The 72,089-nt window shown below is 40.9% G+C and overlaps 1 long non-coding RNA gene across 1 annotated transcript; it reads left to right on the top strand.

Moving 5' to 3' along the window:
- Positions 1 to 33,818: 33,818 nt before the first annotated feature.
- LOC141626934 (uncharacterized) lies at positions 33,819 to 34,949 on the top strand. Its single transcript, XR_012536501.1, has 2 exons — positions 33,819 to 33,983; positions 34,370 to 34,949. It is a non-coding gene; the product is annotated as an uncharacterized LOC141626934 (long non-coding RNA).
- The last annotated feature ends 37,140 nt before the right edge of the window (positions 34,950 to 72,089 follow it).

Here is a 72,089-nt window from a genome sequence, read left to right as displayed (position 1 = left end):
CGTTCAACCCCTTCAGGTGTCTTGGGTGACTGAGACTTGCTCAAATGCATCCCAGAAGTCATTGGAAGGTTCTCCTTCATGGAGTTGGTCATTCTGAACCTTTCAAGAATCTTATCTAAATAAGACTCCTGACTCAGTGATAACATCCGTCGTGATCTATCTCGATAGATACGGATTCCCAATATACGTTGTGCCTCAACAAGATCTTTCATCTGGAAATGGTTCTTCAACCATCCTTTTACCGAAGATAAGAGAGGAATGTCATTCCCAATCAACAGTATGTCATCGACATACAATATCAAGAAAACAATCTTGCTCCCACTCGACTTGACATATAAGCATGGTTCCTCGACCGATCGAGTGAAACCATACTCTTTTATCACCTGGTCGAAACGATGATTCCAACTCCGAGAAGCTTGCTTAACTCCATAAATGGAACATTTAAGCTTGCACACTTTCTTAGGATTTTCAGGATCTATGAAACCTTCGGGTTGTACCATGTACAATTCCTCCTCCAAATAACCGTTTAAGAAGGCGGTTTTCACATCCATCTGCCAAATTTCATAGGCATGAAAAGCGGCAATCGCTAAGATTATCCGAATGGAACGTAGTATAACTACGGGTCCAAAGATTTCATCATAATGAAATCCGTGCACTTGAGTGAAACCTTTTGCCACTAGTCGTGCCTTATAGGTATCTAGTTGCCCTTCTACAGAATGCTTTATTTTGTAAAGCCATTTGCACTGAATAGGTCGTACCTTGTTAGGTAAATCAACAAGATCCCATACGTCATTCTCATACATGGAGTCCATCTCGGATCACATGGCTTCAAGCCATAGCTTAAAGTCGGAACAGGTCATGGCACCTTTATAGGCAGCGGGTTCATTACTCTCTAGGAGCAAAACGTCATTTTCCTCGACCATACCAATGTATCTGTCTAGAGCATTAGAGACTCTACCCGACCTCCTAGGTTCCTGAGGAATGTTAACCGTATCATTAGTTAAAGGAACATCTTCCTCCATCTGTTCCTCAGTTGTTGGTTCTTGAATCTCCGACAGCTCGAAGGTTCTATTACTTGACTTGTTCTAGAGAAATTCTTTCTCTAAGAACTTTGCACTAGCCGCAACAAAAACTCGATGTTCGTTTGGCGAATAGAAGTAATGACCAAACATTCCTTTTGGATAACCAATAAAGTATGTCTTGACCGATTGCGGGCCAAGCTTATCCTCGTGTCTCCACTTGACACAAGCCTCGCAGCCCCAAACCCGAATAAAGGATAAGTTAGGGACCGTTCCCTTCCATATCTCATAAGGAGTCTTGTCGACAGCTTTAGACGGACTTCGGTTAAGTATAAGAGCACCTAACAAAAGAGCAAAACCCTATAACGAATCAGGTACTACCGTGCGACTCATCATGGATCGAACCATATCAAGTAGTGTTCGATTTATCCGTTCGGACACACCATTTAATTGAGATGTTCCAGGTGGAGTTAACTGTAAAACTATTCCACAGTTTTTAAGGTGTTGATCAAACTCATTTGAAAGATATTCGCCACCCCGATCTGAATGGAGTGCTTTAACCTTTATTCCCAGTTGGTTCTCACCCTTATTCTGGTATTCCTTGAATTTTTCAAAAGACTCACTTTTATGCTTCATTAAGTAGACATATCCGTATCGACTCAAATCATCCGTGAAAGTGATAAAATATCTATAGTCGTCTCTTGCGATGATTGACATAGGTCCACATACATTAGTATGTATGAGTCCTAATAGGTCATTAGCGCGCATTCCAACACCTTTGAAGGAAATTCGAGTCATTTTGCCGATAAGACGGGATTCACACGTGCCAAATGATGAGAAATCAAATGTGGGGATAGTCCCATTCTCAATGAGTTTCTTTCCATGTTTTTCATTTATGTGTCCCATTCGACAATCCCATAGATAAGTTTGATCTTTGTCACCAACCTTTAATTTCTTATTATTCACATGTAATATATCTATGGTTTGATCTAAGATATAAATTCCATTCATGGAAACTGCTTTGCCATAAACCATTTCATTAAAAGAGAAAATACAGCTATTGTCCTTTATTGAAAATGAAAAACCGTCTTTATCAAGTACGGAAACAGAAATAATATTCTTAGATAAACTGGGTACATAGTAACAGTTATATAAATATAACTCAAAACCACTTGAGAGCTGGATTACGTATGTTCCCATTGAGACTGCACCAACCGACTCGCAGATCCACATAACCCTTTGCGAGGGGTATGATGTTTTTTAGGCCCTGCAAATGATTACACAGATGAGAACCACAACCATTATCAAGTACCCAATTTCCGAAACTTACATGGTTAATCTCAATCATATGAATATAAGATGACATACCAACAGGAGTGACGCGGCCTGCTTTTATGTCCTCACGGTACACGGGACAATTCCTCCTCCAATGCCCAGTCTTGTGACAATGGTGGCACTCAACGTCACCGCCCTTGCTCTTTGCCTTGCCTTGTGAGCCACTAGTCTCACCAGGCCCACTCTTACCGTTTCCTGACTTCTTAAACTTTGGCTTTCCTACAGTTAGGTCGCCGTCAGCTTTGCTCTTACTCTTATTCTTGTTGGAAATCATGAGAACATATTGCTTCATGCTCCCACTCAATTTCATATCCTTCTCGGTCTGTACGATAAGTGAGTCTAGCTCATGAGGACTTTTCTTCATGTCATTCATGTAGTAATTTGCCCTGAAGAGGGCAAAACCATCATGAAGTGAATGAAGCATACGCTTAATGACAATGCTCTCACTGATTTTGCAATCAAGTGCCTCCAGTTTCTCGACATTCTCAATCATGTCAAGAATGAGTGGGCTAACCGGTTGGCCCTTCTGGAGTTTCGCCTCAAAGAAGCGACAGGTATGCTCATAAGTAACGATTCTCGGTGCTTTTGAGAACTCGTTAGTGAGCGTGGTGAAAATCTTGTTTGCACCTTGGGCAATGAAGCGTCTTTGCAAATTGGTCTCCATTGCAAAAATGAGTACGTTCCTTATCGCACCCGCTTCCATGTCGAAGTCACTATAAGCAAGTGACTCGTTAGCTCTTGCATTGGGGCCTGGGTTTGGCGGTATTGGCTCAGTCAAGTACTTGAGTTTACCGTCAGCAATGGCAGCATTCCGTAATGATGCCTCCCAGTCCGCAAAGTTGAACCCGTCATTCTTCAGTCGTGTCGACTAATTCATGTGGTCCCTGAAAGTTTTGAGCCAGGACTCGCGTGCAAGTGTGGCACTTGGCATAGGGATTTCATTATTTCCAGCCATTTGTTGTAAGCAGTATTATCAATATAAAATGAATTCTACACTGCGAAAAGAAGAAGAAAACTATAATAAGCATACTCATCGTTATGATTTAAGTCTAATGCAAAAACTGTTATAATGCGAAGACTCAAGCATTTATACAATTGACCTCCCTCAAGAATTATAAAAATGATCCCAAGACTCAATTATCTGTAAATTGATAAGCCAACCTCTTGGCTAATTCTACTATTAGAATTCTTGGTTGATAAATTTCTGTAAATTCTATCTATAGTCCATCATAATCACGAGAAACTCTTCGAATTATAATGTTGAGGTAAAATAAGTCAACACAAACTACTTACCCAACGTATAAGGGGTCACAAGGAGAGTAAGGTCCTATATGCCTACCGACGAAGAAGGGTCATAGTTGTTTGGCCTATAAAGACTAGTCTCAATTTTAGTTTTAGAGGAAGATCCCATCAACTTTATTTTAATACATTTTAAGTGAACTAATGTCTAGCATGCGAGAATGAATAAACTAAGATGATGGCTTAAAATAGTGTGACATCTTTATGTCCATGATAACTAACATCCAAACTATATGAGTCAATTTTCATGCATATAAGTAGGTGGTTTGGTTTAGGCGGAATATGATGCACTAATTATCATGCGAAGAAAAGCAACAAGAATGGAAAAACGTAAAGCAAAAATAAAGTCCTAGTGTGGCCTATCTACCAAAATGAACATAAATACAACTTTGGATCCTTCCTAGGACCCGAGAAGCTTGTCTTGATGTTCCATCTTGGTCCATGTAGTGGGAGTGAGCTATCCAATCTCCATCTTTAGTCTTCTCAAAATTACAATTAATATAATACAAAATAAACCTATTTACATTCTAATTTCAAAAACATAATACTAAAGAAAACCAAAGGAGATTCGAGATCTCAAAATTACATCAAGATTATGTTTCCATCATTACGAAAACATAATCAACTAAGGCCACACTAGGTAATACAAAATTACAATCGATTACAAAATACGTAAATAAACCATTCAACAATTCATACAACTAAATAAAATGCATCAACAATAAATTAATCATTCAAGACATAATTCCTTAATTATGTAGAGTAATTTATCCAAACCACCTATTTTAAAATGATCAAAATTATGTGACAATTCCTCAATTACTCACAATCATTCCAATCTTAATACACATTAACTTGTAATATGAATTAATCTAACATTATTTTAAACCTCCTTAAAATAATTGGGTATCTAAAATTTTGTGAAATTTTTCACAACTAACAATTATACAATATAGATTTAATGTATAATAATTATTGGCCAAAACACAAACAACAAAAAAAAGACGGAAAACATTTTTTTTTAATTGCTCTCGACATTCTGCCCAAAGTTTCGAAAAACAGTTTTTTTTTTTCCCTCGAAAATAACCCTTTTTAAAAGAACAAATTTGTTTAAAGTTGCTACTATAACAAGATTGGCATAATCATCAACTTTTAATTTAAACTGAGATCCAAACTAGATGATTCAATTTAACCTCTTAAAATGAATATCTAAATTATGATTAAATCGATTATCTGAATATTTGATTCATCACAATTGATTTGAACATTATTAAATTAATGGATCATGATTCTTAAACAACAATTTAACACCATGTATGCCAAAACTATATAGCAAAAACAAATGAATATCATCAATCAAAACAATTTCCATTTCCATTTCCATTTAATTCTTATTAAATCAAAACATCTACAAATTTATCATATTATCATTTTAACATATTAAAACAATAATATCAATAAATCAAAATGGAAACAAGGCATCCAAAAAAAAACAAAAACTCTCGGCAAAAAAAAATAGTGAGGCAGAAATTTTTTTTTCTTTCAAATTTTTTTTTTTGTTTTAATCCACTTATGAAAATCATATAAAATAATTTTGTGGCCTATGCTCTGATACCACTTGTGGGAAATATCGGTATATCTCATCAAGAAAATTCGGATTATAACGAAATTATGAAATATGAAATTACTAGTCATAAACAAAATTGCATAAACAAAAGAATAGAGATTAAAATTAACCTCCGGTCCTAGCAATATGGCCTAAGAACAAATATCGAGATCGATATTCTCCTAATCGTTCCACCCAAAATGCTCCAAGAAATGCCTTTCTTTTTGCTAGAATAAGAACCATAATATTTAATGATTTTAGGGTTTTGTGATGAGAGTTTTTTTAGGTCAAAAATCAAGTGAGAAAAATGATTCCCCTCTATCCCTTTTAACCGTGTAAAAGGAGTAAAAAAAGGGAAAATATTTTTCTTCTTTTTCTCCAAACCGTGTAACCCACCCAAAAATAAGGAGAAAAATCTTCTTATTTTTAGGTTGTTACCTAATTGTATAAATGTGTATTAATTATCAATTGTCATTTATGTCGTCACGTATTAATAAGTCCACACACAACAGTTTGTAGTCGATTTATTAATACCGGTCTGTCAACATTTATTTTGACAATTTCGTATAATATATACATTAACTATAAATATCGCATATTTATAATTTGCTAATTAAATATAACCGTTTATGTTTAATTACGAATTAACATCTTAATTCGTTTAAGCTAAAATTATATACATTAATTAAATATAACAGTTTATATTCAATTTATGAATTAATAATTAATTCGTCTCAGCTGATATTATTTAATTGTATTAAATAATCGACTCATCATCACATTAACTAACCGTTTAGTCAAATTCATGGACTAACCTTTTAGTCATATAAGGCATCAATGTGATTATATTTTCGTATAATCACATCTCTCAAACACATCCTTTAGGTGTGACTTTTAGGGACCAGTTGATCACCGCCATCAGTATGATAATAGCGTCAAACTTCTAGCAAGCCAACCGTTATTAGTAAACGTTAATCAACTGATAAAATACTAAGTATACCCTGTGAACATATAAGAGATTTATACACGTTATCACACTAACTGTGGAGGACACTAGCTCCAACAACGTTAGGTGGTCTTGGTAAGGCACCTTGGTGTATGGGGGTGTTACAAAGTGGTACCAGAGCGACGATTTTGGAACCTGTAAATAATGAACCTAATGAATTTAGGGAGTCAAAATAAAATGAACCCGGGTAGGAGTTGTTAGGAGCTAATCCAAAGACTTGGGAGATGTCCTAAAGTCGCGAACTCGCCCTACAACTTTAAACCGGTCACTATAGGGTGTCATAGGATTGCTATGTGTTTACTAATGTTTTATTGCATATGTTGGATGATGTGTTGTATAGCAATGTTGGAAAATGTTTGTGGAGGAAAGGAGGATGTAGTGGAAAAGGTGAAGTAGTTTATATGAATAAATGTTGTGGATAATGTTATGTTGCATGATGGATGACTTATAATGTGGCATTATAGTAACATGTGAATAAGATGTTTGTGTTTGGTATACGTATATAGGTATATATATGTTTTGTTGCAAACGTTAGTAAGTTAAAGCGTGCGGGTAGTTAGAGAAGTCGGCATGACTCGATCGAGTGGGGGATACACAATCGAGTAGGTAGGACTCAATCGAGTGGGCTGAGCTTGATCGAGTGGGTATATGACAACGTTGGGCAGTAGCTGCTGTTTTGGAGAAGTCATTCGAGTAAGAGGAGTACTGGATCGAGTGGGGGCTACTCGATCGAGTACGTTTGGGGCTCGATCGAGTGCGTTTTGTTGTATGTTCTGGTCAGGTTCTGGAGTTGAGGTACTCGATCGAGTAAGTGGGCAACTCGATTGAGTGACCTCAACTCGATCGAGTGGATGTTGTTACTCGGTCGAGTATGTGCTGTACTGGTCATATATGCTTTGAGCCGTAGGCTATGTGCTTACGTTTCTCTCTCCTCTTATAGCTCAAAGATATGCCACCAAAGAGATCTTCTTTGTATACTAGGGTGCAGGAGATGAGTATAGATGACATAGCCAAGATGCATGAGCATCAAGATGCGCTTACCGAGGCCCTAAAAAGATTTGGGAAATAAAAAGATGTCGGGGTGGACTTTGTCAAGATGAGCACTACGATAGCCCGCTCCAACCCAAAAGAGTATATGGGTACAGGTGCGCCAATTTTGCTCGACAATTGGCATAGGGATATGGAGAACATCTTGAATGTGGTTCATTGTCCCGAGGAATTGAAAGTGGAACAAGTTACATTCTAGTTGAGGGATGCTGCAGGGGAATGGTGGGACAAGGTAAGGGAGAGTACCCTAGATTTGTATCTGAAGCAAGGAAAGCCAGCTATACCGTGGGTTGAGTTTAAGAGAGTTATGTGCCGGGAGTTTGTACCTGAGCACGTTCGTAGTAAGCTGAGGGAGGAGTTCGATGCTTTTAAGATGACTTCGGACATGACAGTGGTTGATTAATATCATAAGTTTAATGAGAAATCGAGGTATGTAGAGGACATGGGGCTGAGTCAGGAGAACTTGGCACTGAGGTTTGAGAAGGGGTTGACCTACTAGATAATGGAGAAGTTACCAGTTAGGGTCCGTACAGATGTTAAGGAAGTTTATGAGAGGGCAGAGAGAGCTGATAGATTGGTCGAGATGGCCAAAGAGAATAAGGAGAGAAGTCCTGAGAAGAGAAAGGCTGAGAGTGAGGGTGGTGGAATGTCCAGTCACAAGAGGGGTAACCATAACCAAGCGAGGGCTTACTCATCGGGATCGGGTTTTAGTAGTGGAGCTTCCTATGGGCGTGGTCATGGTGGTAGTAGTAGCAGCTGTGATATATCTTGCTTCCACTGTGTCGGTATGGGCCACAAGAGGCATGAATGTACTAGTGCAATGGGGAGAGGTTTTTAGAGGCCATCACAAGGGAGATTTTCGCAGGGTCTGTCTCAGAGTTATGCTAATAACCGACCAGCGGGATCATGGAATAACCAAGGAAGTCAGAGTAACAACAACGGTGAATCTAACCACAATGGCGGTAACTCTTATCAGAAACCGGCAGCTAACAACAATCAAGGGTCGGCGGTCAAGCCTTCTACTTCAGCTAGTACCGTCCAGGGAGGTGGACAAAAGACCAGTGGCAAGTTATCCATGATGGACAAGAAAGCTGTTGAGGATGATGCTCACGTGATCACGGGTACCTTTCTTGTTAATGATGTTTATACCTTTGTTTAGTTTGATTCGAAGGCATCACACTCTTTTGTATCGTCGAGTCATGCTAAGCTTTTGGGTTTGAGAGAGTTCGAGTATGTAAAAGATGAGGTTTTTATACCTTCGGGTGAGTCAGTGTCTTGTGGGAGGTTGTATAAGGGTGTATCTATGATAGTTGGCAGGTTGATCTTCCAGTGGGTTTATTAGAATATCCTATGGATGGTTTTGAGATGATAGTTGGTATGGATTGGCTGGGTAAGTACAAGGCTAGAATAGATTGTCACCAAAAGAGAGTTTCTTTGAGAGGTCCTAAGGGAGTTAGTGTGTCTTATCGTGGGTTTGTTGTCAAACCTAAAGTGAAAGTGATTGCAGCGGTGACATTGAAGTCTTATCTGAGGAAGGGGTGTCCTTTGATTCTATGCCATGTGAAAGACCATAGTATGGTGGGTCCAACAGCTAATCAGATACCAGTGGTGGGAGAGATCCCAGATATTTTCCGGAGGGGATACCAGGTTTGCCACCGAAGAGGGATATATATTTCAGTGTGGAGTTAAAACCAGGGCCGGGACCAATCGCTAAGGCCCCGTACCGCATGGATCCTAAAGAGTTAGAAGAGCTGAAGAAGCAGCTGGATGATTTGATAGATAAGGGATACATTAGACCCAGTGTATCGCCGTGGGGAGCACCAGTTCTGTTTGTGAAAAAGAAAGATGGGAGCTTGAGGTTGTGCATCGACTACATAGAGCTGAACAGTGTTACAGTGAAGAACAAGTATCCTTTGCCAAGGATAGATGATCTATTTGACCTGCCGAGTGGGACAGGAGTCTTTTCAAAGACTGATTTGAGATCAGGTTACCATCAAGTGAGGATTCGGGATGAGGACATACCGAAGACAGCTTTTCAAACAAGGTATGGTCACTATGAGTGTGTGGTGATGCCGTTTGGGTTGTCTAATGCACCGACAGTGTTTATGGATTTGATGAACCGGGTCTTCAGTCAGTTTTTTGATCCGTTTGTGGTGGTGTTCATAAATGATATCTTAGTCTATTCCAAGACTAAGGAGGAGCATGAGGAGCACTTGAGGGTGGTGTTACAAACTTTGCACGACAATCAAATGTATGCAAAGTGTGAGTTATGGCTCGAGGAAGTTTCCTTTCTGGGGCATGTTATTTCTAAAGAGGGTGTATCTGTGGATCCTACAAAGAAAGAGGCAGTGTTTAAGTGGGAATCACCAAACAATGTGGCAGAGATCAGGAGTTTCTTGGGTTTAGCAGGGTACTATCGTTGGTTCGTGAAAGACTTTTCAAAGATCGCCAGACCTATGACAGCGTTGATGAGGAAAAAGAACAGGTTTTGATGGGATGAAAGTTGTGAGACGACATTCTGAACATTAAAGGAGTGTTTGACCTTAGCTCCAGTCTTAGAATTACCTGAACGGTGTGAGAACGTTGAGGTATATACAAATGCTTCAAAGAACGGGTTGGGTTGTGTGTTGATGCGGAATGGGAAAGTCATTGCCTATGCTTCTAGGCAATTGAAGCCTTATGAGGAGAACTATCCGACCCATGATGTTGAGTTGGGTGCAGTTGTGTTTGCTCTCACGATTTGGAGGCACTATCTTTATGTGGCGATCTTTAAGTTGTTTTCAGATCACAAGAGTCTCAAGTATATCTTTACTCAAAAAGAGCTGAACATGAGACAAAGGAGGTGGATGGAGCTTATAGGGGACTATAACATGGATATCGTATACCATGAAGGGAAAGTAAACGTTGTGGCTGATTCGTTGAGCAGGAAGAGTGTCCATTCTCTTTGCATAGCTATGTCCTTGATGAGGTTGAGAGATGAGGGGGGAAAGATGGGGATACATGTGATACAGAAAGGGGATTCTAGAGGGGATTTGACAGTGGAGCCGGATCTTTATGATGATATTCGTAGGAAGCAGGCTCTTGATTCTAAGATTCAGGAGTGGAGAGCCAGAGTAGAGAAAGGGACAGTGTCTCGGTTCTCTATTCATTCAGATGGGAGTGTTCGGTTTGATGGGAGATGGTGTGTGCCTCAAGATGAGCATTTGAAAAAGGTGATCATGACAGAGAATCATTGCACACTGTATTCAGTATATCCAGGTGGTGACAAGCTGTAGAGAGATTTGAAGAAGGCTTTCTGGTGGTCTGGGATGACAAGGGACACAACTGAGTTCGTGGCTTGATGTTTGACATGTTAGAGGGTTAAGGGAGAGCAGGGACGACCACAAGGTAAGATTCAGTCTCTTGAGGTACCTGAGTGGAAGTAGGAGTCTATCTCCATGGACTTTATAGTGGATTTACCGAGGAGCCAGTAGGGTAATAACATGATATGGGTGATAGTTGACCATCTGACTAAGTTAGCTCACTTTATTCCAATGAAAGATACATGGAGTAAAGTTCAGTTGGCTAATGGGTACAGAAAGCATGTGGTGAGGTTACACGGTGTCCCAAAGGACATTGTGTCAGGTCGAGATGCGAGGTTCATTTCTCGGTTTTGGGAAGAGTTACAGGAGATGATGGGAACTACCTTAAAGATGAGTACTGCTTTTCATCCTGCAATAGATGGGCAGACAGAGATAACTATCAAGACTTTGGAGGATATGTTACGAGCTTGTGTGATGGAGTTTGGTGGTAGTTGGGAAGATGGGTTTGAGTTGATCGAGTTTTCTTACAACAGCAGCTACCACACGAGTATTGGGATGACTACATTTGAGGCTTTGTATGGGCGGTGGTGTAAGAGTCTGATTTGCTAGGATGATACAGCTGAGGCAGTGGTTTTAGGACCACAGATAGTACAGGATATGATAGACAAAGTGAAAGTGATTAGACAAAAGATAAAGCGGCCCAGGATCGACAAAAGAGCTATGCAGACTTATATCGTCGTGACATAGAGTTTCAGGTTGGGGATAAGTATCTTCTGAAAGTATCTCCTATGCGTGGGGTTATGGGGTTTGGTAAGAAAGGGAAGCTGAGCCAGAAGTTCATTGGACTATATGAGATTTTGGATCGTGTTGGAGAGGTTGCTTACCGGTTAGCTTTACCAACAACTTTGGGTCGTGTGCATAATGTGTTTCATGTGTCTCAGTTACGGAAGTATCTGAGTGATCCTTCCCATGTGTTAGAGGTGGAGAACATCGAGTTGGATGAGTCTGTGTCTTGTCTTGAGATGCCAAAAGAGATTCTTAATCGCAAGGTTCGGAAAACTAGGTCCGGGGAAACGGTGTTGCTCAAGGTCCTATGGTGTAATCATGAGGTTGAGGAAGCTACTTGGGAAGCGGAAGAGGCTATGAGGGAGCGGTATCTGTCTCATTTTGATCAAGATTGTGTGGTTACGGGGACATAACCATGTTTCTTTTAGGGGGGGTAAGAGATGATCGCATAAGGTTTTGGTGTGGTTTTATGTTAGCTTTTGCATAGTTAGTAGTTGTTTGGAGTCGGTTTGGGTTGTAGTTGGGGGTTTTGTTTTGAGCTTTGTCGCGTTGTTGTGTTTTGGTTGAGTTAGTGTGTTTTGTTTTTTTTAGTGTGGGTTTGAACTTCGGGGACGAAGTTCATTTTTAAGGAGGGAAGACTATAATTCTACGGTTATCTCTACTGTTGGGTACTCTATTGAGTAAGGCTTACTCTGTCGAGTAAGTGAGTTTTAGTTACAAACCAGTGTTCTATCTGATGGGTACTCGATCGAGTAGGTGTCACTCAATCGAGTAGGGGGCACTCGATCGAGTAAGTCGGTTTTAGGGGTTGTTTCGTCGGGTTTTGATAGCAACAAGAGAATGTTATATAAAGTTATTTTATCAATTCCTTTTTACTTTTTCACTATTTCTAAACTATTTACACAAAAGAAAAGTTATGTAGCTCCTTCTTCTCTCATTGCTATGAAATCCTAAGGACTAGAGTCGTCAGATCGTTGTGTTTTTTACGCCGTTGAGACCGTCGTATCGTGGGTAAGATTCTAGTATGATTTTTATGTCATTTCATTGATTTTTGTTGAAACCCTAATTATGTATTTTGGGGGTTTTGGGAGTATTGTAATGGTTAGATAATAATTGTATGATTGTTTGATTATAAGAGGTGATTTCGTAGAAAAACGGTTTTGATTAGCTGATTGTGACGATCGTGGTGAATTGCTCTTCCAGGTATGGTTTCCCTACTCAGTTATTGGTTACATTGTATTAGATGTTTATTGATTGTTGATGGTTGTTTAATGTTGTTGATCTATATTGGATTGGTATTGGGACATGAGCCACCGGGCGGCCTGTGGATTTGGGCCATCTACCGATCTGCGTTCACGGGCCACCTGCACGCCAAGCCAATCTGTGGACATGCAGCGGTCTAGAAAGCCACGCTCGGTGGCGTTGAAATGCTTTCAACCGGATCGATTTAGATCGGTCGGTTTCGTCTCGGTAAAGGTCTCGAAACGATTAGAGATGTTCGGAGTCGCCACCAAGCATTTGTGGGATGCATGGAACCCGTTCGAAATCCACTTTATACCTCGGTCAAACGAAGCACAAAGTAGTGCTTCACATAGGTACTAAAGATAAGGACTCGTCCTCCTTTTAGCATTCTATTCCTAAAATGACTCTCGTACGCCCTGGATAAGGCCATCCACTATCCAAATGTTCTGAGTAAGGGGTGAGGGTACGTATTGGAAAGCCCTTTAATCGGACACCCAATCCCGCCCGCGTTAGCGGCCTCTACTGATCGATCTTCAATGTTTAAGTGCAAAAGTTGATAGAACGGTTAAAATGCATGAATGCGCATCCAAAAGTTTAACCTAACATGTGAGAGCTTTCTATGTCGGTTGATTTAATCCAAGTATCAAGTATAAGATGTCAAGTTGGATTTAGATTGATTTTCATGTGAAAACGGAAATTAAACATCCATTTACCAAGTTCGAGTTATGATGCTTAACACGATCCGTTATTTGAAAAAAAATGTGTTTAAAAGACAAAGTATGAAATGCAAACTCGTCAATCTGATCCGTCACGTATGCGGATAAACCGTAATCGGCATCGTCCTAGACAAGTGCTAAAAATGAGGCACAACAGTTCCAGGCAGCTCCATTGGGGCGCGAGCCTATCGGCGAGAGAAGGGGCTCTGCCCAGGTTCTTAAAATATGAAAACAGGAGCTGCCTTGGGGCGCGAGCCATGAGCCGACCTAAGGGGGCGTCTTCTGGTTCTTGAAAAGGTTATTTAAAACCGTATTTATGATGAAAGATTTGCAAATGTTGTTTGCATGACTCGGAATAATTACTATTGTTTTAGTAACATTCGTTGTCGGATTTGCATGTTTGAAAAATACAATTTACAAACAAAAATGTAAAATATTTGATTTGAACTAATCATGTTAAGTTCATTTCTTTTTAATTAGTCAAGATAATCATCGTACTCAGATTAAACCAACATGGTATAAAGAACCAAGGATGATTATGAATTATGACTAATATATTTACAAATGTAAAAAAATGAGAAAAAAGGTAAATAAAATAAAAGGGTGTTAAAATACCCATTAAAATGTATTTAACCATAATATCATCGAGTCACGGAATAAACCGTCATGGTATAAGGAACCAAGGATGATTTTTGTAATGGTTAAAATATGTTCATCATAAAAATGAATTAAAACATTTGAATGGTAAAAACCGATTACAAATAATAAATAAAATAAAGAGGAAAGACGAGAACAAACTCGGATGAGTCTGACCCGAGACCCATAAGAGGCCTGAGCCACTTTGCATAGCAAAGGGCTTCTGTCTCAGGCCAAAACTCGGTTTTGGCTCGTCTACCCTAAATTTGAATCGTGTTATGCATTGTTCATGCTTATAAACTCATCAAAATAGTAAAGACATGAATTAAAGTGAGATATTTACACCCTCAAACTTACGTATTTTGATATTTGCGAAGTAGACGACTTTAGAGACGGTTTTCTCATTGTGACTAATCGCGATCAAAGAAGTTTAAAAAGGTGCCTTAAAAAAGGATTTTGTTTTGAAAATGAGTTGAAAGTATGTTAATTAAAACCTGTTGATTATTGAATTGAGTTGGTCAAATGGGTCGGTCGAATGCACGGCGACGGTACTAAATATTATGTGTGAGGCTTGTGGTTACGATCGGTAGGTCGTAAACACGTGTCGATTTTATGACTTAGGAAGTCGAGTCTAGAAGTTTAAGAGAGAGGTGAGGGGGCGGACACTCGCGTGAAGATTTTGGTGTGTGATGGTGGGTATTAATAGAGAAATGTGGGGTGGTAGGTCGGTTGATTTTCCTTATAGGCTAAGCAGATGGCCTAAAGAGGCGCGAGCCACCTCGTGATGGAATTGGGTGTATTGTCCCTTTCAATTTGGACATGGCCAATTCTCCATCCATTGTTGATATGTGGCATTCATATAAGATGTCGTGTAACAATATGGGCATCTAATAAGATGATATTGGTGTTACTTGAGGTAGGTAATTTGTGTCTTTGACTCGGGTTTGATCCGTGTGAGTCGGGATTTGAATTTCGAGTCGGTTTTTGGCTCGGTGTCGGTTTTGACTCTAATTAGGGTCATTTTAATGGAAATGACATAATAAAGACATTCATGGCATTATCTTTGACATTCGAGATTTGGGTTGACTCAGGTTGACTCGAGTTGCGGGTTTCTGAGTCGGTTTTGAGTCCGAAGACGGTTTTAACTCTAAATAGTGTTATTTTAATGCAAATGAATTTAGAAAACTTTTGAAATCATTTTTGATATCCGAGTAGTGCATTAAACCGTCTCATGTATAGCCAATCCACGCACGCATATCAAAAACACGTTACAGTCCGATCATCATCGGGTGGTTTTTGGAAGGTGCAGATATTGGGTATCTACAGAGCCCCCACTTTGACTGAGGCTTGGACAGGGCGAAAGTCAAAGTATGATCTCGAGGTCAATCGAAGATTACAACCTGAAGACCATTGAGACATCGAGGCGACTCTAAAGGGTTTGAGCCAAGGACCTGCCGTCAGGCAGGGCGACGTCGAGGCGACTCAGGGATTCGAGTCAAGGACCTGCCATCGGGATCTTTTTAGAGTCTGTTGACTTCTGGTTCGGGTCGTTTAAAGTCCATTAGACTACGTATAAAGGCTCGCTAGCCATAAGAAGGAGCCATACCTGAGGCATCTTCGGGATATGTCCTTGAATCTTTTCCGCGCAAAGGCTCGCCAGCCGGTGTTGAAGGTGGTGCGTTTTGAGGCTGGCCAGCCATAGGAAGGAGCCATACCTGAGCCATCTTCAGGATATGTCCTTGGATTACTTCTTATTTACGGACAAAGGCTCGCCAGCTGTGATAAGGAGTCGTACCCGAGGCGTCTTCGGGATATGTCCTTGAGTTGTATCTTGTTTGCGGACAAAGGCTCGCCAACTGTGGGAAGGAGTCGTACCCGAGGCATCTTCGGGATATGTCCTTGAGTTGTATCACTGTTCGCGGACAAATGCTCGCCAGCTACGTTAAAGGTACGTGTTGAGGCTCGACAGCCATAAGAAGGTGCGTTCTGAGGCTCGCCAGCCATGTCGAATGTGATGCATTTTGAAGCCTATGACTTGACGGGTCAGCGTTTGTTGGGAAGAACCCAATACTCAGCTGAAGTGCGCTTTTCTTCTCAAGAATATCTGCATAGTTAGTGACCATACAAATACGCAGTCGCATAGACAAGCATGTAGCACGCAAGCACATAAGCATGTGAGCAGTTAGCATATAAGCAACTAGCATGTAAGCATATAAGCAAGTGAGCACATAAGCATGTGAGCAGTTAGCATATAAGCAACTAGCATGTAATATCTCACGCGAAGGGAGATAGAAGCTTTGAAAAGTTATGAGATTTGATATTGAGTCTTACTGGTGGTAGACCCGAAAATTGATGGATTGAAGACACGTGACGGACGCATACTGACAGACTGACAAACAGACGGTCGTGAACGTGGGGGTGACTCTGACATACTTTGCTTATGCGTGTGCAACTCCTTAGCCAAGAAAGGGTGACAATGCGTACCAAATCCCTGAGGTAGAAGGTCCACTCGGCTGGGGAACACAAATTGATTATCTTCTCCAGACATCTTGCCTCCGTTTGCTTGTTGGATATGCCTTCTCGAGGTATGATGATTCAGAGAGCAGAACCAAGACCTTGTCATCGTCCGAACCGAACGCTAGGCTATGGGTGGTTTTATTTTGGACTGTAGTTGAGACTTAAAAGATTTTTGAGGTTAAAGGATGGGTGGCGTCTTGAAAGAGAAGCCCTCAGAGTGACAAGGTGAGAATATTGACAAAATAAGGAATGGATGGGCGACGTTTTAGGGAAGAAGCCCCTAGTAAAGAGGTATAAGATTAAATTTTGCAGCTGGGTGGGCTGCTTTTGAGGATTGATGTTGATAGTTGAGATTGAAACGGGTGTGCGGTTGTGTCCTTGTTAGGGGACTGCCTACGTATTTGCGTGTTTGCGAAATCAAACCAGATCGTAGTTCTGAGCTGTTTTTTCGAGGGTTGAAAATTGGAATTGTTTTGAAAGGGATGTGCGGTTGTGCCCTTGTAATAAGACTGCTACGTATTCGCGTGTGTGCGAAATCAAACCAGATCGTAGTTCTGAGTGTGTGTGCAATGGGTTGCAAATTGAAGGTTTGAAAATTGAATGTGTGTGGGGGTGTGGTTGCGTCCTTGTAATAGGACTGCCTACGTATTCGCGTGTTTGCGAAATCAGACCAGATCATAATTCAGCATGTGTGTGCCTAAGCGAGATGTTAGGACCTTGAAGTGATTTTGAGGTGTATGGTTGTGTCCTTGAGGGATTGCCTACACGTGATGTGAAATCAAACCATATCGTAGTTCTGAACGTGTGCCTAAGCGAGTTCTTAGGACCTTAAAGTGTAAGGGTCATGACGGTAAATTCTGTTTGGTGACTCGTTTGAATATGTGCCTAAGCGATTTGTTAGGACATTAAAGTGTGAGGGTCACGACGGCAAACTCCGTTTGGTGACTCGAGAAATTGATTTGAGATAATTCCTCCTTGATCATGACTCAAAGAGGTGCAATTTGTGAAAATGTTCCTTATCATGTGAGCACACTAAAAAGTGGACCCTAAGGGTAGATTGGGTATGTCCCATTCTCGGTAGCAAAGCATTCGAGGATTTCGTATCTGGGTCAGGGTGAAAAAGGCTTCGACATTATGGAATGTGGAGTCTGGTAATAATAGGTTTGTTTGACAGATAAAAATCTGGAGTTGAGGGTCATGACGGTGAATTCCGTTTGGTGACTCGAAAGTTGATTGGGGAGAAATACCTCTTGGATCATGAATCGAAGAGGCATAGTTTGTGAAAATGTTTCTTGTTGCGTGAGCACACTAAAAAGTGGACCCTTAGAAAGAAATGGTTTTTTTTTTTTTTTGAAGACTCTAAATCTGAGTCAAGGTGAAAATGGCTTCGGCATTTTTGAATGTGAAGCTTGGTGATAAAAGGTTTGCTTGACAGATAAAAATATGGAATTTGTATTTTGTGGTGTTTAGGCCGGTGGGTTATGGCTTGCAATGTGGTGCGGAATGGGGTCTCAGGCTTGATGTGGCCTGAGCACGAAATGGTTGGTAAATAATTTAGAATAAGAATCCCATGTCTGGACCTTAACGGTTAAGGTGTGATATTACGAGCTTGAGGGGAATCCTCAGAATCCTTGATAGGTCTCCCTGTAACAGTCTGTTAAAGGACTTAGGGGCGAAGCAGTTTTTGTTGAGGTTTTAGTGTTTGGTGTTTTGGACGTGTCGCTCCGGGATTTGGTGTGTTGGACTTGTTGGTCCTGGGCTTTGGACTTGTTGGTCCTGGACTTGGTATTTTGGACTCATGGGTCCTGGGCTTTGGACTTGTTGGTCCTGGCACTCATGGGTCCTGGGCTTTGGACTTGTTGGTCATGGACTTTGGATGTTGGTGTTGGACTTGTTGGTCCGAAGTTTGAAAAGTGACGGTTTAATTCCGTTATTTGAAATTGTGGGAAAATAACGAATTTGAATTTCGCTATTTTATTTTTTTTGAAAAGTGACGGTATTGAATTTCGTCAGTTGAAATTTGTGAAAATAATGAAATTGAATTTCACTATCTTGTTTTTGATTTGAGAATGACGGTTTTAATTTCCGTCGTTTGTAATTTGTGAAAATAGTGAACTTGAATTTCACTATCTTGTTTTTGATTTGAAAATGACGGTTTTAATTTCCGTCGTTTGAATTTTGTGAAAATAGTGAACTTGAATTTTACTATCCTATTTTTGTTTTGGCTTTAGCCTTGGCTTTAGCCTTGAGTGAATTTCTTTTGGCCTTGGTTTTTACTTTGGCCTTGAACTTTGGCTTTTGACTGAATGGTTATTGGCTTAGGCCTTTGATTTTGGCCTTTTGCTTTGGCTTTTAATTGAATGGCTATCGGCTTGGGCCTTTGATTTTGGCCTTTAGCTTTTGCTCTGCTTTAGATATATTGGTTTTTTTGCCGTCCTTCGTTCGAGGATGCAGAAGGTGCAGCGGGGATGTACCCGTTTGTGAGAGGTTGATACTTGGTGATGGGATGTTTTTGTGGGGAATGGGCTTGCCTTCCGTCCATGATCAACAGGGAGATGTTCTGGTTTTTTATCTAGGTTCGTCGTAGGATCCCTTTGATAGAAGCTCGTTCTAAATTAGGTGCTATTGAAAGGTTTCTATTGCCAGACATCGAATAAGCAAAGAGAATGGACACGGAGTTTCGAGTCCTCCGCTTACTCGGTACGGAACGTCACTCGAGTGTACTCACATTGAATTGGAACATATTGTTTATTTTAAATCAATTCTCAAATCAACTCTCGTTGTCAACGAGAAATGGTAAAGAGGAGAATATATGATAGTTGGAAATCGTGCTTTTATTTAGATAAATAAGAGGTTAGCACAGACTCGATGAATACATGTGATTCATGGGGACAGCCCCCAGTAAGGAATAAAAGGACAGACGCTAGGATAAATATGAGAAATCCTAAGACTCGGACTCAGAATCAGGTTAGAAATCTATATCTCATTACTTAACATATGCATATATGTGATGATTTAATTTAGTCATAAAATTAAACATTGATCTTATGCATGCAAACAATAATAAAAATAAGGAAGAAATCATCAACCCTTACATTGATATTTCGGATATTTGGGCACAAGTGAGTTCTCCTACTCACTTGTTCTTGAGCTCTCCAAATGTTGAATGAACAAGGACTCAAGTGTAGAATCCCTCCCAAGAATTAATATCCAAGGTACTATCTTAATAAAATTAATATTATTATTACTAGAACAATATTAATTTAAATAAAAATGACCCAAAAATATTTATTTGGTTCTCTTAATTTCGGCTAAGAGAAGGAGAAGGAAGAATTTTCTTTATCTCTCTAAAACTCTTATTTTAGATGGTTGTATGAATGAATAATGCACTCACTCTTCATGTAGTATATTAGGTTTAATTATAGGGAAAACCCCTTTAGTCTTTTCTGTAAGGAAACCGGGTAAGGGGAGGGTAAAGGGGCCAATGCATGAGCAAGGTTGTCTTCACAAGAGCAAGTAGGTTTGCATGGCTAGGTTTAGGTAAAATAATTGTGTTTTCCACTTAATAAATCAAAACAATATTTATCCTAAATCACCCCACTATTTCGGTCCAAATAAGATAAAATGGACTCCATTTTATCTTTGTCAATTTGTCAATTTGTCACATGTCACATGTCATGTAAAATTGTCATGCATTTTTAACATATTAAAAATCAACGCATTAATAAAAACACGTCATATACAAAATTGACTTAGTAATTCATAATTACTTGAACCAAAATAATTTACCAATTATAAATCACAACATCTTGTATTTATAATAAATTATTCATTCAAATGCAATTGTTTCCGTAAACAATAATTTCATCTAAGCAATAAAACATTTCGATTACTTAGACTGTACCTTATTTAATCAAATTATAATGAGATACGTAAATATTACTTCCAAAATCGTCCGTCAATTTTAAGTAATTTAATTAACCCGTATCGTCATACGATCAATTAAATAATCAATTAAGAGTGTTACCCTTTTAGTATGACCTAAGGGGATCAACTGGTCACCACCGTCGCACGACAGTAATGTCAAACTCTAGTCAGCCAATCATTACCGATATGTGTGGACCAGTTGACAGTAAAATATAACTTCCCAATTGTATTCTTTAAAATGAGACTTAAACATGTGATCATCATGATCGACAGTTGTGATCGCATTATTGTCGGAGGACACATATTCCAACAATCTCCCACTTGTCCTCGACAAGTGTGCGTCACCAATTCTCTTGTCCTATTACTATCTCCCACTCAATGCAAGGTGTCTTTCAGGTCGTACTTGCAAGTGATCATATCGAGAGTGGTTTCCTCGATCTGGACAATAACTGATTCACCAGATTTATCTACCATAGATATCTTCCGAGCGTGGCCACGCATTTCCAGTTCATTACTCTTCGAGTGGCCCTGAGATATTGTTATAACCCTGACTAGGGGTGGACAATTCCTATCGCACTCATTCCCTTCGACTAGCCACAAACATCATAACCCAAAATATGCCCACTTGACCCCATTTACGAAGGTTGTAGTAACACAAATAAAAGTTAATCTGAAACTGTGCCATCTTAGGCGAACAGTCTTTAGTCAAAAGAATCGACTCATTAGAATACTATAGTAGCTCTCGCCACGACCAGGCTAAATAAATTTTCCAGAACTCTATAAGCGGTCATAAGCCCAGACAAGGTGTTCCTAACAGTCTGCCTATGTGATCGACTAGTCATTCTCATATGACTCCATGGCACTTGAACTTGCCATCAATCGCATCACACTCTAGTCACTTCGAGACGTCACCTCATACAAGTGACTATAGGCGTATACTATGTTAATCCGTGTTCACTTTAACGGGGTTCAACTTGTCACTACAACCCGTTTGGATATAACAATATATAAAGAAAAGATAAAAGACAAATTCGATTATGAACATGAACAAAAAAACACTTTTATTTCATTTCAAAATCTAACATAAACTTGGTCACACGTTTAAGTCCCATGGACGCAACATGTCCATCATGCTTGGCCTGCGATAAAGGCTTGGTGAGCGGATCGGCTATGTTGTCATCTGTCCCAACCTTACAAATCGCAATTTCCTTTCTTTCAATGAAATCTCTTATTACATGATATTTTCTAAGTACATGTCTAGATCTATTACTAGACTTTGGCTCTTTAGCTTGGAAGATCGTCCCACTATTATCACAATAGAGAGTGATGGGATCATTGGCGGTAGGTACTACTCTTAGACCTTCCGTGAATTGCCTGATCCACACACTTCCTTGGCGCCTTCGATCGCAATGTACTCAGCCTCCGTTGTTGAATCCGCAGTCATAGTTTCCTTGAAGCTTCTCAAGCTAACGGCACCACCATTGAGCATGAAAACGAAACCAGCTTGTGATTTCATGTCATCTCTATCCGTTTGGAAACTTGAGTCCGTGTAACCATTAACACGGACCTTGGTGTCTCCTCCAAACACTAAGATAGAATCCTTAGTCCTTCTCAAGTACTTAAGGATGTTCTTTACGGCTATCCAGTGACTCTCACCTGGATTTCCTTGATATCTACTCGTCATGCTCAAGGCATACGAGACAACAGGACGTGTGCATATCATGGCGTACATGATTGATCCAATAACGGAAGCATAAGGGATCATCTTCATGCGTTCAATATCTTGAGGTTCAGAGGGAGATTGAGACTTGCTCAATATTGTCCCAGTTACCATAGGTACCAATCCCCTTTTTGATTTGTCCATGCTGAACCGTCGAAGAATCTTATCAACATAAGACTCTTGACTTAGTGCCAATATCCTCTTGGATCTATCTCTATGTATCCGGATACCTAATATGCGTTGTGCTTCTCCTAAATCCTTCACTTGGAAGTGGTTACCTAACCACTTCTTAACAGAAGACAACATTGGAATATCATTTCCAATTAGTAGTATGTCATCGACATACAAGATTAGGAAGACAACATTTCTCCCACAGAATTTCATGTATAAACATGGTTCCTCAACACTTCGAGTGAAACCATTCTCTTTTATCACATGATCAAATCGATGATTCCAACTTCTAGATGCTTGCTTAAGACCATAAATGGATCTCTTAAGCTTGCACACTTTGTTAGGATTTTTAGAATCAACAAAACCTTCAAATTGTATCATGTACACTTCCTCTTCTAAATGCCCATTTAGAAAAGCGGTTTTGACATCCATTTGCCATATTTCATAATTATGAAATGCGGAAATTGCTAAAAAAATCCGTATGGATCTTAGCATGGCTACGGGGGAGAAGGTTTAATCATAAAGGAGACCTTGGACTTGGGTAAATCCTTTTGCCACTAGCCTAGCTTTGTAGACATCATCATGTCCCTCTATGCCATTCTTGAATTTGAAAATCCATTTGCATTGAAGAGGTCTTGCCCCTTTAGGCAAATCTACCAAGTTCCAAACTTGGTTTTCATGCATAGAATCCATTTCGGACTTCATGGCTTCAAGCCATAAGGAAGAATTTGGACTAGAGATTGCGGCCTTGTAGGTGGCGGGCTCGTCACTTTCTAAAAGCAACACATCGAGTGTTCCATCTTCATCAATAAGTCCCACATATCGATCGGGATAGCGAATAACTCGGCCCGTTCTTCTAGGAGGAGGAGGGACAACCGCGCTAGATGACGAAGGAACATCTTCTTGCGTCTCTATCTCGGTTTATGGCTCTTGAACTTCAGCAAGTTCAAAATTTCTCCCACTCTGTCTCTTAGATATAAATTGACTTTCTAAGAAGACAGCCTCGCAAGACACAAACACTTTGTTCTCTTGAGGTTTGTAGAAGTACTATCCTCGAGAGGTCAAGGGGTAACCTACAAAGATGCATTTTTCGGATTTTGGGGCAGGCTTGTTGTCGGTCTTTGCCTTGACGTAAGCATCACATCCCCAAATTTTCATGTAGGATAGATTAGGAACTCTCCCTTTCCACATCTCGAATGGAGTCTTTTCGGTTGCCTTTGTGGGACTATTATTCAAAGATATAATTGCCGTTTGGATTGTAAATCCCCAAAACGAGTTTGGTAACTCGGTTTGACACATCATGGATCGAACCATATCAAGTAAGGTTCGATTTCTCCTTTCGGCAACACCATTAAGTTGTGGTGTTTCGGGTGGAGAAAGTTTTGATATAATACCACAACCTTTCAAGTGTGAATCGAATTCAAGGCTAAGATATTCTCCACCACGATCGGATCGTAGTGCCTTAATCCTTTTGTTCAATTGGTTCTCTACTTCATTTTGAAACTCCTTGAATTTCTCAAAAGCTTCACTTTTATGCTTCATTAAATAGATATACCCATATCTACTCAAGTCATCGGTGAAGGTTATAAAGTAGTCATAATTTCCACGAGCGGAGATACTCATTAGTCCACACACATTGGTGTTTATGAGTCCCAATAGTTCACTAGCTCGTGTCCCTTTACCACTAAAAGGATTACGAGTCATTTTGCCAAGAAGGCAATATTCGCATGTAATATATGATTAATAATCAAATGGTGTAATAACATTACTTGAAATTAATCTTTTGATGCGATTCTCGTTTATGTGACCTAATCGACAATGCCAAATGAACGATTCATTTGGGTCACTTGATTTGAGTTTCTTTGATTGAATGTTATAGATATCATTCGTCGGATTCGAGGTTTCTAAAATGTAAATGCCATTAATGGAAGAAGCTTGGCCTATAACCAAATCATTCCTCGGAATAGTACAATGATTGTTCTTAATGACAAAACAAAATCCGTCCATGTCTAACATAGCGATAGAAATAATGTTTTTAGAGAGTGTAGGCACATAAAAACAATTATGTAAATACAACTCAAATCCATTAGGCAAAGCTAATACATAAGTTCCTTTGGATTCGGCCGCTACTCGAGCTCCATTTCCAAGGCGTAGATCCACATCTCCTTTGCTAAGCCTTTTCACGTCTCTTAAACCCTGTAAATGATTACAAAGGTGAGAACCACAACCGGTATCCAGTACCCATGTCGTGGTGGAAGTATAATTTATATCAATAACATAAATTTCCTTAGGAATTTTACCTTTTCGAACGATGATTCCTTCCTTTATATTCTCTAGTAGTGTCGAAATCATTGTTGGAGCAAACGTCGTCAAAAACATTGTGGCAAGACTCAATAGTTATCGGTGCGGTAGCGTTTGATGGATTCATTGTAATGAACTACAAGTATGGAGGAAAAGGAAATATTAACATTTGTCTTTTTAATATCATACTTGTAAATAAATTAACAAGATATGAGCATTTATATAGTGACCTCTACCCAACTATTATAAATTATTCCGAGATCCAAATTCATATTAACTTGGGCACGGGGTAGCCGATGAAACCCTTATCAATATAACTTGGTGGATTAACTTTTTAATCGATTCTAATTTTAGAACTCTCGGTCGATAAAATTACATTAATATTTATCTTTAGCCCAAAACACATCCGACAAGGGCATGGGGTGGCCGATGAAACCCTTATTAATACTTTTGTTGAGTTCAACCCAAATTTTGAATAAAAGTGTCCATGATCCAAATTCACATTAACTTGGGCACGGGGTAGCCCATGAAACCCTCATCAACATGAATTCGGTGGATAGACATTTATCACCCACGTCCCCTACGTAACAAGGTTTGTACCCCGGGGTGGCCGAGTGCACTCCCTCGCGAAATAGGTTTTCATGGTTTCTACTTTTTGGTAAGGCTAAGTCTCAATTGATTATTTTAGCGAGAGGTCATGTCAATTTATTATCTATCACGTTTTAAGTGAACTAAAGCGGTGAACTACGATAATTCTAATTGACACGGTCGATAAATTCGATTAAAAGAATGATGCATGTTTTAGTTATGGCGATTTAGCGATGCATGCAACATATAAATAAAATGCAAAACATAAATTAAATCCTAGTATGGCCTTCCTAAAATAGAAAATCTAATTAACTATTACATATTCGGAAACCAATTTCATTGGTCCCTTGAACTTCGGGTTTTGGCACACATCTCGAGGTAACACCGTCTTTATGTATCGTCTTCCTTGAGTGACACCGTCTTCAAGGAACTCCGAAATAAATAAATTACATAACAATTACATAATTTTCTATTATACATTTGTAATTAAAATAAAATAAATCTATTAAATTACAAAACGGTGATGCGAGATCACAATAAATTACAACCGAATCGATATTCCCATACATTTCGGGTAATACCAATTAAAAACTAAGGCCATACTAAGTAAAAATTACATAAAATAAAATTACATAAAATAAAATTATGACAATCATAAATAAAATGCAGCATTATAATATGTATAAACATGCCCAATTTTATGCTAAATCGCCTTTAAGGAGCCAATATCGTATATTAAACGGTTTTTACGGATTTGCGTGATTCAACCTTTTAAAATCACAATAAATTACATAAAATCATATTTATGCACAAGTTAATTACCCTAACCAACTTAGGACACAAAATTAGTCTCCACTAACTATTTGACTATAAGTAACTTATATTTCATAAAATTGTTCATTAATAGACCCAAAATTACAATAAAATGCTATAAACTCCAAATAAATCATAAAAATTTCAAATAAATTTGAAATTTGAAATTTAAACTCATGAACATTCTTGAAAAATACTATGACACTCATAATGTTCAAAAACTTAGGTTAAAAATTTCGAAATTTATTGGGAAAAACAATGTTGCGGTTTATCGGATTTATCAAATATAATCATAAAAACATGAGAAAAAATTATATTTATCAACTTTTTCAATTTTAGATCTGAAATAGGTAATAAAATGCAACATGTGACATCTTTCCTTAGTCATGAAGTATGTTTTAGCAATTATTCACTAATTAAAGTCACTATTTATGCTATTTTTCATCAAAAATTCATAAATCATGCATAAAGACTTCATTATAGCCTATTATTTTACACACATCTTGTAAAATTACATGTGACAACATACTAAATTTATATGACCAGATTCGAAATTTATCTCATATTAACCTATTCTTCATTTAAATTCGATTTTTATCATGAAAAATCCATATTTCGAGCATAAAAACTCCAAAAATTCTGAACAATTATAGGTCATCTAAAAATAATATATGTGAAAACATATCCAAAAACCACTGGAAAATTCGAAGTTTAGCTAATTTTAGTCCGAAAATGACATTTTTATCCTAAAATCACATTTTTAATGCCATTATATTATTAGATGAACAATAAAAATCCATAAATTAACCAAAATATCCTAAATACATTTTAGGAACAGAAACTTTAACATGCATAAATTATTTCGTGATATATCATAATAACACAAATTTATAAGTTTTATATGTTAATCGTATAACTCGGAAAAACTATAATCGATTTGCATGCAAACAACCTAAGGCTCTTGATACCGCTTGTTAGAAATCTATATCTCATTACTTAATATATGCATATATGTGATGATTTAATTTAGTCATAAAATTAAACATTGATCTTATGCATGCAAACAATAATAAAAATAAGGAAGAAATCATCAACCCTTACATTGATATTTCGGATATTTGGGCACAAGTGAGTTCTCTTACTCACTTGTTCTTGAGCTCTCCAAATGTTGGATGAACAAGGACTCAAGTGTAGAATCCCTCCCAAGGTACTCTCTTAATAAAATTAATATTATTATTACTAGAACAATATTAATTTAAATAAAAATGACCCAAAAATATTTATTTCGTTCTCTTAATTTCGGCTAAGAGAAGGAGAAGGAAGAATTTTCTTTATCTCTCTAAAACTCTTATTTTAGATGGTTGTATGAATGAATAATGCACTCACTCTTCATGTAGTATATTAGGTTTAATTACAGAGAAAACCCCTTTGGTCTTTTCTATAAGGAAACCGGGTAGGGGGAGGGTAAAGGGGCCAATGCATGAGCAAGGTTGTCTTCACAAGAGCAAGTAGGTTTGCATGGCTAGGTTTAGGTAAAATAATTGTGTTTTCCACTTAATAAATCAACACAATATTTATCCTAAATCACCCCATTATTTCGGTCCAAATAAGATAAAATGGACTCCATTTTATCTTTGTCAATTTGTCACATGTCACATGTCATGTAAAATTGTCATGCATTTTTAACATATTAAAAATCAACGCATTAATAAAAACACGTCATATACAAAATTGACTTAATAATTCATAATTACTTGAACCAAAATAATTTACCAATTATAAATCACAACATCTTGTATTTATAATAAATTATTCATTCAAATGCAATTGTTTCCGTAAACAATAATTTCATCTAAGCAATAAAACAATTCGATTACTTAGACCGTACCTTATTTAATGAAATTATAACGAGATACGTAAATATTACTTCCAAAGTCGTCCGTCAATTTTAAGTAATTTAATTAACCCGTATCGTCATACGATCAATTAAATAATCAATTAAGAGTGTTACCCTTTAGGTATGACCTAAGGGGATCAACTGGTCACCACCGTCGCACGACAGTAATGTCAAACTCTAGTCAGCCAATCATTACCGATATGTGTGGACCAGTTAACAGTAAAATAATACTTCCCAATTGTATTCTTTAAAATGAGGCTTAAACATGTGATCATCATGATCGACAGTTGTGATCGCATTATTGTCGGAGGACACATATTCCAACAAATCAGACTCAATCGTAGATACGAATTCCTAATCATAATTTTTCTACTCGAAGGTCTCCTTTGCAGCATCCAGTGGCTTGAATGTCTGGTCTTGAGCATTGACCCACTTGAGCACTTCACTCTCGTTGTTGGTGATGATATAAGGATAAAAGTCCATGAGGCTTTCATCACCTTGCAAAAAGAGATGTTCATTAGGGTTGTCTTCATCACTTGGTTGGCGTAGGGATGAAGCCATCAGTTCATGGTTGTCGATCATATCTTCAATAACATGTTTCATTTTGAAGCATATTTCAGTGTCATGACCTTTTCCTTGATGATATTGGCAATAGGCACTGCTGTCCCAGAAACGGGTTTTCCTGCATTCAAACGGGTCCGGAGTGGACCCGATTGGTTGTAGCTTCCTTTCAGTCATGAGCATTTGAAGAGTTGCGGCATAGGTTGTGTTGAGTTTAGTGAATGTCCTTTGAGAACGCTCAACCTTGCTGTTTGATTTGAGACATTCAGGAGGATTGTCTTGACTGAGAGGTGCAGTTATGATTTTGCCAGCTTCAATCATATCTTGAATGGCATGCTTGAGTTTGGAACAGGCTTAGGTGTCAAGGCCCTTGCATTGATGGTATTGGCAATAGGCATTACCATCCCAGGACAGGGCTCTTTTGTGTTCGGGTTTGTCCGGAGTCGGACAAATGGGTTGCAGCATTCCTTCTGAAGCAAGTATCTCCAGAGCGGTGCCATATGTTATTCCCTGATCTGTGAATACCCTTTGATGTTTTCCAACGGTTCTCACATTTGTGTTTTTGGGGATGTTTTTGTGAGTTTTGTTTTTGTTTTTGATTTTGTCAATCCTGGGTGGAAACAGGATTTGCTCATTGCCAATGGACAGTTTTTGGGATGTTGATTGATATTTTGAAAGGGATTTTGGTGAGGCAATTTCATGTTCTTTGTTGGTAGGTTCGTGGATGTGGGAACCATCGGATGACTCCTCATTTTCAACAGCTGTTGGTTGGTGAATGGAGGGTTGGTTTTCTCCTTGATGGTGAGGTTAATTTTCGGTACTACCAAACCTCTTCTCCAAATTAGCTACCCGAGTGTTCAAATCATCAATAGCAACTTGCAGCTTTGAGAATATGTTGTTGATGGAGACGGAGAGCATCATTATAGCGCTTTGTAGGCCATCTTTGTCAATTGCATGAATTTTCTCATCGTCAGGAGAGACGAGATGAGAGCAGTCTAGGGAGGATTCCTGACTGTGTCCAATAGGTTTTTTTGGAGGGTTTTTCTTGTCATTTTCTAAGAGAGGTAATGGTAAATCGCCCTTTTCGATCATATCAAGGATGGTGCCTTTTAGAGGAAGACACATTTCAGTGTCATGTCCGCGACCTTGGTGATATCGACAAAACAGTTTTCCGTCCCATCTATGTCTTCGCTTGTGTGGTGAAGGGTCTGGAGTTGGACCAATCGGATTGAGCTTTCCTTGGGAGATTAGCTTCTCCAAGGCTGTGGCATAAGGCATACCCAAATCAGGGAAGGGCCTATGAGGTCGTCTGGTTTTGTTTGCTTGAGTTCCCAGGGGATTTGCTTCAGTGGTTTTGGTAGCCCCCCAACTAGGGTTTGTTTTGTCGTTGGCAAGCAGTCGGCTTTCAAGGAGCTTAACCCTTTGCTCAATATCAGAAGAGGGAAAATTCCCGGTTATCATTTTGTCCTCAACTTGGGAGAGATGAGTGCTCAAGTTTTCCACGGTAGCTAGGAGTCTTAGGACCATGTTGTTGGTTTCGGCAGAAGTCATGGCAGATGAAGGTTGATCAGCTTCTTGACTTTCTTGTTGACGATCGATGGCACCCAAGGGTTTCCTATTAGACATAACGATGGGCGTTATAACTTGTTTTGACAAGGTATTTCACAAACAAAGGCAAGTACGACACATATGTACAAAAGGCAGTTTTATCGTGAACACGCAACGGTGTGACAAGGTTATGAGTTCGTTAAAGATCGTGAATGACTTCTTGGGTATGAACTCAGAGTGCAAGACGTTGAACTTGACTCGAGTGTCGACTTTGGCATAGTGATGCCAAGACAAACGACTTCTGACTCAGTTTGGATGTGCGTTGGCGTGATGCCGTTGGACGATACATGCACACAAACTTGACCTTTGAGCCGTAATGTAGGGGAAAGACGGGTCTAATACCCGACAGGTTTTGACTCTTCTAACGCTATTGAATATGTCTCGACAATTAGGCGACACGGCCTAGACCAGAAGGTAGGTACTAACTTCGGTGGAGACTCGACGCTATCTAGACGACTTGACTTGAAATCGACTGGACTCTAATCGACTCGAGGCTAAATGAGAAAGGTGGACTGAAATTTTCAAAAGGGTTAGTTTGTCGTTTTATGGACGGCTCCCGAAGAATAAGGATCTTCAGAAGTCGGTTAGTTGAAATGGTTGTCTTAAGTTTGTTTTCAAAAGATGGTTTTAGTTGAAATTGCAGCGGCTCTAAAAACAATGTGTTGTTCCCAAAGACAGTCTTTGAAATTCCAAATCACGGATTAGAAAATCGAAAATTGAAGAATTTGGAATCGTCATCACAATGGCCACGAAAACGGTTAAATTTGTTTCTAAAGGATTTAAAATTGGGTTGAAAATTTGAAAACGGTTAAATTTATTTTCAAAGATTTTAATTTTGAGTTTAAAATTTGAAAACGGTTAAATTTGTTTTCAAATGATTTGAAATTGGATCTGAAATTTGAAAACGGTTAAATTTGCCTTCAAATGATTTGATTTTTGATTGAAATTTGAAAACGGTTAAATTTGTTTTCAAATGATTTGATTTTTGATTTGAAATTTGAAAACAGTTAGATTTGTTTTCAAATGACTTAATTTTGGATTTGAAATTTGAAAGCGGTTAAATTTGTTTCCAAATGGTTTGAAGTTGGATTTGAAATTTGAAAACGGTTAGATTTTTTTTCAAAGATTTGATTTTGAATTTGAAATTCGAAAACGGTTAAATACGTTTTCAAAGATTTGATTTTGAATTGAAATTTAAAAACGGTTAAATTTTTTTTCAAAGGTTTGATTTGAAATTTGAAAACGATTAAATTTGTTTTCAAAGGCTTGATTTGAAATTTGAAAACGATTAAATTTGATTTCAAATGATTTAATTTTTGATTTGAATTTGAAAAAGGTGAAATTGGCCTTCAAATGATTTGATTTGAATTGGAATTTGAAAATAGTTAAATTCGTTTTCAAATGATTTGATTTTGAATTGGAATTTGAAAACGGTTAAATTTGTTTTCAAATGATTTGATTTTTGATTTGAAATTTGAAAACAGTTAGATTTGTTTTCAAATGACTTAATTTTTGATTTGAAATTTGAAAGCGGTTAAATTTGTTTCCAAATGGTTTGAAGTTGGATTTGAAATTTGAAAACGGTTAGATTTTTTTTCAAAGATTTGATTTTGAATTTGAAATTTGAAAACGGTTAAATGCGTTTTCAAAGATTTGATTTTGAATTGAAATTTAAAAACGGTTAAATTTGTTTTCAAAGGTTTGATTTGAAATTTGAAAACGATTAAATTTGTTTTCAAAGGTTTGATTTGAAATTTGAATACGATTAAATTTGATTTCAAATGATTTGATTTTTGATTTGAATTTGAAAAAGGTGAAATTGGCCTTCAAATGATTTGATTTAAATTGGAATTTGAAAATGGTTAAATTCATTTTCAAATGATTTGATTTTGAATTGGAATTTGAAAACGGTTAAATTCGTTTTCAAATGATTTGATTTTTTATTTGTGATTTGAAAACAGTTAAAATAATTTCAAGACTTGAAATTGGAAATTGTGAGGATTGAATTCGTCATTACAACGAGTTAGAATACCGTTTTAACCTTTGAAAGATGGTATGCAAATCGAAAAGTGTGAGAATTGAAAACGTCATTACGACGGCTTAGAAAAGCCAAATTTGACTTCGAAAACGAGATTTTGAAATTCGGAAAGTTGCACGTGTTGAAATCGTCATTACGACGGTTTGAAAAACATTCTTGATTGAAAATTGATTTCGAATTTTGAAAATTCGAGGGTAGAATTCATCATTACGTCGGCGTAAAAGGGCGCCTTGAGAATGCAAAGGTCGGCGAAAGACCGAGGTTTAAAACGGCCATTATGACGACGTAAAAGGGTATTTTGAAATGGTTTATGAAAACCGAGTTTAAAATTATCATTAGAACGACATGAAAAGGTAAATTTGACATGGTTATTAAAAACGGGTTTTGAAATGGCCATTATAACGACATAAAGAGTTGTGCAACGGTCGGCAAAAGACCGAGGTTTGAAACGGTTATGAGAACCGGGTTTCAAAATCGTCTGTAACAGCAAATTTTGTATCGCAAAATAAATGTAATACAAAATAGGAAACAAATGAATTTTTGTTAATATCAGAAAGTTTATGTGTACAATCTCTAATGTATCCTCTGATTCTAAATGCCGTAGTAGATCACGTAAACGCTGTCTGTAGTAGAGGCGCGAACGTTGTATTTGAATGACACCTGTAGAGGTTGTATGCACTCTGTAGGAGGTGTCGATTTGTATTCTTGAGAGGGTCACTGCGACTTGTTCTCTCTTGAATGTTGTAGCTTGAACTTAAATTTCTTGGGCAGGCGGCACAGTTTTGATGTGCTTGTTAACTGCTTGCAGAGGTGTCTTACAGAGGGAATTTATAGAGCTTTTGTGTCTTCTTCTCTCTGAATTTTATGATTATGATTTTTCTCTAGCTTTGAAATGAATGGGAATAGCTCTATTTATAGAGTTTTAATTCCCCTTGGTGGACTTTGGCATTCACAAGCCCATTTATGGGTTTATTAGTGAATTTGGCCCAAATTTGATCTTTTTCGGGTCTAATGATCCGGATAACCCATTTTGTAATCCGAGTTGATCCGTATTTCATTTAATCGGCGCAAATTAATTAAATTGAGCTAAAATTTAGTATTAACTCAGATTTATTAATTTATTTTATTTATTCGGCATATTAATAAATTTTCTGTGCCTACAAATTGCTCCCTCGGGACCTTGTCACGTGCACTTTTGGTGTCTTGATGTGGCGAGGTCTCGATTCATTTTGGCTTTGACTTGGAAGTCGATGATGATCACCCTAACTTGTCGTAATGGTAGCTTTTTTTTTGACGTCACCCTGTCATTTTTAGACTTGGCGGATGATACAATTTTTTTTTGCTCGACTTAAATCATCAGGTACTCGAACTCATTGTTAGAGTAACCTTTCATTTTTTTATGTCACCCTATCATTATCTGATTTGGCGGATAACCATCGCTTAAAATAATTGGGGCGGATGTCATTCTGTCATTTTATGACTTTTCGAATGACTTTTGTCCTTGTCCATTTGACGATAACGTAACCTTGGTAATTTTATACCCTAGGTTCACGTGATGCGAATTGCTAATTGCATGTGAACCTCGTGCCGTAGCAACTCCACATATCAAACTTTAGGCCCAAATTCATAGTTGAGCTACTCAGGAAAGCGTAAACATTCAAATTATATCAATAAGAAGTTTCCTTAATTTTGTCGTTTCTTTTCCTTCGTCCACAAGCCTTTGAAAATAGGGTTTAGAGACCACCTCATGCCTATCTATACCTAACCGACTTGGATCTCATGCTCATTGATAACTCATCTCCAACGCTGATAACATTCGGCCGCCGTCGAAGATTTTGAATGACACCGGTATGTGCGTAGTTTCTATACTGAAGCGCTGCTTTCTTCTTATAAGTTTTAATTTCTAGCCATGATTATTATTTCATGATCATCTTTCACTTTTGTTTGACTATCCGTGAGCCGTAAGTCTGTCCCGAAACTTACCATAATAATCTCAGACCAGTTTCAATCTTATATTCATGGAGATGCCTTTCCAAGGCGATGAACTGGTCGCGTAATTTGGTCATCGAATACGGTAGCTTCGTCCTTATCCCTTTTCTTTAGACTCAATTCACGTACTACCTTGTGAATGGTCGAACTAACCCAGTTTTCTTTAAAAAAAATTTGATTGATCAATATCCAATCATGTTCTTCAGCCAATTAAAAAGCAGAATTTTACACTTTCTTAATTTCAGCATTATTTCATCATTGCACTACCGTAAATAATCATCGGCGTGCTGTTCGACGAAGTTTGCCACTTTTTTATGGGGCTGTCGGAATCTTTTATTTGGTCTCATATACAGCGGAATAACCATGACACCGCTTGATAAGGAGGCAAGGGGACTGGCACCAAGCTACGCTGCCCAGCCGCTTGCACTACTACGAGGTTGGTGCTGATGACTTGTGTAATCCTTGAGGTTGTGAGATGGTGAGGATGAAAAATTAGTACCGGGTTCAGTGGTTCACTGGAGCATGCCTCTGCGTACGCAAATTGAGCATTGTTTGAGGACAATAAAGAGAACGCTAGTCTGAGTGTTGATGAATGAAAATGTTCAATTCCATGCACCAGCTTCTATTGTGAGAGATTTGGTTGCTTTTTTTTATTTTGTCTTTGTTTGGTGAATTTCAACCATTTTTTTTTGTTTTATAAAATTCCTCGTGATGTTACCATTGTTACGTACCAAGTAAAGATATGCGTTATTAACTATGTATTTTCACACGCATTAATTGTACGTAATGGATTGGCTCTTAATTAGGAGTCTATCTATTATCGTCTTTTCGAGGTGAGATGATACATATCCTTTATTCCCCTTTTATTTGAGCTTTATATACACAACATTATAACATAATGTACATATTCATTGCGCAGATTGTTGCTTGTATTCTTGTTTGTTGGCCAAATTTTTTGCAGGCTGGCAGTTCTTCAAATCAGGCTTTATAAACCTATGTGGATTCACTCCGGTCAGATCATTTCGACTCTCTTCGGAATTGTCATGCAATGTACCCGATCCGTCGACCGCATGATGATTTAGAGTTATTCCGGTTGGATAATTTCAACTCTCCTTGGATTTGTCACGCAACGTACCTAATCCGTCAACCGCATGAAGAGATGGAGGTTACTCCGGTCGGATCATTTCGATTCTCCTTCGGAGTTATCATGCAATGTACCCGATTCGTCGACCGTATGAAGATTTGAGAGTTACTCCGGTCGGATCATTTCGATTCTCCTAAGGAGTTATCATGCAATATACCCGATTCGTCGACTGCGATAGCAAGAGACTGCAAGCTACTCCGAGTCAGATCATTTCGACTCTCTTAGGAGATGTCATGCATTGTACCTGACTCGTCGACTGCAAAGGCTACGTAATGCATCAGGTTAATACATCAATCTATTTGTCAACGACATGAGGAAGAAGACATATATCCCAGATTCTTGCAACACATTCTAGAGAAGTCTTTATTAGCAAAGACTTACATTTCTCTAAACCACAGAATTGCTCTTCACAAGATCAAGACAACATAGTTTAAAGAGACATGATTTTTATTTGGAGGTGTGGCTGCGCTCGAGCTACATGTTCACTCAAGCTGCCTACGTACCTGCAAAGCACAAAGTACTTCACAGGATCAAGCCAACGTAGTTCAAAGAAGAATGATGTTTGTTCGGAAGTGTGACTGCACTTGAGCTACATGTTCACCCAAGCTGTCTACGTACCTGTAAAGCACGAAGCAGTTTACAAGATCAAGCCGACGTAGTTCATAAAAGGGAAGGACATTTTTTTGTTTTTTTGTGAGTTTTTTTTTTGTTTTTTTTTTGTTTTTTTTGTGGGTATGCAGTTTAACCTCTTACTTAGGAGCTTTGGTGTGCAGTTTAAGCTCTTGCTTAGGAGCCTTGGTGTGCAGTTTAAGCTCTTGCTTAGGAGCCTTCATTGTTGAGCCTTAAGAATAGTAGCGCTTTAAAAATTTTCCGGTGATTGGACCGACCCGCACACCGTCTTCATCAACAATCTTATAAGAACCATTTGTGTAGACCTCCTGTACCACGTATGGACCATCCCACTTAGAGGTGAATTTACCAACTGGCTTCTGAGAGGTGATGATTGGCCTTCGTACTGCAAGGACGAGGTCTTCTACTTGGAAAGAACGAGGGCGCACCTTTTTGTTGAATGCGCGTGACAACCTCGCTTGATAGCATTGGAGCTTTTGTTGGGCCTCTAATCTTTTTTCGTCGAGAGACTCTTGTTTAGGTCTTTTTTACCTAAGTCGATTTAGGGTCAATGTATTCTATATTCGTTGGTCGATTGTATGATGATTTGTATGTCAATAAGTAAACGGAAAATAGAGTACGTAATGTAAATTGACACGTAAGATTTTGGTGACGCGGAAAACCCAATGTGGGAACAACCGCGGGAGGGACGGTACCCTGCCAAGTATTGCACTATATGAATAGGAGGATGATTACAATGATAACGTTTTATGCTAATCTTGCTGGCATTAGGAGTCAGGCCTGCAAGATCTCGGACGGTGTATATTTGTGAGTGATATGCCGTGATGTAGTTGTCTTGAATATAATCTTGAATGAATGTATGGATGAGTGAATCCCTTTCTTGATTTCCTTCCTTGGCTATTTATAGGGTAAGAACCCTAGATATGTCCTACCTCGAATATGGAAAGGGAATATTATTTCCATAAGGACTTCTTTCCAAATCCGAATTCCCTTACCAATTCTCCCCGATCTCCCTAACTTCTCCCTAACTTCTCCCTGACACTCTTTTCCTTAACGCGGGCACCTTTCATGACGGGCTCTTGATCCTTCTCAAGCCCGTTCCCCGTTCTCCTGACCGCGGGCTCCCTTCCTCCTCACCTCTTCTTTATAATCTTTATTTTACCAAGTGGGCTTCCTTTATTGTGCTATTTTTAGCCCAAACAGTTTGCCCCAAATTTCTTGTGATGTACGCTTTCAAGTATCGAACAAAGAATTTACGTAACCAAATGTTAAAATCCCTACGCCGTCTTTTACTTCTTCCCATGCAACCCATCAATTCCAGCCGCCCTATTCCTCTTTCTCCGCACCCAACTCCCTCTCGCCTCTTTATAACCCCAACGTCTCTCTTCCATTTTCATTTAATCACTTTAAATCATTTCAAAAGCTCTCCTCTCTTAAACCCTCAATCTTCCTTCTTTTTCACTCCTCGCCGGCTTCCCTGTTCCCTTTCTCCATCTTCATCATTAGGTAATCCATCTTCCCTTCCCTTTTTAATCTTCATTTTCTCTTCCACCATGGGCAAAACTCGGCAGTCTTCGTCAACCTCAACACCCTCCGACCGTAATCTCGACCCCACTTTCCCTTCTCGGGGACATTTTAGACATCCACATGATTGCGATTCCGCCCTTACTCCGGCCGACATTCCTAGGATCAAGAGTTTGCTTGGTCTTGGTGACGGGGTAAATATCGCCATCCCTGAACCGGGACAGAAAAATGACGCCCTCCGTCCGGGGTGGGTTTGTTTCTATCTGTACCCATTTAAATATGGCCTTCGCTTTCCTTTCCCTAAACTCGTCCAAGATTTCATTTTTACCAACAATTTCGCCATGGCACAAATTTTTGCTGCCATATGGAGAGTTCTTCTCTATTCTCTGGCCGCTGGTCAGAGTACTGGCAAATCTGTCACTCTGGGCGATCTAGCACACATGTACAGCATCAGATCCCTAGGCAGGGGTCAGTTCTCATTCCGGGGCCATGGAGAGGCTCCCTTCAAACATGTGTCAAAATCTCGCGATGAGAAATGGTTCGAGGACTTCTTCTATGTGAGGAAGGACTCCATCCAACCTCCTGCCGATTATATTTTCGATAAATGGGTTTTGACTTCGAGTAAGTAGCTTTCTTGTTACCTGATTTGTTTTATCTCGCTGCTTACTAGCTTACTTCATCGTCTTCGTGCAGGCCCCTGCGACCTTACCCGTATCAGCGCCAAGATCCTCGCCCGCAAGTCGTTCAAGATTTCTGAGTCTGAGAGAAAGTTCCCAGACCTGCTTCCTGGTTTTTCACCCGCTTCTTCCTCCAATCCTCCTCAATCAGCCCACAGTATGTCTTCTGGTAAGGTTTCTGTAACCACTTCTGTTTGCATGCTGTTGCTACTGATGTTTTATGCATTTTGCCGTCTGAGACTGTATATGCTTGCCGGTTCAAAAGTTGATCAACTGGAACTCATCCTCCAAAGTGCTAAAAGAAAGAGACCGTCGCGCCACCGATGTGGCCTCGCCTCCAAGAGGAGTGCTCTGCCGCCTCTTTTCAGACTCCTCCTGCAGTTTCTAGTTCTGCTGCTCGTGTGCCCCTGGAGGTTAATCCGTTATCTCGCCATCCGCCTACTCCTCCTGCCAGTCCTCGTGCTTCTACTAGTGGGGGCATCATTGCTCATTTCCCAGAAGGCTTTGGGAATGTGGACAAGGTGCCGTACTGGCCGGAGATTGATCAGCTGCTCTTTCCTCCTGTTGAGGAAACGTTTTCGGAGTTCACTCCAGAGGAGATGGCTGAGAACGATGTGCATAATGCCTTCATGGTAAATATTCTTCGTCTTCTACCTGTCTGTCCATCTGCTTCTTGCTTAAATTCTGCCTCCCAACTCTTTTCGACTTCGATTATTTATGCCCGAGACTCTTGATCGCACTCTACAACAGAAGATGATCAACATAGTGCGAGACCACCGGCCGTGCTACCGGCGCCAAGAACCAGGAGTCGAAGGAGACCGCTGCGAGATCTGGCACATCAGCGGGTTGATCTGAAGGAGCGTGTGGTGGAGCTGAAGACTGAGCTCGCTGTCACCAAAAAGAAGTTGAAGGAGGGGGCTGATCAGCTGGCTCGAACCCAGGTGGTGTGCAACATCTTTTCTGACTCTCTGAAGCAGTCTGAAGAGAAGATCAGTGAGCTGATCTCCCTGGCCACCAATGTCGTTGTATATGCCACCTGGCGGGGAAAGATCAGTGGGATGCGTGTTGCACTCGAGGAGGCTCCCACCCAGCAGGCCATAGAGGAAGAGGAAAAGCAGCTGGAGATGCTCTACCCCGCTCAACCTGATCTGAGTATGCTGATGCCTGAGGTTGGTGAGGTGAATTCTCTGCGTTGGCCGAGCAGCAGTCTGGGGGTGAGGCCGGAATGTCCCGGTGATCTCGCGACGGAGCTCAGTGAGCTATGGCGGCTGAGGATGCTCAGACTGATGCGGTACCTGAAACGAGAGGTCAGCAGGCAGAGGAGATGCCAGAGGTGGAGGTCATTAATGTGACCGATAATTAAGTATTTATATTTTGATGAATTTTTGCGATCCGGCCCGGAGAGGTGGCGAGACTTTGTAAGTTTTTTAAACTTGTTCTTGTGTTTGCTCCGCCAGGGTGGCGGTTAAACTTGGGGCCGTATTTTGGCCATATTTTGAAATGCCCCTTGTCATAGTTTGGCAAGGTTTTAGCTTATATGTCATGTGTTTGTTTATTCTCCCTGTTTTTAGGAAGTTTATGCCGTGTCAGTCTGTTTGACTGATTTAGGCGAGTCCTGTCACCCTGAAAAGGATAACGTTATGACTCAGCTAACTGCCGTGTCAGCCCGATGGCTGATTTAGGCGTATGCAAAGAATGTAAGGAGGAGTGGCGTGTCAACCTGGGGTGATTTAGACCGGCTGGTCACTGAAAAACCGATCCGACAAAGCTATTCTTTGTGTCGGATCATTTGGCTGATTTAGGCGTATGCCGCAGTTTGTGGACTACTTAACCTTGTTCATGACGCAAGGTGTGTTCGTCTCGTTTTATGCAAGCAGAGGCGTCATTGAGGCAAGTTTATCATCATTCTAGGACCAGATGGAGACACTGCAGGATTCTGGTAGCGCAGATATCCCTACATTCCATGTTCGTTTTTGCATGCATGCTGGGGCCCTGATTAAGTGCGATTAGTGCGAGCTACGTCCAGGGGGTGGTATCAGGGGTAGCTGGATAAGCGTATTCAGCTGTCAGCCAGGCTCCCTTTCGTATGTTCCACAGTTCGCCTAGTGAGGTTGCTCCTTGTGGAGAAAATCGGTTAGGCATGTTGGAGTGCCATGTGCCTTGTCACCCCGCGTTGGCAGTTGACAGTCCTGCTAGACATCCTTTCAAAGTACCATAGATACCAGCATTCAAAGTGATGTACTTAGAGAAGCCTGAAAATAGGAAAATCTATCAGAATGGTGTGAAGTACTGTCGCCATCTCATGGGGTACAGAGCAATTGTGGTCCCAGGACGCTGCCAGACCACACCATCCAATAGTAGTTTAAAGTTTAAAAACAACTAAAGACACTAGAAATAAGAGTGGCGCAAAGAAGCCTACTACTACCGAATTTTTTATTTTATCTTTAAAAATGATTTGGCTTCTCATAGTACATTATTCTGAAAACTAGAGTCTACTTATTATTAAAAGTAATATCTCTTCAGGTGAAGTATGTTCCATGGGCGTTGAATGATTTGACAGTCCATAGTCATCAGTCTGTATGCACCATGGCCAACAACCCCTTCTACCTGGTATGGTCCTTCCCATTTGTAGGCGAATTTGCCTGCTTTTGGATTCTTGGGTGTTCTGGAACACCTCTCGGAGAACCAGGTCTCCTACCTCCAGGAGCCTGATTTTTACGTTCTTGTTATAACTCCTGGCCACTGACTGTTTGTAGGCAGCCAGACGGATTTTTGCGCTTGCTCGCAGCACGTCAATTATGTCCAGGCTTCTGGTCATCTCTGCACTGTTCAGTTCCCTCGTCATATTTTCATACCTGTGGGTGGGAACTAGAACTTCTGGTGGAATGGCTGCTTCCGCGCCAAACACCAGGCTGAAGGGTGTTTGACCTGTTGCTATCTTTGGCGTCGTTCTGTCTGACCACAACACTAGTGGCAATTCATCTGCCCACTTTCCTCCTAACTCCTGTAACCTCTTTCTCAGATTGTCCATAATGATTTTATTCCGGATTCGACTTGTCCATTGGACTTTGGAGTCCTGGTCCGACTTTTTAAGGTGATGTTCCACCCGGCACAAGATCCTTCAAAGATCGTTTGAGATAAATTGTGAGCCATTGTCACATATAATTTATTATGGGATACCAAATCTGCAGATGTTGTTTCGTTTTATGAATGAGATGAACTGTTTGTCCTTTACTTTCGTGAATGCTTCTGCCTCTATCCACTTGGAGAAGTAATCTGTCATTGCTAGCATCCGTGTTTACATTTCTCGTGGCCCGTGGTAGAGGGCCTACTATGTCCATGCCCCATGCCATGAATGGCCAGGGAGAAATAATAGGGTGCGGGGGCTCACTGGGCCTGGTGAATCATTGGTCTTTGAGCGTTGGCGGGCATCACATTTTCGTGCATACTGGCCGCATCGCCTTCATTGTAGGCCAATAGTATCCTTGTCTGAGGGCTTTATTTGCCAGACTTCTGCCCCCTGCATGGTTTCCACATTCGCCACTTTGGAGAGCATGTAACACAGTCTGTGCTTCTTCCTTGTCCAGACACCGTAGGTAGGGGCCTGCTAGCGACTTTTTGAATAATATATCATCAATAAGTATGAATCTGGAGGCCTTTATTCTAAAAGCTCTTACTTCCTTCTTATCATCTGGTAGCTTGTTATGGCGCAGCCAGTCTAGGTAAGGTGTGTGCCAGTCGTCTGCTGGATCGGCTGCCTGGTCAGGCGTCTGCCCTCTTAACCGAGAGCTCTCACCTTCCTCTATAACCGCTTGGACTTCCTTTTCGCTTTGCGGATCCTCCAGTTCACCCCTATCTATTTCGTGTACCTTCGGATAGAAGGTTCCAAAGATATGTGCTATTGGAATGCTAGACTGACTCTGTTGGCTTGAATGTTGCCCCGGGGTTGCTAGGGCGTCCGGTTCCACGTTCGATCTCACGGGGACTGTTTAAGCTTGCAAGTTTCGAATTTTTGTTTTAATTCCTTTGCTACTTTTAGGTATGCTATCATCTTGAATCTCGGCTATAAACTCATCATTCATGTGGTTGACTATTAACAAAGAGTCACTGGATATAAGCAGTTGTCTGACCCCTAACTCCAGAGATAGCTTCATTCCCAATATCAAGGCTTCGTATTCCGTTTCATTGTTGGTTGCCTTGAATTCACATCTTACAGCTTGTGCTATCAGATCTCCCTGTGGTGATCGCAGAATTAATCCTACACCCGCCCCTTTGGTTGGAGGCTCCGTCGATATGCATCCGCGGACTTTCCGCTTGCTTCCTTCTAAAGTGAGGATCTCGATATCTGCGCGATTCTCGGATGGTTTGGATCAAGTCGACACGAAGTCGGCCAATGCCCGTGATTTGATTCTTTGTTCTAGGGTCGTATTGGATGTCGTATCCCCGAGGTGTACTGAGACCATTTAGACATTCTTCCCGATTCGGGCTTCCTCATGATAGCTTTTAGTGGGTAGTTTGTCACAACATGTATGATGTGTGACTCAAAATAGGGACGCGGTTTGCGAGATGCTACTACCAATGCTAGTACTAACTTTTCAAGGGATGTGTACTGGTCTCTGCCGTGCAGCAGAGACTTGCTTACGTAGTATGCGGCTTCTCGCTTCTTTTCTTGCTCTCGACCAAAACAAAGACTCATCTTGCTATTTGTGATGACCATGTATAGGAATAATGGTTCACCTGGCTTTGGTTTTTGACGGCAATGGCGGGCTTTCTTGAGATAGTGCTTCGAGATCTCGAAGGCTTGCTCGTGTTCGGCGGTCCACTCAAACTTACGGCTTTTCCTTAGCACGTCGTAAAATAGTCTCCATTTGTCTGAAGATCTTGAAATGAACTTTGTTCAGGGCTGCTACCTTTCGGCTAATCTCTCGAACATCTTTAGGCTTCTCGGGTGATTCAGTTTGTAAGATGACTTTGATCTGCTCGATGTTGGCTTCTATTCCTCTTTGAGTCACAATATAGCCCAAGGACTTGCCAGAAGATACCCCGAAGGTGCATTTAGATGGGTTTAGTTTCATCTTGTATTCCCCGAGGGTCTTTGAATGTTTCGCTAGATGCCGCATATGATCTTTGGCTTTTTTCGACTTCACCACCATGTCATCAATGTACACCTCCATGGTTCTTCCTATTTGCTCTTTGAACATGCGGTTAACTTGACCTTTGATATGTGGAGCTGCGTTCTTTAGCCGAATGGCATGACGTTGTAGCAATATATTCCTCTCTCGGACATAAATGCTGTCTTCTCTTGATCTGCAGGATCCATCTTGATCTGATTGTATCCACTCCATGCGTCCAAAAATGTTAGCATCTCGTGTCCAGCTGTTGCATCTACCATTGCATCAATATGAGGCAGCGGGGATGGATCTTTAGGACATGCTTTATTGAGATCGGTGAAGTCCACACATACTCTCCACTTCCCATTCTTTTTAGGCACCACCACTACATTAGACAACCATTCTGGGTATTTCACTTCTCTTATCTTCTTTCTTTGCCGACAAAAAGTTGTCTACTTCCTGGTTGATTACCTTATTTCTCTCTGCTGCAAACTTTCTCCTTCTCTGCTGGATGGGTTTACACTTTGGGTCCACGCTAAGCTTGTGTGTTATGATGGATGGATCTATGCCTATCATATCATCGTGTGACCATGCAAAGCAATCCATGTTATCTTGTAAGAACTTGACTATTTCTTGTCGTAAGCTTCTGTACATCCTGCTCCAATGAGCACGATTCTCTCTGGGTGCAGCTTGTCCAGGTTAATCTGATCCAGCTCTTCTGCTGGGGGCTCGATGTATTCGTCCTGGATAGGCTGCTTCTGTAATTGCTATGCGGGAGGGCTGGCAGTGCACTTGAGTGCCTTCTTGTAGCAGCCTCTAGCTTCCTCCTGATCTCCTCTTATCGTTTCTACTCCCCATGGGGTGGGGAACTTTATGCACTGGTGATATGTTGAAGGACCGCTTTCATTCTGGTGCAGCCATGGTCTTCCTAGGATGACGTTGTAAGTAGAGGGGCCATCTATAACAAGGTACCTGACTTGCTTGTTGACTCCTCCCACATAGGTAGGGATGATTATCTCACCTAGCGAGTTGGTTGTTTCTCCGCTGAAGCCTACTAGCGGAATAGTCTTCTTCAGTAAATCCTTCCTTTGAATCCCATGTTCTCTATGGTTTTCAGCATGATTAAGTTGACCGAGCTTCCTGTATCTACCAAGACCTTTCTTACTGTGCAATTGGCCATTGACAAGGTGATAATAAGTGCATCATGGTGCTCTCATTCATCGTATGTATCTCCTTCATCAAAGCCGATCTTGTGCGATCACTTGTGAGATATTCGCAAGAATTGGCTGGTCTGTCTCCTTTGGTCTCGGTGGCATGCCTCTTAGCTGCTGAGTATGTCAGGCCGCTTAAGTCTGAGCCGCCTGTTATCACGTTTATAATTTTAGTGCATGTGGGTGCATCTGCCGGCTAAGCGGAACCTACCTTATCCTGCTGCTTGCCCCCACGTGGTAACAGGTGGCTCATCTTTCCTTATTCGTACAAGCGCTTGATCTCTCTTCTCAATGTATAGCAGTCCTCAGTATTGTGCCCAATATCACGGTGAAATTCGCACTTCTTCTTGCTATCCTTTCTCCAAGCTTGCTCTCCTACTGGTGGGTTAGGCCACCTGACTCCATCTCCCATCTCTCTAAGTGCCTTCAAGATTCCTCCGATACCTGTAGTGAATCCATATTCTGCCAGGGTGGGGAGTAGCTGGTTTTCCTCGATTCTGTTGACTCCCCTCCCATATGGCATGTATCTCTCGTCCTTCTTGTTGGTGGTTTGCTTTCTTCCTGATTTCTCCATGGCTGAAGTACTAGAAATACTTGGCGTGCTCTGTAAGATGGCTCTGGCTAGGATATCCTCTTCCAACCTGATTGCGGCAAATGCCTTTCTCTCGTCTTCGCTTCGAAACTATGGCATGGATGCATGGTTAACTGCTTGTATAGGTCAGAGTCGTGGTGGAGGCCTCTTCTGAAGGCTTCTACTGCTGTTGAGATATCACATTCTCGTACTACTACCTTCTCATTGTTAAATCTGGTATTGTATTCTCCAATGCTCTCTCCTGCCCCTTGGACGATTCTGTACAGGTCCCCTGCGTGCTTCGTGGCTTTTTCACTTTTTGCGAACTGTTGAGTAAATGCATTTACCAATTCAACAAATGTAGATATCGACCTGTTTGGCAGGCTTACGAACCATCGAAGTGCGGTCTGTTAGGGTGGACCGAATCCTTTGCACATGCAGCTTCCTTAACTTGTCCTATGGTCATTACCGTCATCATTTTTGTTTATCTTGGCTGATATGATCAAAGGGTCATTTGTGCCGTCGAAGAGAGGCATATTTGGGTTTGTGAACCCCTTTGGCATGGTTGTGATGGATATGGTGTCCACGAATGGCGAGTCGGCATAACTGTCTCTGAGCCGCTTTCTCGAGTGGGGGTGGTAGCTCTGGAACCCTGCTCAGCATCTCCTTTAGTTCTAAGTACTGCTGATTAGTTATATTGGCTGAATCTGGGGTCCGCCTGTCAGCTGTCTGCATAGTTCCTCCTGATCCGGGTTCTTGAAGTCTCGATAAGTTAAATTTTGCGCTGGGGTTGTGGCAATGATTGTCCCCTGCCGCGTTCATTTCTTTGGTTTGACTCGGATCCGCTACGGGTGTCGATCGATTGTTTGGGGGCTGACGGGGAGGCCACTGTTTGTATTCACGTGGTGTTGCCAACTATCTGGTGTGAGGTATCCTAACCCTTGTGGAGTTATCCTTCCATCTGACGGTGTCGTAGCCAAATCCAATCTTGTAATTATTTATTTGGTATGCCTCTCGCTTTTCTTGCTCCTTGTGTCGATCTACCAAGGGAAATCTTCCTTCACCTGTCATGTTCGCCGGAGTCTTTGGATTCGCTTTAGGAGATCAATTTGTGCCCGAGCTCTATGTCTCTCCTTCTTACCTCGGCATCTGCTCTCCTTTGGTCTTCTCTCATGTTTTCCATAGCTTTATGAAGATTTTCCACGCGGCGAGCGAGAATCTGCGTGGGGGGGGCGGCGGAGTGACGCCCGAGCTTGATGTTCCTTTGTCTGATCTGGTCTGGGCTGAGACAACAGGGGTCCTGGGAGGTAGAGAGGCTTTTGTTGTCGGTATGATTCTTGGGGTATGTCCGGGAGCCTACGTGGCCACTGTCGATGTTGGACTTTGGGTAGACGATGTGGTGGCGATGGCTGCCTGCTCCCTGACATGGCTTCAGATACTTGCTTTTCCATTGTATATTCAGAATATAAACGATTGACGACCACAATGCCCCACGGTGGGCGCCAAACTGTTTAGGTCTTTTTTACCTAAGTCGATTTAGGGTCAATGTAGTCTATATTCGTTGGTCGATTGTATGATGATTTGTATGTCAATAAGTAAACGGAAAATAGAGTACGTAATGTAAATTGACACGTAAGATTTTGGTGACGCGGAAAACCCAATGTGGGAACAACCGCGGGAGGGACGGTACCCTGCCAAGTATGCACTATATGAATAGGAGGATGATTACAATGATAACATTTTATGCTAATCTTGCTGGCGTTGGTAGTCAGGCCTGCAAGATCTCGGACGGTGTATATTTGTGAGTGATATGCCGTGATGTGGTTGTCTTGAATATAATCTTGAATGAATGTATGGATGAGTGAATCCCTTTCTTGATTTCCTTCCTTGGCTATTTATAGGGTAAGAACCCTAGATATGTCCTACCTCGAATATGGAAAGGGAATATTATTTCCATAAGGACTTCTTTCCAAATCCGAATTCCCTTACCAATTCTCCCCGATCTCCCTAACTTCTCCCTAACTTCTCCCTGACACTCTTTTCCTTAACGCGGGCACCTTTCATGACGGGCTCTTGATCCTTCTCAAGCCCGTTCCCTCTTCTCCTGACCGTGGGCTCCCTTCCTCCTTACCTCTTCTTTATAATCTTTATTTTACCAAGTGGGCTTCCTTTATTGTGCTATTTTTAGCCCAAACAACTCTAACTCTGCTAATCGCAACTTGTCATTCTCATCATCTGTGAGTCCCTCCTGAATAGCAATGCGTAAGGAAGGGATCTGCAACTTCAAAGGCAACACGGCCTCCACTCCATACACCAACGCGTACGGGGTTGCCTGAGTAGGTGTTTTGTATGTGGTACGGTATGCCCATAACGCCTCACCAATTCTTTCATGCCAATATCGCTTTGACTTTGCTACTACTTTTCTCAACAAGTTACAAAGAGTTTTATTGAAGGCTTCAGCCAAACCATTTACAGAGGCATTGTACATGGATGACTTGTATTGTTTGAACTTGAATTTTTCTCCCAGACTTGTCATCAGATGGTTGAAAAATTATTTCCTATTGTCAGTTGTGATACGTTGAGGTACACCGTATCTGTAGATTATTTGGGTTCTAATGAAGTCCACAACATTTTCTTTCTTCACTTCCCGTAGTCTGATGGCTTCTGCCCATTTTGAGAAGTAGTCAGTGGCAGCGAGGATATACTCGTGTCCATTTGAGGTCTTTGGAGTAAGAGGTCCCACAACATCAAGTCCCCAAGCTTCAAAGGGCCATGAAGAAACAGTAGGATGCAACGGCTCCGGCGGTTGGTGTATGAAGTTTTGAATCGACAGGGGTTCACATTTTTTCGCAAAGTCCATACAATCTTGTACCATGGTTGGCCAGTAATACCCCATTCTCTTTACGTGATCATGAAGTTTAGGCCCAGATTGATGAGCGCCACAAATTCCAGAGTGAGCTTCATGCATTTCTTCAACAGCTTCATCCTTGCTTAGACACCTCAACCATTGGCCTGAGAATGAACGTTTGTAGAGCGTCCCTTTATAGTGAATAAACTTTGGAGCACGTCGATGTATCTCAACCTTGTGTCTGGGATTATCAGGTAATTTTTGGTGGTCCAAGAAATCAATGAGAGGTTGACGCCAATCATCTTCATCAGCTGTGTAGACACATATCATGTTCGTTGTGTCTACATTTTATTCTCCTTCAAGCAAAGATACTGCCCAGCGGTTGCAGACTGGGACTTGCATAGACTCTTCTGCCCCTAGTGCCAATGTGGCTGCTAGATTAGCAACCGCGTCAGCCAACTTATTGGCACTCCTTGGTACATGACCAACATAGATGTCGTCAAGCTGATTCAGCAGTTGTAATGCCCGTTGATGGTAGGGAATCAAGTCTTCCTTTTTCACTTCATATTCACCAAGGACTTGGTTGATCACTAACTCTGAGTCTCCGCAGATGTCCATATCCCTGACGCCTATTTCAATCGCCATTTGAAGGCCGAGTATAAGAGCTTGGTATTCTGCTATATTATTCGTGCACAACTGAGTAAGTGTAAAGGCATATGGCATGAGATGATTTTGTGGAGTTACAAACATAACTCCAGCTCCAGCTCCATCTTGCCTTGCAGCACCATCAAAGTATATCTGCCATGGAGGTAAAACGTCCACGTAGAAAATTTATTCCCCTCAGAGGTCATCTGAAATATCCCACTCTGCTGGCACTGGATGATCAGCAAAGAAGTCGGCGATAGCTTGACCTTTCACAGCCTTTTGAGGCACGAACACCAAGTCATACTGCTTAAGCAACATTGCCCATTTCGCAAGTCTTCCAGACAAGACTAGTCTTGAGAGTATGTACTTGATTGGATCAGCTTTTCAGACCACATGTATGGTATGCGCCTGCATGTAGTGCCTCAACTTCTGGATGGCAAACACCAAAGCAAGACATATCTTCTCTATAGGCGCGTAATTCAACTCAGCTCCAACCAGGGTACGACTCAGGTAGTAGAGTGCTCTCTCCTTATGGTCTTCAATTTCTTGAGCACACATTGCCCCCAGTGAGCGTTCTTGTGCTACAATATAGAGAACAAGTGGCCTTCCTGGAATTGGTGCCCCCAGCACTGGCGCGCTGGCCAAGTACTTCTTGATGCTATCAAAAGAATTTTTGCATTTTTCATCCCATTGAAATGGAGCATCCTTTTTCATGAGATGGCTAAACGGCTGGCAACGCCCGGGTAAGTTAGAGGTGAACCTTCGGATGTATGCCAAATGTCCTTGCAATCCGCGCAACTCTTTCAATGTCTTTGGTTCCGGCATTTCGTTGATAGCTTTGATTTTTGTTTGGTCAATTTCAATGCCTCTATGCCTGACCACAAAACCTAAGAACTTCCCAGATGTGACTCCAAATGCGCACTTGAGTGGGTTCATCTTGAGTTGACATTTTCTAAGTCTTTCAAAGACGGTTCGAAGGTCTTTGATATGGTCTTCTCTTTTCCTTAATTTGACAACCACGTCATCAACATAACACTCTATTGTTTTATGCAGCATGTCATCAAAGATCTTTTGCATTGCGCGTTGGTACGTAGTGCCAGCATTCTTCAATCTAAACGGCATGACTGTGTAGCAGAAGATCCCTTTTGGGGTTCGAAAACCTGTTGCTTCTTGATCTTCAGGTGCCATATGTATTTGATTGTAACCAGCAGTACAATCCATGAATGAGAGGGCTTCATGACCAGTGGTTGCGTCAATCATCAACTCTGTAACTGGCAAAGGGAAGTCATCCTTCGGGCATGCATCATTAAGGTCTCTGAAGTCGACACATATGCGCAGTTGTCAATTCTTCTTTCTGACTGGGACAATGTTTGCTATCGAGGTAGAATATTCGACTTCTCGAATGAAACCTGCTTCAATGAGTTTATTGACTTCCTTTTCAATTTCAGGTACAAGCTCCGGCCTGAAACGACGTTGAGGTTGCGTTTTTGGATTGGTGCCTTTCTTGATTGCTAGACGATGAACTGCAATTTTTGGGCTGAGTCCAGGCATCTCCTTATAGCTCCAAGCGAAGACATCCTTGTACTCAACCAACAACTTGTAGTACTCCTCTTCTTCTTCCTTAGTCAGGAGAGCACTGACATAAATGGGGCGAGGATCTTCAGTAGTTCCCAAATTGAGTTCCTTGAGTTCATCCACAGTCGATTGCCCCCCGTCTTCAAGTGTTTCAGGGGCCTCATCAGCCTCAACTTCTTCATTCTCGTCAGGTATCTCTTCTACTATGATGTGATATGACGACATTGTAACTTGTAAATCTCTTGGCTTCTTTACACCAGAAGGACGTGAAGATGAAGGAATAGGCTCAACATTTTTTGACTGGCCTGTGAGAACTAGTACGCGCCTCCTTGCTTTGAGTGGCTCATGCTGGATTATATCCACTACTTGCATACGCTTCATGCGACATGGTATTGCGCTTCTCAAGTCATCGCTTACTCTTACTTCTTCTTCATTTTGTGTTGTAGAAGTTGAGAGAGGACGACCCTCACCGCTATTCCTCTTGGGAGCCCCTAGTCATCTGAAAACTGTCTTTGATGGACCGCCCAAGCGTTCATGTATTGCACCCTTCTTGTTTGTGTGCAACGAAAGTGTTGATACTTTGACTTTACTTTCTCCTTGATTGCCAAGTCTGGTAAAGACAGAAATGTGTTTGGTTGAAGCACTTGGGCTCCCTAGCCTTGTAAATATAGAAGGACGACACTTCTCTGCAGGTGGACTTATTCGATCGAAGACTGAAGATGGATGCATCTTTTCCTCTCCTTCATTTTCTTCGACCTCTTCTCGTGATGTCCGAGAAGACGTAAAGTTAGCCCCTTTTCTACGAGCACCAATCTTCACAGGCGCAGGAGACTCATATCCGAGCCCGACCCTGGTCACCATGAAGCTCCCATCTTGCTTGAACACTTCATGTTGCGCTTTGTTAAGACCGTACGACTCAACTTCTATAACTTTGCCGAGAGGAGTCAGATTTGTAAAGTCATATCCAGCCTTCGCAAGTAGCTTGTAAGCATTGGAATCAAATATCCTCTTGTTTTCCTCACTTGATGATTGACTGGATGAATAGACGAAACCATTCGGAGGAGGTCAAACAATCTTCGTTTGAGATGAACTTGGTAGAGGTGTAACGACTTTGGCCACCCATTCCTGCTTGAACACCAGACTTGACTTTTTATCCTTAGGCTCTATCTTTGGTGTTAGACACTCTGCAAAAGGACTCTCCCCATCTTTGCGGCGAGACTTTGGGACGTAGAGTAGTACTGGTGGTGTAGTTTTCTGCGGTGTCTCTTGCTTCTTGGGTGACGCAACAGGAGTAGCTGTTTTGCTGGCCTTGTCTACATCTTTCTTAACATCATTTTCTTTAGCAAGACTTGCAGCACTATATTCTTTGATGATGTTCTTTTCCCGCTTTCTCCCTTTTCCTGTTGAAGAGATGGTGGTTGGCATGAACTCACTGGAAGTATCATTCTCTTCAAAGAATATTGCATCAGCGAAGAAAGAGTCGACCTTAGAGAAGGGTTTGGCGTCTCCGTCTATCTTTCTTTCACCAACACGATAATATTTCAAGCATTGATGGAGGGTTGAGGCGACAACTCCGTTTTCGTGCTTCCAAGGTCATCCCAGCAATAGTTTGAACGATGTCTTGCCATCTATGACATGGAACAATATGTCGGAAGAAAGATCACCCATGGTAAGGTTCACGCGGATCATGCCAACTGCGCGCTCCCTATTCAAGTTGAAACCATGAATCATTGTTCGACTACTGGAGAGTTCGTCCATCGTGATCCCTAATTCGTTCATGGTTGCTTTTGGCATGATATTGACTCCTGATCCTCCATCTATTAAGATGCGCTTGACCTTTTGCCCTCGGATGTACCCGGACACATAAAGTGTCTTGTTGTGAGGTTTGGATCCAAGAAGTAAATCCTCATCTGAAAAACTCAAGGCTGCGTTGCAGGAGCCACATCCAGTTGATTGCTCAAGAGGCTCAATTTTGTCTTTCATCTTGCCCGCATACAACTCGGGCGTCTCAAGTCCTTGAATTATCAGCTGACGCTTCTCTTTAGGTATATGAAAGATTTGCTTCCATCCCATGTTTGTAGGAAGGGCGTCAAGAGCAGCCACTATTTCGTTCTCCTTTTCAGAACGCAATTGTTGTGGCAATACCGCATCATCCGGGCCTCCTTCCTCTATCTTCTTTTTATCATCACCACCTTCCGTAGCTGAGACGGTGCACACGGTAACCTTGTTTAAGAAGTCTTTTGGAAAAAATTCTTTTAAGGTGACGGGACTCGGTGGTTCTTGCTCAAGTATATCGATAGGCAAGACATGTGGTTTGACCACTGTTTTGGACTTTCTCTTTCCCTTCGTCTTGTGAGATTTCGTCCTTTTTTTATTGTTTTCTTCGACGATGAACAGGTTGCGCTGTCTGTCTTGTTAGTTTCTTTGACTTCTTGTGCGTAACCAAAGTCCAACCTTCATCGTCATCTTCATGCTTCTTTTCCTCATTCTTATCCTGAGGAGGTAGTCTTTCTTCCAATGACGTTGGAGGTAGTGACGACAATGACCCTTGGATCCGTAATGCCACAGGCCCAAACTCCCGAACTGCAACATATACACGCACTGTCCTTGTCGTATAATTGGCTCGTCAGGTTGCTCCAAGACTACAGTAGTTTGATTTGTGGTTACTGTGTCATCCAAGTCAAGAATGATCTTCCCTTCCTTGGAGAGCTGCATGATCTTCCCCTTGAGTGTTATACACTTTTCAATAGGGTGACTCACCAGCCTGTGATAACGACAGTAGTTGGGATCGTTTGTCTTGTTTGCTTGCTCAGGGCGCTTGGACTTTAGCAATTGTATAATCTTTTTTTCTAAGAGGTCATCGAGCATTCCAGACAAGTCAGAATCTGGGAATGGATATTTCTTAGCCTGCAACTCTTTCAATGTAGGCTTGTCTCGTTGGTAGTTGTAAGAGAATGACTCTTTCTTCTTTTCATACTTAGGCTTTGACGATATTTTCACAGGTGCATTGCTGGTTTCGACGACCATTGTTTCCTTTGTCGACGATTTGGAGTTCTTATCCGTTTTCTTGAACTCCTTCTTTTCACTTGGCACCTTAGAAGAACTTGGTCGAGCACTACCATGTTCTTTGATTGTGATCTCCATGTCATGGGCGCGGGTAGCCAGGTCTTGGAAGCTCTTTGGTATTATCCCTTTCAGGATGTAAAGAATGTCCCATTTCATCCCGTTGACGCACATTTCAACTGCTGATGCTTCACTTAAGCGATCCTTGCATTCCAGACTCAGCGCATGCCACCTGTTGATGTAATCGACGACAGGCTCATCTTGCCATTGAGTTGTCTTTGTCAATTCGCTCATACTGACGACACGTCTGGTGCTGTAGAATCTGTTGAGGAATTCATCTTCCATGTGACCCCAGTTGTCAATTGACTCAGAGTCCAGATCTGTGTACCAGTCGAACGTGATCCCTTTGAGCGAACGAACGAACTGCTTCACAAAACGATCACCTTCTGTTCCAGCATTGTTGCATGTCTCGACAAAGTGGGCGATGTGTTGCTTTGGGTTCCTCTTCCCGTCGAACTGTTGAAATTTTGGAGGCTGATAGCCAGATGGCATGCGCAGACTGTCAATCCTCTTAGTGTAAGGCTTGATGTAGCGTCCACTACTTGTCGAGATATCATCCAACTGACACTTGATCGTCTTGGCTATTAACTCCTGCAGCTTCTCTTCAGTGAAGTTGCTGATCTCATTCTTTGGCTTTTCCCTGTCCCCGCCAACTTCTCTATCGCTATCAACATCCCTATTGGTGTCACCATCCTCGCTCTCGGCCTTCCTGTCACGGAGTGCCACCACCTCTTTTTGGAGCTCATCAATTTTCTTGTTCTTTTCTTCATTCTCCTTCATCATCTTTTCAAGGAGATCATTCATTTTCTGCATTCGATCCTCAAGAGTATCGCCACTTATCACCATGACTGAAGCAACGTTAGGAGTTGAGGTTTCTTTCTTCTTTGGCGATGCTTTGGGTTTGCAAGGAGAAGCCTTCTTGTCAACCTTAACACTTCTAGTCTCCTCGCGTGAAGGAGAAGAGGCGGCCAGGAGCGCTGTAGCAGCAGCATCTTTGGAGGCGACAAAGAACTTACGCGGCCTAGTTGGGACGTGTGCAGAGCGTAGACTGGCAGCAGCAGCATTGACAGCAGCCTTCTTCGCCATTCCTCTTGTGGAGATGCCAACTGACTGTGTACCAGGGGAGGTAGCAGCAATGGGGGTACCCTGCAGGATATCTTCGTAGGTCTTCTTGGATGGACTGGAGGAGGTTCTTTGCTTGGTAGACATCATCTTGTTTTGGTAGACTTGAATAAAACAGCAGTAGAGATGAGAGGTAGAAATTTTCACGTCGGTTTCACCAAAATTTGTAACAGCAAATTTTGTATCGCAAAATAAATGTAATACAAAATAGGAAACAAATGAATTTTTATTAATATCAGAAAGTTTATGTGTACAATCTCTAATGTATCCTCTGATTCTAAATGCCGTAGTAGATCACGTAAACGCTGTCTGTAGTAGAGGCGCGAACGATGTATTTGAATGACACCTGTAGAGGTTGTATGCACTCTGTAGGAGGTGTCGATTTGTATTCTTGAGAGGGTCACTGCGACTTGTTCTCTCTTGAATGTTGTAGCTTGAACTTAAATTTCTTGGGCAGGCGGCACAGTTTTGATGTGCTTGTTAACTGCTTGCAGAGGTGTCTTGCAAAGGGAATTTATAGAGCTTTTGTGTCTTCTTCTCTCTTAATTTTATGATTATGATTTTCCTCTAGCTTTGAAATGAATGGGAATAGCTCTATTTATAGACTTTTAATTCCCCTTGGTGGACTTTGGCATTCACAGGCCCATTTATGGGTTTATTAGTGAATTTGGCCCAAATTTGATCTTTTTCGGGTCTAATGATCCGGATAACCCATTTTGTAATCCGAGTCGATCCGTATTTCATTTAATCGGGGCAAATTAATTAAATTGAGCTAAAATTTAGTATTAACTCAGATTTATTAATTTATTTTATTTATTCGGCACATTAATAAATTTTCTGTGCCTACATCGTCATTACGATGGCCTAGAAAGGCGTGTTGAAATGGTTATTGAAAATCGGGTTTGAAAATCGTCATTACGACGACATAAAAAAGGGTTTGCAACGGTCGGGAAAGACCGAGTTTTAAAACGGTTGTGAACAACCAGGTTTGAAAATCGTCATTATAACGAAGCAAAAAGGTCTTTTTGAAAATTTGCAATGACACGGAAGGACTTATTATCACATAACACATAACACTCACAATTCATTATATTATGCATAATGCTGACACGGGTTTTGGCTTAAAAGGGTGGTTTACACACCAAGTAATCAAACCCCAATTTGCGAGAGAGATACCAGTCCAAACAGAATGTGTAAGGAGGGTGCCCTAGCCTCATGCTCGAAAGTGATGAAAGCTCTTTGACGAAACATAAATGTGTAAGGTCAACGGTATGCTTGACTCAATCGAGATTTGAAACGCGGGGATGATAAAACTCACGCCGACGAGACGAGCCAATTGGTCGCCAAAATGTGGAGTCGTAATATCAATTAATGCTCTTTAACCAATTAATGCACAAGGAACCCGACTAATGACCGTAATATCAATTAATGCACTTTAACCATGACCTCATTCGAGTTTCACCTCTAAGGATCACAAAGACGTAAGTGTCCTAGTTCTCCCCAGTGGAGTCGCCAAAATGTGGACATGGGCCACAGGCCGGTATGTGGATTTGGGCCACCTACCGATCTGCGGTCACGGGCCACCTACACACCAAGCCAATCTGTGGACATGCAGCGGTCTAGAAAGCCACGCTCGGTGGCGTGGAAATGCTTTCGACCGGATCGCTTTAGATCGGTCGGTTTCGTCTCGGTAAAGGTCTCGAAACGATTAGAGATGTTCGGAGTCACCACCAAGCATTTGTGGGATGCTTGGAACCCGTTCGAAATCCACTTTATACCTCGGTCAAACGAAGCACAAAGCACTGCTTGACATAGGTACTAAAGATAAGGACTCGTCCCCCTTTTAGCATTCTATGCCTAAAATGACTCTCGTACGCCCTGGATAAGGCCATCCACTATCCAAAGGTTCTGAGTAAGGGTACGTATTGGAAGCCCTTTAATCGGACACCCAATCCCGCCCGCGTTAGCGGCCTCTATTGATCGATCGTGGTTGTTTAAGTGCAAAAGTTGATAAACGGTTAAAATGCATGAATGCACATCCAAAAGTTTAACCTAACACGTGAGAGCTTTCTATGTCGGTTGATTTAATCCAAGTATCAAGTATAAGTTGTCAAGTTGGATTTAGATTGATTTGCATGTGAAAACGGAAATTAAATATCCATTTACCAACTTCGAGTTATAATGCTTAACACCATCCGTTATTTGAAAAAATAATGTGTTTAAAAGACAAAGTATAAAATACAAACTCGTCAATCTGATCCGTAACGTATGCAGATAAACCGTAATCGGGATCGTCCTAGACAAGTGCTAAAAACGAGGCAGAATCGTGCCAGGCAGCCCCATTTGGGTGCGAGCCTATTGGCGAGAGAAGGGGCTCTGCCCTGGTTCTTAGAATATGAAAACAGGAGCTGCCTTGGGGCGCGAGCCATGAGCTGACCTAAGGGGGCGTCTCCTGGTTCTTGAAAAGGTTATTTAAAATCGTATTTATGATGAAAGATTTGCAAATGTTGTTTGCATGACTCGGAATAATTACTATTGTGTTAGTAACATTCGTTGTCGGATTTGCATGTTTGAAAAATATAGTATACAAACAAAAATGTAAAATATTTGATTTGAACTAATCATGTTAAGTTCATTTCTTTGTAATTAGTCAAGTTAATCATCGTACTCGGATTAAACAGACATGGTATAAAGAACCAAGGATGATTATGAAATATAACTAATATATTTACAAATGTAAACAAATGAGTAAAAAGGTAAATAAAGTAAAAGGGTGTTAAAATACCCATTAAAATGTAATTAACCATAATATCATCGAGTCACGGAATAAACCGTCATGGTATAAGGAACCAAGGATGATTTTTGTAATTGTCAAAATATGTTTATCATAAAAATGAATTAAAATATTTGAAATGGTAAAAACCGATTACAAATAAGAAATAAAATAAAGAGGAAAGATGAGAACAAACACGGATGAGTCTTACCCGAGACCCACAAGAGGCCCGAGCCACTTTGCATAGCAAAGGGCTTCTATCTCAGGCCAAAACTCAGTTTTGGCTCGTCTAACCTAAATTTGAATCGTGTTATGCATTGTTCATGCTTATAAAATGATCAAAACAATAAAGACATGAATTAAAGTGAGATATTTACATCCTCAAACTTACGTATTTTGATGTTTGCGAAGTAGACGACTTTAGAGACGGTTTTCTCGTTGTGACTAATCGCGATCAAAGAAGTTTAAAAAGGTGCCTTAAAAAAGGATTTTGTTTTGAAAATGAGTTGAAAGTATGTTAATTAAAACATGTTGATTAATGAATTGAGTTGGTCAAATGGGTCGGTTGAATGCACGGCGACGGTTCCAAACAATATGTGTAAGACTTGTGTTTACGATCGGTAGGTCGTAAACACGTGTCGATTGTATGACTTAGGAAGTCGAGTCTAGAAGTTTAAGAGAGAGGTGAGGGGGCGGACACACGCGTGAATATTATAGTGTGTGATGGTGGTTATTTATAGAGAAATGTGGGGTGGTAAGTCGGTTGATTTTGCTTAGAGGCTAAGCAGATGGCCAAAAGAGGCGCGAGCCACCTCGTGATGGAAAGGGGTGTATTGTCCCTTTGAATGTGGACGTGGCCAATTCTCCATCCATTGTTGATATGTGGCATTCATATAAGATGTCGTGTAACAATATGGGCATCTAATAAGATGATTTTGGTGTTACTTGAGGTAGGTAATTTGTGTCTTTGACTCGGGTTTGACCCATGTGAGTCGGGATTTCAATTTCGAGTCGGTTTTTGGCTCGGTGTCGGTTTTGACTCTAATTAGGGTCATTTTAATGGAATTGACATGATAAATACATTCATGGAATTATTTTTGACATTCGAGATTTGGGTTGACTCGAGTTAACTCAGGTTGACTCGAGTTGCGGGTTTATGAGTCGATTTTGGGTCCGAAGACGGTTTTAACTCTAAATAGTGTTATTTTAATGCAAATGAAGTTAGAAAACTTTTGAAATTATTTTTCATATCCGAGTAGTGCATTAAAATGTCTCATGTATAGCCAATCCACGAACACATATCAGAAACACGTTACAGTCCGATCATCATCGGGTGGTTTTTGGAAGGTGCAGATATTGGGTAAATACAGAGCCCCCACTTTGACTGAGGCTTGGACAGGGCGAAAGTCAAAGTATGATCTCCAGGTCAATTGAAGATTAAAACCTGAAGACCATTGCGACGTCGAGGCGACTTTAAAGGGTTTGAGCCAAGGACCTGCCGTCGGGAAGAGCGACGTCGAGGCGACTCGGGGATTCGAGTCAATGACCTGCCATCGGGAACATTTTAGAATCTGTCGACTTCCGGTTCAGGTTGTTTAAAGTCCATTAGACTACGTATAAAGGCACACCAGCCATAAGAAGGAGCCATACCTGAGGCATCTTCGGGATATGTCCTTGAATCTTTTCCGCGCAAAGGCTCGCCAGCCGGTGTTGAAGGTGGTGCGTTTTGAGGCTCGCCAGCCATAGGAAGGAGCCATACCTGAGGCATCTTCAGGATATGTTCTTGGATTACTTCTTATTTGCGGACAAAGGCTCGCAAACTGTGATAAAAAGTCATACCCGAGGCGTCTTCGGGATATGTCCTTGAGTTGTATCTTGTTTGCGGACAAAGGCTCGCCAGCTGTGGGAAGGAGACGTCGGAAAACATAAAACGATTTCGAAAATAGAACATTTCAAAACTTTTCAAAAGTACCTGTAGTGTTTAATGCATGACGATGGGGTCTCAATGACACTAACTAAAGTCAAAATAGACAGCGGACCAAAAACCGACTCAAAATTCAAATCCCAACTCCAACAACGAGTCAAACACAAAAAACAAACCATTCAAATGCTTCCATGTTAAGATTTTCCGGGATCATGAATGGTCAAGTACCAAACATGTGCATACAAATCCTAGGATAGAACAAATCATGATTGTGTAGATACCCGTATCCGTCGATATTGGAATTTATAGAGAACCCGACAAACACCCGATGATGATAGGACACATGTATTCTTTAGTTGTCATTGTCATTATTTGGAGCTCGTTTTACGAGGTAGAATGGGCGTCGTCGATAAAGTATTTTATTAATTTAAATGATATTTAAATTAATGTTTTTTAAGTGAATTCATTCTGTTAATTTAAATGATATTTATTTTAATGTTTTTGGTGAGTTCATTTTGTTATTTTAAATGATATTTAAAATTAATGTGTTTTTTAAGTGGATTCATTGTTCATTTAATTTAAATGATATTTAAATTAAAGCTTTATTTTGAATTTATTTTCTTAAGCTTATTTTATTGAAAATAAAATAAATATTTGCTTTGAAAAATCATTTTATGAGAATACTTGATTTGAAAAGTCATTTGTTTTAATTTATTAATTGATTTGAAAAATCGATTTGAAAAGCGAAGAAAACTCGTTTTGAACACTTGTTTTTGAGCTCGATTTTAGCTCGGTTTTTGAGCCCGTTTCCTTTACGAATTGGTACGAATCTCGAGTACATTAACACTACCAAGACCCATACCCATTAACCCTAACCCATACCCTAGTATCCTACCCATATTATCCTAGCTTAATCACCAAGAAAACCCCAAAAACGAACCCTAGAAACCCCCCCAAAAGCTGCTGGACAGCAGCTATGTTCAGCTAGCCCGAGTTGCCTCCCCTCTCTTTTAACCTATTTTAACTCCCTATAAATACGACCCCTTCACCATAAATTCATTCCTCTAAGTTCTCCATACATCCCACCATCACCCATAAGCTTTAAACCTCAGAAACAAACCCTAAACATCCTCCAAAAACCCTAAACAAAACCGACACACAAACTGAAACTGTTTGTGTGTCCTCTTCGAAAACCCTTTCGTTCCTCCATCAAACCTCCATAAAAACTCGAGTTTCTTGTTCCTAATTAACCACATAACATCCATCTACACATTAGACAAAGATTTACGAGCCAAATTGCCCTTGAGAGTACACGAGATCCCTCGAAAAACAGAGTGAAATAACACTCTGTTTTCGCGGTTTACTCTTGTCTGTCCAGTTCTGTTTGTGCTCGTTTTTCGTGCCCAATAACCCAAAACGAGCTGGGGTTGCTTTAAGATCCTTGTTCTCCTCTCTTTCTAGTTTCCAAAACATCTTTCGAATCGAATTTTCGTCGTGAAACGAGGGAGATATCACTGTTTTAAAATCGCTGTCCAGAAACTTTCCAAAACGCGTGTTTGCTTTATTCTTCGTCGACGACGGCCTCTCGAGATAAAATCTACCATCGATTACGACCCAAGACGGTGTCAACGATACATGTAGGTTGAGGGTGCATCAAATCCCCTTTTCTCTCCTTTTTTTATTTCGTTTTTTTTTATGCTTTTTTATAGTTTGTTTTTTGTTTGTTTTCGTTTTGTTTATCGCTTGTTTTAATTAACTACGAAACTAGTTAGTCCGAGTATGAGTTAAAGTACCACTATGAACACCCGCGTTGACTTGAGATGGGAAAAGAAACCGCTACATCTGTCGGTCGTACACCCCCGTCTCATTTACATATCCTCGTGTTCAAAGTAGGGCATAAATAAAACAATTATCTAACTTTGTTCTTCGTTTTCGATCCCCTTTTGTTTCGGCCAAATCGACAGACCCTAGGACCCGTTGTATGTTAGTTTAACCTCTGATTGTTAACCTATGACGTATTTAGATGACCTTAATTTAATTTAATAACCTAATTAGACACGATAGGTGGCTTCGACGTAAGTTATAAAATCAATCGACGATTCTGTAAATAATTGAATGCATCTCTCTCTTTCACCTAATTTCTCGCTAGTATAAGAGTGCGTGATTAGCACCTTCTTATTGACACTCGATGAGTTAAATTAATTAGCGAATTTGACCTAATTAGACCCTTTAGGCCGTGTAGAATGCACCCTTGCGCGACAATCAATCGACGTCGTTTTTAACTCGTTTTCTAACTTGTTTCCTATCCCTTTTCGCAATCATTCGATCTAACCAATGAATCTAACTTAGGAACTAGGTTGGCTTTATCTTGGCCGTTGGTTTGGGCCGTGGGGTGGCCGTTTTATTTACCTTTCTCGTTTTGTTTTTATACCGTTTGTTTCCTCGTTGTTTCATTGTTTGTAATTTATCGTTTGTTATCGAGTTGTATTTTTTTCAAGTTAGCTTTCTTTTATTGAGTCAAAACCTTTTCAAAAACCTTGGTCTTGTTTGGTTAGACGGTTGTTCCCCAATGCTTGTAGGAGCGTAGTAAACCGCATGTTGTCTAAAGCAACATGGCCCGGTTTATGCTAATGCATGCTTTGGTGCGTAGCCCTATGTCTAATTCGATGAGATTAAGTGAGAGCGCGCAACACGAGGAGTGACCCAAGGCCGTGTGTCCTGTAGGCCGTGAGTCACCTCCCCCTTGTGCACGGTTTTCAAGGCCCAATGGCCGTGTGTTTTGTGTCGTGTATTGCGTCGTGTGTATAGCGTTGTATTTAGATCGAGTTGTATATTTAATTTATCGTTGCGTCGGCATGAAATGCCTGGTTTGTAATAGGTAGATCCCAACGGCTCCCCCATTCCCCCCTTAAGCCTTGCTTGATTTGCTTTACATGTTGTTAGATCAATCAACCCACATGCTAAATTACAACTTTGACAAAGTTAGTTTAGTTGCATCTAAAACGACATAGAAATTGTTGTCACATGATAGGGTTAAAACAACGTTTGCATTTCATACATCGTAGTAGCTATGACCTTGTTTGAACTCCGACACTTGACTTAGTAGAGGCCGTTATCGACGGGCGGGGTTGGGTGTCCTTATGGGCTTCCCAACACGTACCCTCACCCCTTACTCAAGATCTATGGTTTGTGGATCCGTCTAAATACCATTGGATTACGAGAGTCATTCAAATCGAGTGATATAGGGTACAAGTCTTTATCTTTAATCACTCGTAGTCGATGGGCTTTATGCTTTTCGATGAAAGGTGTAAAGTTGACTTGAACGGTTCCAAGTTCCCAAAAAACTTGGTGGCGACTCTAATTGGTCTTAATTCGATTCGAAAGAACCTCGAGTCGATTATGCCTAGTGTGGATCCCGCGGACGCAGATTCCCGAAGGCCTTGTCCATTTGGCGACTCATTTGGGGAAAAGAGGACTAGTTACACTGTGTTTCTAGGGTCTTTTCCTCCGAGGTGAAACTTGAAAAGAAAGTGTTGGAAAGTAAAACATTACTCATAGTGCTACGATTCGTGCATAAACCCTTAAGGACTTGCCCGGGCCGTCCCAGCGTTTCTTCGTGATGCGTGGGGGCGACGTCCCACTATGCCGGAAGCGCACATTGCTCGCTTCCACTTCGCCTCGCGTGGTTCTTGAGGGTGGGGACGATCTTCTAGGTACTTTACCTTAAGACACCTCGCTCTATTAGACCGCAAAAGGATGGAGGGCATAGACCTTCTTATAGGAGACTTGCCGAGACTTAGAGATGTCTAGGAGCATACATCCTTATAACATGAGAATGACAATGTGCAATGTGTTTTCCCGAGTCCTTTTTTCGAAAATTCCAAGTCCTTTTCAAAACCGAACTTTTGAACAACTTACTTTCAAACCTAGCATGATTTTCAAAACGCGGAATGCTGCCCAAATAGGACTAGATTTTCGGCCCAAAACAAGCTTTTATAGCCGGCATGCTGCCCATTTCAAATCTCATTTTTCAAATCGATCATTCGTTTTTCAAAATCAATCCAAAATGTTTCTCGAACCTCAACCAAGCATGAAATGCGTCGAGTCGTGTCCGGGTCATGGCCGTGTTAGGCCAGGTTTGTTTCAAGAGTCTAGAACACGACCTTGTTGGGTCACCCAAACTCACCTCTTGGGCTTTGAGTCATGTTGGTCAACCTTTTGGTCTAGAATAGTCCACAAAAACGTCCAAGCTAGGCCTTATGGACGTTTCACTCGAACCCATGGGCTATGTTAGCCCAATCACGGGTTTAGTCACACCAAGTCCAGTTTAGAATCGAGTTATGACAGTTTGAGTCATGTCGTTTTGTCGAGTCTAAAATGAACCAATGTCTAAATCAAACCGTGAGTCGAACCTTTGGTTAATCAATCTCAAGTCGAGTCTTTGTTTGAGTCAAGTTGGGGTCGTGTCCTTAAGTGTGCAGGGGCTCTTACTTTAAATATTGACTCAGTACGGGGTTTTCTTGTAGAAAGGCCGCCAAAAACCCGACGTCGAGCAATGGAAGATCTTTGTTAACAAGCTTATCGAGGCCGTGAACCTCATGATGACCCGAATGGATGCAATCGAATCTAAGCTGGGTGAAGATTCCCCTCCACCACCGATCGATCGGAAAACGGTTCAAGTTCATCGAAGACCGTTTGAAACTCTCCAAGGGGAAGAACATTCACTATGAGAATGCTAGGGCCTATGCCCCGATTCGGGATAAGTTGCCCACGAACATGGTACTCTTGACATCCCAAAGTTCAAGGGCACCGAAGATCCATCCACCATGTTAAGGCCTATAAAGGGTACTTAGCTTTGAAGGGAGTACCGCTGATATGCTCTCCGAAATTTTCGCCCAATCTCTCGGGTGAACACCCAAAGGCGTGGTTCTATAACCTTGACCTCAAGAACTTCCCCACTTTCGAAGATATTACGGTGGAGTTCTGTAAGCACTATGCTGACAATGTTGAGATTCAAACCAACATAAGAACATTGGAGGTGATGACACAGAAAGAAAAAGAAGGTTTTACTGAATTCCTTGCAAGATGGCGCGCTGAAAGCGTGAAATTAGCCAAGAAGCCTGACGAAGTTGAAATGGTAGATAAGTTCGTAAAGAATCTACGACCTATTTACCGCAATGCTCTGAAATACCAGAATTTTGGCTCTTTCAAAGAATTGATAAGAATCGGGATAAAGGTAGAAGATGATGTCATAAGGGCAGAGGTTGAAAAGCCGAAAGGGTACCAAGGGGCCTCATCGTCTAAGGCCAAGGCCCCAACAACGACCCATTTGGATGAAGCCATCAATCTCTTAGAAGGACAATCGAAGAAGCCGCAACGCCAAGCTCCTAGGGCATTCACCGATATTGGATGCACTTATACATACGCTCTCCAAAGGCTCATAGCCCAAGGAAAGCTGAAGCCTATTGGTCCGACTCCGGACCCTCCCGCTGATCAACAAGGTAAATGGTATAAACCAAATGCCTACTGTGCCTTTCATCAAGGGAAAGGCCATGATACTGAAAGGTGCTATCGACTGAAGCACGAAATTCAAGACATGATTGAGAATGGAACGCTCCCGATCCCAGCTGTTAAACCCAATAACATCACCAATCCATTTGGCGATCACTCCAACTTTGTTTCTGTCGAAGACAATGTCGATTATTCCCATCTTATCCGCCCATGTCACTTGAAAGGGGTGTTCATCGGGAAGATATTTGTGGATTGCTTTGAATTCTTGCCAAACCCGAAGAATGAAATTCAAGTCGGGAGTCTTGCTCCAGAATGTACCCCTCTCGTTAACGAAGTTAATAAAGGACAATTCGATTCACCAACCTTCATCACTGGCGTAGATCCTCAGAGGACTACCTCGGGATGGAGGCAGACCATCAAAGGGATCAAGGACCAGAGCCGAGCATCTAAGCTGACAGCTGAACAAGGGAAAGCTCATGACCAGATTTGAAATTATGAGTCGGGATCTGTTTTCTTATCTTAGTCGAGTCGAGTCTAGGACTTTCTTTTCCTGAAGTTGAGTCGTTTGTTCCGCGATGACCTAGGGTGTGTCCTAGGAATCGTTCCTTCGAGTCTGTTAAGCATTTGTCTTTCCAATAAAAAGTTGCAGTTTCGTTTCCAAATATGTCTTGTTTTCAATCCTCAATCATTCCGAAACATAATAAAATGCACAACACACTCAAAGGCATCCCTGGGGTCGAAATATGTCCCGTTTCAAAATGTAAGGTACACTAGGATCCCGTGTTTGATTCCTTTACCTATTCCATGTCTCGCGGTAGAAAACCTCCATCTGAACCAATGTTTGTGACAAGCTTTTAGATGATTCTATGACAAACCCGGACTAGCTCCTTGTTTCCCCTATCGATGATGGAAGGCAAGCCTTTTCCCCAACAAAATCATCCCATCTCGAAGAGAGAAGATATCAACCCGTTCTAACAAGGAATTGTTAGTTCCTACCCAAATTAGTTGGCAAAGCCCAGTTTTTAAGGTGTATCAATTTATGACTAAGAGAATGAATAGAAGATCATTTTCAAAGAGAGAAAAAGATGAAAAAGAGTGAAAAAATGAAAAAAAAAAGAAAAATGGAAAAAGATGAAAGAAAAAGAAAAAAGAAAAAAGATGTTGAAGTTATTGCAGAACGCTTTTGGTTGAATGTCGAAGTTACGGAAGCCAGAAGTCAAGTCAAGTACCCATAGTTGAGGTTCAATGGGCGAAGCCCAAAAGCTTAAGTAGTAACCTCTTTACCCCTAAGTCCTTCCTGAGACAGTTACAAGGGGATAGTCGGGAATTTTGAGAATCATTCCGCTTGTGTTGTTACACCCAACCTTTAGGGTCCAGACATGGAAATTTGAACCCACATCATTTTTCAACCCATTTTGTACTCGGGTTTCATCAAACCTGAGACACCATTTCCAACCACGTTATAAGCCATAGCCCTTGGCCTTAACACCACAAAACGAACCTTTAGAATGATGGTTTACCTTACGAACCTATTTTTACCAAGCTCCACATCCCAAAGAATCAAAACCTTTTGTACCAACCCTAGACACGGGATTTAACGGTACCTTACAGGCTAGAATGGGATACGACATGATACCTTAGGTGAAACCTTCGAGTGTGTACACACAATCAAATGCCATGTTTATGCACCATGATCGAACTACGTCGGATTTGATTTCGCTCCACGCGAATACGTAGGCAGTCCTTCAGAATAAGGGATTCAATCCACTCATCAACCAAGTTGTCACCTTGTCGGTTTCTTACGGGTCCTAACCAAGTCCAAATGAAGCCACCTTTGTTTGAGTCGATCTTAGCACTCGATGTAGGCTAGGATAAGGATATAGGTTCGGATGAATAATATCAAGTCCTAGAATGAGCTTTATCTAACGGTTTAGGCAAAGATGCCGAGTCACATGGATGTGGGTTTGTGTTGGGAACGGAAAATATGAAAAACCCGCTGAAAAGAAAGAAGGCGTGGAAGAAAAAAATAGTAAAAGCCCGCTGAAAAGAAAGAAGGCGGTGGCAAGAAATGATGAAACTCGCTGAAAAGAAAGGAGGCGAGGAGAAGAGTGACAGAATGTTCCCAACAAGAGTGATGTGTGATGTCTAACTGTTCTCATAAAATCAGTCTGTGTTTAGTGTCTGGGCGAAGCCAACGTTGTTGCTCCGCGAGTTTAATCCACCCTGTCAATGCCAAGTGATCTTGATTCCCATGTGCCCTCGGGAGCACGACCATGCCATACGATATCTTCGTCCCAAGTTCGACGACCTTGTGATTCCCATTTGCCATCTTTTGGTGCGCCGGATTGGCCAATTTACCTTTCTACCCCCAACAAGTCAATAATTGAATTAAAACCCGTGCACACTTGCGGTTTTATTTTCCTTTTTTGTTTTACGGTAGCGGGCTACGCCCACGTGCTCACGTTGTTTACGAGTCATACAGAGTGTCTGAGTCGTATTTCCTGCTCACCCGTCAAGGTTCGATTTCAAAATGCCAAAGATTTCAGAATTCCGAAATTTCAAAAACTTTTTGCGAATTATGGGATAGATGATCCAAGTAGTGATACATTTCAAGTCAAGGTTCAAATCTCAAAGTTCAAAATCAAATTTTGGGTCGACGACCCAACACCCAAATGATTCGTTTCAACTTCAAACCTCGGGTCGATGGCCCAATCATTCAAAATTTTCAAATTCAATTTTCGGGTCGATGGCCCAACATACCACGCGATGTCAAATTTAAACTTCGGGTTGATGACCCAGTATTTCAAATGATCCAATTTCAAGATCGATGATCCAAATGTGCTTATGTGATGATTATTGCTAGTACGTTTTTGTGTTTCAAATATAGCAGGATATGCTTCAACTGGGGGCTCTAAAGTCTTCGACTTTAGAGCCATTCAAATCGGGGGCTCAAACCGTTGGCTTCGAGAGACCATTATCAAGATGTAAAGGATGACATCCACTGAATTCAATTCAATACAAGAGTATGAAATGGAAGAATTCCATAGCTGAAAGCAAATGATGAAAGCGGCGGCAACCTCCTTGGAATGTCCCGTCCCATTCGGACAAGTGCCGTGCAGATGATAAATTTTGGGCAAATGTCGCAGATGATGAATTTTGGACAAATGCCACCGATGATAAACTTTGGGCATGTGTCAGCAGTTGCCGAACTACGACGCGGGTTTGATTCCGTCAGAAACGGATACGTAGGCGCCTAAGGATAAGGCTCAACCCACCATTTATGCAATTTATGGGTCGATGACCAACGATGATATTTCGACACAACAGAAGCAAGAGTCAATCCCCCAACGAAGTTTCAGGTATGATCTCTTCTTATGGCTGGCGAGCTTATATACGCAAGTCTAATGGACTATAAACGACCCATGAGAATACTCGGGTCGAGAGGGACTGGGGTATACTTTGACTTTCGCCTTGTCCAAGCCTCGGTCAAAGTGGGGGCTCTGTAGATACCCGTATCCGTCGATATTGGAATTTATAGAGAACCCGACAAACACCCGATGATAGGACACATGTATTTATTAGTTGTCATTGTCATTATTTGGAGCTCGTTTTACGAGGTAGAATGGGCGTCGTCGATAAAGTATTTTATTAATTTAAATGATATTTAAATTAATGTTTTTTAAGTGAATTCATTTCGTTAATTTAAATGATATTTATTTTAATGTTTTTGGTGAGTTCATTTTGTTATTTTAAATGATATTTAAAATTAATGTGTTTTTTAAGTGGATTCATTGTTCATTTAATTTAAATGATATTTAAATTAAAGCTTTATTTTGAATTTATTTTCTTAAGCTTATTTTATTGAAAATAAAATAAATATTTGCTTTGAAAAATCATTTTATGAGAATACTTGATTTGAAAAGTCATTTGTTTTAATTTATTAATTGATTTGAAAAATCGATTTGAAAAGCGAAGAAAACTCGTTTTGAACACTTGTTTTTGAGCTCGATTTTAGCTCGGTTTTTGAGCCCGTTTCCTTTACGAATTGGTACGAATCTCGAGTACATTAACACTACCAAGACCCATACCCATTAACCCTAACCCATACCCTAGTATCCTACCCATATTATCCTAGCTTAATCACCAAGAAAACCCCAAAAACGAACCCTAGAAACCCCCCCAAAAGCTGCTGGACAGCAGCTATGTTCAGCTAGCCCGAGTTGCCTCCCCTCTCTTTTAACCTATTTTAACTCCCTATAAATACGACCCCTTCACCATAAATTCATTCCTCTAAGTTCTCCATACATCCCACCATCACCCATAAGCTTTAAACCTCAGAAACAAACCCTAAACATCCTCCAAAAACCCTAAACAAAACCGACACACAAACTGAAACTGTTTGTGTGTCCTCTTCGAAAACCCTTTCGTTCCTCCATCAAACCTCCATAAAAACTCGAGTTTCTTGTTCCTAATTAACCACATAACATCCATCTACACATTAGACAAAGATTTACGAGCCAAATTGCCCTTGAGAGTACACGAGATCCCTCGAAAAACAGAGTGAAATAACACTCTGTTTTCGCGGTTTACTCTTGTCTGTCCAGTTCTGTTTGTGCTCGTTTTTCGTGCCCAATAACCCAAAACGAGCCGGGGTTGCTTTAAGATCCTTGTTCTCCTCTCTTTCTAGTTTCCAAAACATCTTTCGAATCGAATTTTCGTCGTGAAACGAGGGAGATATCACTGTTTTAAAATCGCTGTCCAGAAACTTTCCAAAACGCGTGTTTGCTTTATTCTTCGTCGACGACGGCCTCTCGAGATAAAATCTACCATCGATTACGACCCAAGACGGTGTCAACGATACATGTAGGTTGAGGGTGCATCAAATCCCCTTTTCTCTCCTTTTTTTTATTTCGTTTTTTTTTATGCTTTTTTATAGTTTGTTTTTTGTTTGTTTTCGTTTTGTTTATCGCTTGTTTTAATTAACTACGAAACTAGTTAGTCCGAGTATGAGTTAAAGTACCACTATGAACACCCGCGTTGACTTGAGATGGGAAAAGAAACCGCTACATCTGTCGGTCGTACACCCCCGTCTCATTTACATATCCTCGTGTTCAAAGTAGGGCATAAATAAAACAATTATCTAACTTTGTTCTTCGTTTTCGATCCCCTTTTGTTTCGGCCAAATCGACAGACCCTAGGACCCGTTGTATGTTAGTTTAACCTCTGATTGTTAACCTATGACGTATTTAGATGACCTTAATTTAATTTAATAACCTAATTAGACACGATAGGTGGCTTCGACGTAAGTTATAAAATCAATCGACGATTCTGTAAATAATTGAATGCATCTCTCTCTTTCACCTAATTTCTCGCTAGTATAAGAGTGCGTGATTAGCACCTTCTTATTGACACTCGATGAGTTAAATTAATTAGCGAATTTGACCTAATTAGACCCTTTAGGCCGTGTAGAATGCACCCTTGCGCGACAATCAATCGACGTCGTTTTTAACTCGTTTTCTAACTTGTTTCCTATCCCTTTTCGCAATCATTCGATCTAACCAATGAATCTAACTTAGGAACTAGGTTGGCTTTATCTTGGCCGTTGGTTTGGGCCGTGGGGTGGCCGTTTTATTTACCTTTCTCGTTTTGTTTTTATACCGTTTGTTTCCTCGTTGTTTCATTGTTTGTAATTTATCGTTTGTTATCGAGTTGTATTTTTTTCAAGTTAGCTTTCTTTTATTGAGTAAAAACCTTTTCAAAAACCTTGGTCTTGTTTGGTTAGACGGTTGTTCCCCAATGCTTGTAGGAGCGTAGTAAACCGCATGTTGTCTAAAGCAACATGGCCCGGTTTATGCTAATGCATGCTTTGGTGCGTAGCCCTATGTCTAATTCGATGAGATTAAGTGAGAGCGCGCAACACGAGGAGTGACCCAAGGCCGTGTGTCCTGTAGGCCGTGAGTCACCTCCCCCTTGTGCACGGTTTTCAAGGCCCAATGGCCGTGTGTTTTGTGTCGTGTATTGCGTCGTGTGTATAGCGTTGTATTTAGATCGAGTTGTATATTTAATTTATCGTTGCGTCGGCATGAAATGCCTGGTTTGTAATAGGTAGATCCCAACGGCTCCCCCATTCCCCCCTTAAGCCTTGCTTGATTTGCTTTACATGTTGTTAGATCAATCAACCCACATGCTAAATTACAACTTTGACAAAGTTAGTTTAGTTGCATCTAAAACGACATAGAAATTGTTGTCACATGATAGGGTTAAAACAACGTTTGCATTTCATACATCGTAGTAGCTATGACCTTGTTTGAACTCCGACACTTGACTTAGTAGAGGCCGTTATCGACGGGCGGGGTTGGGTGTCCTTATGGGCTTCCCAACACGTACCCTCACCCCTTACTCAAGATCTATGGTTTGTGGATCCGTCTAAATACCATTGGATTACGAGAGTCATTCAAATCGAGTGATATAGGGTACAAGTCTTTATCTTTAATCACTCGTAGTCGATGGGCTTTATGCTTTTCGATGAAAGGTGTAAAGTTGACTTGAACGGTTCCAAGTTCCCAAAAAACTTGGTGGCGACTCTAATTGGTCTTAATTCGATTCGAAAGAACCTCGAGTCGATTATGCCTAGTGTGGATCCCGCGGACGCAGTTCCCGAGGGCCTTGTCCACAGATTGTATTTGTGTGAAAGCGGCAAGACACCTCGAAGACGTGCGACGTGGCTCGCGCCTCTTTGAGCAGCCCAGGTGGCCACGTCGCTCAAAACTCACACAACCACTCATTCTCCTATAAATACCCCTCAAATGCCACCATTTGAGAAGCTATGCGAGTGTCTGCCCCTTCTTTTCTCCATTAAAATTCTCGACTCGATTTCCTAAGTCACAATCCGACACGTGATTACGACCTACCTATCGTAAATCATGCATAACATGGTCCAAAACATAGGAAGAATGAGCCAAAACCGGACTTTTTGGTTGAGGTAGAGGCTACTTACGTAGCACATAGGCTCGCGCCTAAAGCACCCTGCCCAGCCCTAAGTCCAATCCGTGTTTGGTCTCTTCATTCCCCTCATTTTCATATTTGTAAACGGTTTTTAAAATCTCAAATATTTTTAAATCCTTTTTATTTTCTACAAGTTTTAACCATAAAACATTTTTCACCTCTGGTACTTAATACCATGACGGTTTAATCTGTGTTTTGGTGATAATATTTGGTTAATTACATTTAAAAGGTATTTGAAAGCCTTTTATTTCATTTATTTACATTATGAAGGGTATTTTAAAGCCTTTCATCATTTCTTTACATTGTCAAAATAAATGCATTAGTCACCAAAACAAAGTCATCCTTGGTTCTACATACCATGTCGGATTTTAACCCGAGTACGATGATGAATATTGACTAATTATATTCAAATGAACTTAAAACAATTAGTTCATAATCATTTCCAAAACTATTCATGTCAAGTTTTCAAAGTCGAACCCGACATCGAATATCGTCAAAACAATGACGATTATTCAAGTCTCGTTCTTCAAATCAACACAAAAGCGGCCTAAACGGCCGTTTCAAACCAAAA

Source organism: Silene latifolia, chromosome Y (genome assembly GCF_048544455.1).
Source record: "Silene latifolia isolate original U9 population chromosome Y, ASM4854445v1, whole genome shotgun sequence".
Classification (NCBI taxonomy): Eukaryota; Viridiplantae; Streptophyta; class Magnoliopsida; order Caryophyllales; family Caryophyllaceae; genus Silene; species Silene latifolia.
This window is presented reverse-complemented; position numbering and strand designations above follow the sequence as displayed.